The 70706-nt window shown below is 45.6% G+C and overlaps 3 protein-coding genes across 4 annotated transcripts; all 3 read left to right on the forward strand.

The window, feature by feature from the left end:
• Positions 1 to 5075: 5075 nt before the first annotated feature.
• Positions 5076 to 9744, forward strand: CUNH5orf24 (chromosome unknown C5orf24 homolog). The gene is made up of 2 exons (XM_008922176.3): positions 5076 to 5505; positions 7362 to 9744. Exons 1-2 carry the CDS (start codon positions 5079 to 5081, stop codon positions 7400 to 7402), a joined length of 468 nt encoding a protein of 155 aa, XP_008920424.2. The 5' UTR covers positions 5076 to 5078; the 3' UTR covers positions 7403 to 9744.
• Positions 9745 to 12833: 3089 nt separating this feature from the next.
• TXNDC15 (thioredoxin domain containing 15) lies at positions 12834 to 16262 on the forward strand. The gene is given in 5 exon segments (XM_029962970.1): positions 12834 to 12915; positions 12918 to 13129; positions 13647 to 13810; positions 14009 to 14139; positions 14832 to 16262. Coding segments are annotated over 5 exon segments (786 nt in total). The 3' UTR covers positions 15029 to 16262.
• A 3529-nt stretch (positions 16263 to 19791) lies between these two features.
• Positions 19792 to 40247, forward strand: PCBD2 (pterin-4 alpha-carbinolamine dehydratase 2). Of its 2 annotated transcripts, none has more exons than XM_018081136.2 (3): positions 19792 to 19941; positions 36922 to 37002; positions 38433 to 40247. In XM_018081136.2, the coding sequence occupies exons 2-3, from the start codon at positions 36934 to 36936 to the stop codon at positions 38526 to 38528; spliced, it is 165 nt and encodes a 54-aa protein (XP_017936625.1). In that variant the 5' UTR covers positions 19792 to 19941; positions 36922 to 36933; the 3' UTR covers positions 38529 to 40247. The 2 variants fall into 2 exon arrangements, with proteins under 2 accessions (XP_017936625.1, XP_017936626.1); XM_018081137.1 differs by lacking the exon at positions 19792 to 19941 and adding an exon at positions 30820 to 30925.
• Positions 40248 to 70706: the final 30459 nt, after the last annotated feature.

Consider the following 70706-nt stretch of genomic DNA (forward strand, 5'->3'; position numbering starts at 1 on the left):
TCAGTTTATTTGACACTCAGCCTTGCTGGTGCTTGCCAACACCAACTCTTTGTGAGAGCAGCTGAGCTCTGTCTGTATGACAAAGCTGGTGCTTAGGCTCTGGAGAGAATTGTTTCTCCAAGGGTGTCTGAGTCAAAACCCTCAAACTCCCGAGGGCACAGAGGAGCACCCAGGGTTGCAGCTCTGGTGAGGAGCAGGAATCACAGACCTTGGTGAGGGGGAAGTCTCCCCCTCTGCCTGACACGACTGGGAAAGAGGAATTTGAAGGGAGTGGGTGTTTCAGCTCCAAATAACTCTTCCTTTAACATAAGAAAATTACCCTGGATCATAGGGGGAAGGACCATACTTGTAAGTTCTTGTATTGCTTGGGGAACTCTTAATTTCTTAGTGGTTTTGCACTTAGAGTAATTGAGATAGAAACTGTTTCCAGAACTGTATTGACTCTTCACTCTGCAGTTGCATGTTGTCACATAGTAGCTCTAGCAAGTCACTGCTCTGTAAAGAGATTATTTCTTATATTTTGACAGTTTTTAATATATTTTACCTAGTGTCAGATGGTGAGAAAAATCATACTGACTTCAGAAAGGGCTTCATAAGCACAGTGTGTAGAAACTGGTTATCATGCTTCACAAGTAGATTAGATTTCAATTGTAGGTTCAGGTGTTAGTGTATGTTGTGCCACTGATAAAATTTCATACTTAGTATTTTAAAAATATTTATATTTAGAGGAATGCTCAAAGTAGGGTGCAACTTCGTGAAAGCAAGCAGTTAGAGGGTTTTAAAAACTGGGTAAGGCCCTACTTTAGTTAAAGTGTAGAAAAGGAGCTGACAATAAAGGGGACACTTAAAACATTTAAATTGATAAATTCATTCATTCTTTTCAGTGAGTGACGAAAGGATTTCTCACACATACTGTCCTTCAAGGGAAGAACAGAACTGATGCCATATCTCTGTTGCAGTCTTGAAAGGGGTAATATTCTTGCTACTGCTGCTGCTCAAACCCCCCTGCAAAGCAGTGGAGCCCTTTGCAGTTCCCCAGGGCCTGCAGCCCCTGTGCCGAGGAACGGGGCACAGAGAGCCCTTTATGGGAGATCCCGAACAGAGCCCGGCCTGTGCTCGCTCCAGGCCTTCAGAGAACTGTGCACAAGTGAGACTTGTAGCTGCTCGTGTCGTTCTGTAGCTGTCACATACTTTGTGTGTGTTGGATGGTGATGAAAATGTACTGCTACAGCCTCCTGCAGCTCCTCCAACCCTGCTGAAACTATTGCAAGCTCAGCGCTGAAAACCTCTGAAAAATGAGTTAAATGCATTAAAAGCAAAATTGTCCTGTTGGCAAGAGGAGTTTACCTTTCCTGGTATTCATCATTTGGAAAGCTGTAATGTAGATGTACTTCAGTTTTGTTCCATTTTGCTCTGATTTCCATGTGTTTTATCAGAGGTCAGAAGCACTTGCTGAGTCAGGCCTGCTCTGGAGCTCACCAGGCCACAGAGCACAGGCTGGGCTGGATGAGAGCAGAGCAGTTGTGCTGCTTATGTTGGAACTGATTATTCTGCTCAGTGCAAATGATGGGTCACAGGTCCAGTGCTCAGTATAAAACAGCTACTCAGCAAGTGCCTGTTCTGGGGGGCTTGAGAGCTTCTCTGCTCATCAGAGGTTTCACCTTGTCTGTGCTGGCAGCTGAATTCTGCCCACGAAGAAGACAAAGGGCATGATGTTTGAAAGCCAAAGACAGCATCACGTTGCAACCTGAGAGGGTTGTGTAATGTAATTTTGTGTAATGTAATTTTATGTAATGTCATTTGAGTAGCTTTGATCTTAAAATTTTGTGTAGTGAACAAGCCATGAATGGGGATTTTCTGCAGGGTTTCAAGCCTAGAGAGCAATGGGCCATATCAGTCCTGGGAGCTTAGCAGCTGTAAGCTAGAGCTGTATGGTATATTAACCTGCATTTAGGGTACAGGGAGGGGTCACTGCCATGTCCAGACATCCCCCTGCAGCAAAGCTTTGAGTCCCACCTGGATGGTCCCCTTTCTGTTCTAGTTTCTGTGCTTTGTTGCATGGGAAGCTCTAGTGCTGCCTCTCTTTTCCCAAAGCCAGCTTATCCAGTGTCTCCTCCCTTTCCTAGCATTTCTGTAGATATAAATTACCAGACAGAAAAAGATCCATACAGAAAATCCTCTGCAGACACTTTCCAGTAAGATTCATTTCGAAATACGACTAAATTTCTTTCCTGCAGTGCCTCATCTTAACTATTTGTTTATTCAGAGAGTCAGTTGAATCAGTTTAAAAACTGATTTAAGTAAACTGTTGCAAATATTTTTATGTGTCTATTTACAGGTTTTAAAACAAGCAAGTTCTATTTTGTTGGAAACTTTTCTGGTGGGTTTTATTCAAGAATGCTTGCACACAAAGTTGTGTGTGTTTGGCTATACAATTTAGCTAGAGTGTGATTTTTAAATTGGCATAGCTTTGCATTTTATACCAATTCTCCTTTATACTGTATATCTCCCTGCCAAGAAACCTGCTTCCACTCTACAGATAGACTCACTGCATTCTTTTATTCCCTGCTGTAATGTGAATGAAGTAAAGCTGTGCTGGAGATGGCCATGTTAGGGTAATTAAGCTCGATTACAGATTTCCTTTTCAAAACTTTCCCAAAAAAAAAAAAAAGTCTTAAATCAAAAAACACAGAATAGAAACCTTGGCTACTACTTGAAATTTTCATGGTTTGATGAAAAATGGTGTCGGGAGGGGGGAAAGCATTAAAAAAAAAAATCCCATTGGCAGCTTTCCATCGAGATTTGGGTTTGTTTAAGCTTCCTCTTGTAAGAAGTTTTAAACAGTTACTGATTTGTACATCTATCTTCGTTCATCCATTCCAGTGATACTGGTTGTTGCCAGATGGAAGGTAAACCAGCGTCAGCCAGGTCTTGTGTGTGAAGTTAGAGTTCCTTGAGAGCTCTCAGTGGTATTACAGCAGACACAAAACACATGCTTGTGGTGATGGAGCTCCAGCGTTTGGCAGTTAGAGCAGAATGTATTCCCTGTCTTGGAGTACCTGTGATGGTTCTCCCCTGGAAAGATTGATGCTATCTGTCGGAAAAATCACCCCCCACCCCCGAGTGGAATGAGGAGAAAAAGCAGAGAATAAGAATGTAACATAGACAGGAACGAGTCTGAGCAGTGGTTGGTCTCATGAGAAATACCAGGGGCCCCTGCTCTATTCAGTGCCTTCTCCCAGCTCTGGTGTGTTCCTTGGATACTGGGCAGCTGAACTGATGCTTCTTTGTGGCAGTCGAGCTTGGAGCAGCATTTTGGAGCCAAAGCCAGTATTCCTGTGTTTAAAATGAGTCCTGAGACAAGAATGCTGCTCCACCACTCCAAGTGTCTCTGGAGTACCAACAAACAGCTGAACAGCCTTTCAGGGCTGTTGGGCTTCACTGTCTCCACAGCAAAGGACCTTATTAGAACCCTCATGTTTGCAATTACATATCATGAAAAATCTCCGGTATTTTTTGTGATGTTGCAGGCCCTCTTCTAGTGGGGTTAAGGAAACGTAACATTTTTTGGACTGCTAATTGTGGAAAACCTTAAGCTTCCTTTTTATTGCTGCATGGAAAAATCTGTCTGGTCTCTTGACCTGAGCTTATTTCCTTTGTCCTTTGCTAAGCACAGGCTTGCAAATTATTCTTAGTTGTTTGTTTGCTAGTTAACACCTGCAGTAACAGTGGTTTCACTTTGCTCTACTGTACCCTGTGCAACACACCAGCGTTGTAGCTCTTGGATTATCTCTGCTAGAACATCTAATATTTAAACTATATTATTATCATAATTTCACTATTTGACATACATTCATATATTTGCACAAGAGTAATGCACACTGTAATGTGCATTTGACAAGCCAGGGTAGATTGAGTGTTCCAACAGGGAATGTATCCTTTGCAATCAGGAGAAAAGAGCACGGGGATTTACTCCAGGGTAAATAGACTGTCTCTGCTGTGTGCTTTCTCTCTGGCTGGGAGGAGACATTCATAACTGCCAAATAAATTCAGTAATCAATGGTAGAGTGTAAATGGTGTTGTTGTAGGTGCTATTCCAGAGCTGTTGCAGAGAAAATGTAATAAATCTTCCAGACTTTGTCTACTAGAGGAATTTACCATGGGAAGAAGTATTTGGTGTCCTAAGTGTGGCTGTAGGGCACAGAAATACTGTGATGGGCCAGATATTTATTGGCTTAATCTTGTCTTCAGCATGGGTAAATATTGCTATCTTAAACTGAGTATTTGCAGCTATTTAAATTGTAGAACCAATGTAGTTGAATAGGTGAAAATAAAATTTTATTTCCCGGAGTTGTTACCTCAGTGTTGGCATTACCAGCAATTTGTGTGTGCTCTCCTCACTAGGACAGCAGTGGCATTTTTGCAATCCAGCACCTTCTGCTTTGGTACAGATTCATTTCATCCCTCTGCTTTCCCAATTATGGCACCATTGCCTTGCTGAATGCCTTACCTGTTTCTTTCTCTGACACTGATTGTGACATGAGATTACAGAACTGATTAGCACTTTATTATTTTACTTCAGTTAAACAAACATAAAAATCTTTAGGACTCTATATTTAGTAAAACAAGAGTGTGATACTTTATCTCTCCTTGGCTGAGTCACAGGTTAATCTTAGAACTAGAACAAGTAAAATTTAGATGAGATTTGGTTGGAAAGGTTTTGAAATCACAGTGGGTGAGCAAATATTGTATATCTTGGTGCTGAAATGCTCTTGTTTTTTTTTCCACTTACTTCTTCTCTAATTATACCTACCTGAATAATACGTGGTTTAAACTGTCCTTTTTAACCACGTTTAAAGGTTACTGTGCAAAACCTCAAGTGAAAGCTTACTAAAACTCATTTTAAAAAGTTATTTACTGGCATCAATACTAAAAATAGACAAAATAGTTTGGACTAATTTTGAGAAACAGGGGTAGCTTCTGAAAGATTCTCCCTCGTGGAACGCTGATTATTATGATAATAAAAAAATATTATTATATATTGATACATGTTTTTCTCTCTTATTTTTTGGTAGAAAATGATGCACCCTGTTGCCAGCAGTAATCCAGCTTTCTGTGGGACCGGCAAGAGCTCTTGCCTTACCGAGGACAATGTGAGAGCCACGGATCAGTTCGACCTTTACGCCACCCAGCAGAGCAAGTACGGCCACGCGGTCGCCCACAAACCCATCGCCTGCCAGAGACAGGACGCCCTGAGCGAGGCGCACTTGCAGACCACGAGTGGCAGGAGTTTAGAGACAAAAGATGAACTGAAGAAAAAGAAAAACCTCAACCGCTCCGGGAAACGTGGGAGGCCCTCAGGGACCACCAAATCAGCAGGGTACCGGACCAGCACAGGCCGACCCCTGGGGACCACCAAAGCAGCTGGATTTAAGACAAGTCCAGGCAGACCCTTGGGTACAACTAAAGCAGCAGGATACAAAGTCAGCCCAGGCAGACCTCCAGGTAGCATTAAAGCTCTATCACGGCTTGCAAATCTAAATTATACTTGTGGCAGTGCAGCTTTTCCTTACCCTATGGTGCATAACAGAGGAGTACACGCTGCTGGTGAAACTAGTAGCAAAATCAAACAGCCTAATGAATGAAAGGAGGGAATTAGTAACTTCTTACTAATCTGCTTTATGCTGATTTTGGGCATGGTTCTCACGTTTTGTTGTAATGTTTGTCTAAGTCTGGGTTTCTAGATTTTATTTCTATTCAGATAATGCCATAGCCTGTGGGTACAGTTCATAACATTTACAGTCATGTTAAGAAGGCTTTGGTTTAAAGGGGCTTTTGTTGGGCTTAAATCATAATTGATAAGAAAGTCTGAAGTGATGAATTACGCCTTGGTGTCAATACTTAGGTAATGTCCATGTCCCTAATTTTACATCCAATTTCTCACAAATCTAGATGTGGTAATGCATTAAGTATTTGAAATAAGGAGGACAGAATTAGCTGGCTGATGGATCATGATGTGGCCTGTCCCAAAATAAGCAACTTAGGCAGTTAAGTTCTTACTTGATAAGAAAAATTGATAAAGAAAGCAGCGAGCTACGTTTTCCACTTCTGCAGGAGCCTCTAGGGACCTCAAATAGATACTTAAAAACTAAATGAAAAAACCCCAGCCTTTTCTTTTTAAGGTGATTTCAGGTGGCTTTTGTTTCCGGAGTTGTAGCATTAAGTGAATTACAACTAATGCTCCAAAAATATTTTTGAAGATACTAGAGAGACCTGAGCATTTGTACAGTGTGTTACAGCTTCACAGCCTTACTAAGACAAGTTAATTTGCCTTTGGGTGAGAGCTGTTCTTTTAGTTACACTGTCACTGCTGTGTAATTGTGAAATGCCTAATAGTACATATACCAAACCACAAATAATTCTTTGAGATTTGAAATATTTTATAAGAAATTAAGTACTGTTCATTCTGGTTAGGCACTTGGTTAATATTAAGCAGTAAGTTCTTAAATCTGTAAATAGCTATTTACGCTGGCTTTGGCCTTTAAAACCTGTGCTTAGATGGCGACAGTTTAATAGCTTTTAAAGTATTAACCTATAATGTTTACAAATTAAACTTTTTAAATAGACACTGTTGCCAAATTTTTAGACTCAATTTTGCCAGATATTCCTGGAAATAAAACTATTTCGTTGTTTGACACTTATAGTATATTTAAGTTATGTAAGCTTATATATCTACCAAAGGACAGCATTTTCATGATTTATAAAGGCAAACTGTATAGCTGATGCAAACAGGATGCAGTTTACTGCACTGCTACACCCCAGATACAGAGTAATTCATCTATGCATGAAAGCTGGAAAAAAAATGTTGTTGGTTAACTATAAATACCTTTCTTGACTCAAACTAAAACCTTCCTTCCTCCCAAAAGAACTGCTCCATTTTTCAACTGGGTGTGTTTAATTTTTTTTTAAGTGTGAGAGAGTGTGTGAATGGGTAAAATACTTTCATCTAGACTTCAAAAAAGTCAGTCCTCAATGTTGCATATTCTTGGTTCTAAATTTATTTTACTGAAATTAAAGCTTTTTTTTTTTAATCTGGAAGAAAGTTTACATTTAAGTCATTTCACATATAAAATGACTTTGTGATAAATTTGTAGCTTGAAATATCTGGGGAGGGGGGAGTTTGCAGATTTGGGGGAGCATAAAAATTTGGGTTAATTGAGCTTGTGCTAAATGGATAACGATGCTGATAAGTTTTGTTAACATAAATGTTATTCTGGCCTGCTGTCATTTTGATGAGACCTCTTGATTTCAGTGTTGACAATTTAAGAAACAGATGTCATGTTTCATACCTTTTTTATCAGGAAAAAAGCAGCAAGCCTTCAGGTGTTCCAGTGATGCCTAACACATATTGAGCTGGACTTTTGCTGTACTTTACAATAGGTGTGTTGAATGGTTTTGGGGGAACTGTGTATGCACTGGCAACTAAGACAATGAACCTCAACTTATACTGGATGGCTCCTTAGTCCATAGATGAACTAATGGCAGCTAAACTGCTACTAAGGAATAGTTTCTTCATGCTGAAGCTCTGAAATCCAGTTGTACCTTCTGTTCCTCAGCAAACTCTCCAGTCTGACCTTTAGCAGCCTCTCTCAGAACGAGGTAACTTCTGACACGTGCAAATGCTAACGTGAGCTCATTCACCCTCAGGATCTGTGTTGTGGTGGCTGTTTTTAATCAGATGATTTTTCAACTAAAGACTGCTTTAAGTTCTTTCCTGAACTCAGCTGGGCAAGCAGTCCTCTTCAGCTGAATGTATCACTGCAGGAGTGTCACACCTCGCTGGCAAGGAACGTGTTGCATGTCACCACTGTCCCTTGGAGAAACTCCACTCCTTACCTCCTCCTGTTTATCCTGTTGGCTCCTGCTCCGTTCCTCACTTGTGCATCCACTCAATGGTGCTGTGCTGTGTGTCAGGAGATAATGCAGATGTATTGCTGTTCTGCTAGTATAATTTGTATTCAAGTATGCTGATGAAATAATGAAATCACCTAAGCAATTTCTGTTCATTACAGTGTTTATTAATTATATCAGATGGAATATAATCCCAGTAAAAACTAATTAATGTTGTCAGTTGTGAAATGATGAGCATCAAGTAGAAAAGTGTTCAGAGTCTGTAATGGGCTGCTTGGCACTCCAGATTTAGGAAGGAGACCAGAAGTGCACTGCTGGGCACTTCCTAATCTGCTCTATTTTATATCTGACTGGAGTTTACTGGTGCCCTGCAGTGAGGGGAAGGAAAAAGAGGATAAGAGATTCAAAGTGACTAGAAATGGAATTTTCAAATACTCCTGCTCTTCCTATGTGTACCCTGCAGAATACATTGTGCTTTTTTCAACACTTTTCTTTCCATGAGAAACACTGAAACAGCATGTTAATGCCTAAACTTTATTAGTACCAATGGGAAAACTGGCCTTTTCCCCCCATAGTATGAAAACATTACTTGTAAGGTAAATTGCTTATTTTATATTATATATCATAATTCAGCTATTCATAAGCTAGGATCACTGTTGTGTGTTAACACTGTTCAGAAGACCCACATGTCAAGTTTGGGTTTTAATAATTTCTTTTAATGATCAAGTTTCTAACGTCTTATTTATACATAAATGAAGTGTATTAGCTTGCTATTATTCCTTAATGATGCTATACAAGTTCACTGTTTAATATACATATAGTAACTACTATTCATTTTCTGATTAAATTTACTTAAACTTTAAAACCAAATAATTTTGCTACTATAAAGTCTTGCACTGGACAGATTCAAGATGCTAGCACCATATTTTGGCAGAAAAAAGTCAGATACCATCAGAAGCAGCTGACTTTGATATCAAAGATAGTATTTTTGAAATCAGCACTTAGCTTTGTCATTAAAGCAATGTTCTTTATATCTTGGATTTAGTTTGAACTAATGGAAATAACTAGAGCCATTAAAGATCTCTCTTCTGAATGAATATATTTTCATTTTGTCTGAAGGATCTTAGAGTTCAGTCAGGACAAGACCAAGCATTGTCAGTGAAGAGTGATGTGTCTGTGAAAAGAATTACCTGGAACTACAAAACACAGAGTAATTCAGATGAGAATTAACTCCCTCCCCCATTTTTGAAGAGCTTTAAAAGGCAGAGCAATGTGAAGTCATTTGTGTGATGGTTTCATTAGCTGTGACTCTGCTGTTCTTTGTTATATGTATAATAATGTTTCACACTATCCTTAGAGTTGACAGTTGAAACAGCTGATAACAATCATAAATACTTGGAACTGCAAACTTCATTTCTGACCACAAAAGAAGTTTATTCTTCTCTATTTTAATGCATATATTTTAACACTGCTTAAATATATTTATGACTTTAGTAGAGATTAGACCTTTCTCCTTGTGATTTTTTTTTTTTCCCAAATAGAAAAATCTGTATTCTAAAATTTGAACCACTTTCTGATACTTTAATCTTTCATCATTTCCTTTTCCACAGGTTTACTTTGGGGGAAACAATAATCTGTTAAATAATTAGTATTATCAGCACCCTGTCCTCTGCTGTAAAAAGCCTGATTAGATACTGTGTATGTTTTTATGTCCATGAACTTGAGCTACTCGTGTGCAATTATGTGTATGGGAATGGAGTAGTGTTCATGATCTGTATTTACATCATCATATGGATGTATATTTATTAATAAAGTTAATACTTTAAAACCTAACCATTTTTTCCCTGTTGTTTTTCTTTTTTTTTTAATATCTTATAAATTCTGGCTGAAGATCCCTGTTGACTGTTACCTGCTTGTTACAGGCAAGTTACATATATTTACATGAAGGCAAAAAGCCTCTATGGATGGCAAGATATCAGGAAATGTTGCTCATTTTTTAATGAACTGAAAACACTGCGACAGTAACTTAATTGTTCTTGTCCTTTCTCTCAAATGGAAGAGGGGAGGAAAGAAGTTATAGCCATATATGGGTAAATAGGAAGCTGCTAACTTTTTTTTTTTCCGTTATTGTACATGGAAATCAGTTTGCAAGTACTCAGAAATGAAACTTTTCATGGAATGGTGGTCATTAGTCATTATTCTGTGATGAATAAAATGTCCTTATCCCTGGATGGGAACAATATTCCAGTTTATCTCTGTTGGTAAGATGTGCTCTGCATACCACTCAATGCCTCTTTTTAATTTTTTTAATCTTATTTTTTTTCCTCTTCACTGAAGTGTCTCAATAACTTTGGGGCAGACAGACAGTGCTGCCTACCAGAATCCAGACTCCCAGGTCTGCATCCTCCCCTTGTTTTCCAGCACCCTTTTTTTCTTCCATGAACTTCAGAAGGCCTTGAATACATCTGGGGTTGGGACTTTCCAAATGGCAGTTGCAGTTATTTTGCAGACTTTTTTCTTTAACCTGAAAAGAACATCTGATGCCTTGTTTGTTTGTGTGGGTTTTTTGTTTTGTTTGGGGTTTTGCTTGTTTGTTTGGCTTTTTTTTGTTGTTGATTCTGGTAATGCTAAATATTTGGCTTTCAAAGTGACTGGATGTGTTCAGAACAGAGTTCAGCTTCAGTCTGCTACATCCTGCTCTAAAAATCAGTTCCTGGATGTGATTCTTGAGCAAAATGGATTATTTTCTTGGTTCTAAGTATTAGCTATTAAATCACACAAATGATATCATAGAAGAATACAGGCTTTCAGCTCGACTGCTTCCCTGGCTGCTGTGTTCCCTGCCACGGAGGGAAGGATGGAGGCTGCAGGGCAGGCTGTTCCCTCAGTGCACACCTGGTGTGGTTTCTGATGACAGTTTATGATTTATTCATGCTGACAGACTGGCAGTGGTGGGGTATCAGCTACACAAGCTGGACATCTTCAGAGAGTCTTTGAGATGGTTCTGTCTCCTAATAATTTCAGATTTCTGTATGGTGAGACACCAGGGCTTGTTCTGGGGCTGGACTGGCATTTTATGTTCGGTACCTGGTGTTACTGAGCAGTCCAGCTGCACAAGTCTCAGCTGCACTAATACCCACCAAGTTTTCATGGGTGCAGAAAGACTCATGTTTTGCAAATCTTCCTGTTTGCTAAATTTCAGCTCCTTCCCTAGCAAGCAGCTTTTCTAATGTGGCCAAGATTTTTGAATAGATGCAAAACAGCGTATTTTTTAACAGACTTTTTCCAGAAAACAGACATTTGGCATTAAAAATCAGAAAAATGCAAGCCACTGAAAATAATTTTGAAGCAAAACTACCAGGCACATTAAATGTGCCTTCTCTGTAATGCCTAAGCACTGGCAGACTATGTTGGGAGTCAGGTGTGGCAAAGCCTGACTATGATTCTGAGGAGTTCAGTTGTGTTCCATTGATAGATTAGAGTCACCATAAAAAAAATACCATTTTGATTTATGTATGGCAGGAAGGGTATTATGTTAGGATTAAATTCACAGTAAAATATCATTTCCAAGTTAAAAATGCTGCTTTGCCCATACTCAAGCATAAGGACAATGGGGAAAGGGGCAGCTTTTTCCTCACTAGTCCACACCACCTTGGATTCCTTTTGTGTTTTTGCTTTCAAGCTTGCTCTGTATCAGCTGGTCTAATTAAATATTTTCTTTTTATGTGCAAACCTCATGTTTTCTATTTTTAGGCTAACATGTCCTCAATATCGGTGATTATGTGAATAGGACTTTAAAGAAAAAATTTCAAGCAAGAAAATGTGCGTTGTAAGGAAGGACAGAGTTAGAGCTGGAGAAGAGTCCCTAAGTAAAAACCAACCAAAAGAATCCTGGTTTTGTAATGAAGATTACACCCATCTTTATTTTACACATGTGCTTTGCTTTCCCTGCCTTTTTCCAGGATGTGGGTTAATGACCTGAACTCCTTTAAATCAACAGGGAAACATCTCCAGCAGCAGCCCCAGACCCAGCCTGGACGGCAGCTCCAGGTACACGGTGTGGGCTCAGCCCTGCAAGGAGGGGGGTCACAGAATCACAGGATGGTTTGGGTTGGAAGGCACTTCAAAGATCATCTTGTTCTGGCCCCCCTGCCATGGGCAGGGACACCTTCCACTAGCCCAGGTTGCTCCAACCTGGCCTTGGACTCTTCCAGGGAGGGGGCAGCCTCACCTTCTCTGGGCAACCTGTGCCAGGGCCTCCCCCCCCTCACAGGGAAGGATTTTTCCCTAAAAAATTTTTAGCAAATAATTTTTTCCTAATGGTTCAATCTGAACCCATTTCCCCTCATCCTGTCACTACACGCTCTTGTAAATACTCTTGCCCCATCTTTCCTCCAACCTCCCTTCAGGTACTGGCAGGCCGCAGTGAGGTCACCCCGAACGCTTCCCTTTTCCAGGCTGAACAATCCCAACTCAGGGTTCAGCGGAACCGCGAGAAAACTCGGTTAAATCCACACGATTCGTGTCTACCGCGGGCAGGGCCGGGCCGAGCCCCCTCCGCGCTCCCGCAGGGCCCGGCCCGCGCAGGGCTCTGCCCGACCCTGCCCCGGCCCTGTCCCGAGCGCCCTTCCCACGGAAATGCGAGCCCCGCGGAACTGGAAGTGTCCCGGGGATCCGGCGGAAGCGATCGTTGTCCGGGGAGACGCGGCCGCGGCGGCCGGGGCCGAGGATGTGGCGGCTGGCGCTGCTGGCGCTGTCCTGGTTCGGTAGGGTCTTTCCCGCAGGTGAGACCGGGGGGCTCCGGGTGCGCGGTGCCGGCGCGGCAGGTGCGGGCACTGACACGTCCTTTCCTCCCGCCGGGGTCCCGCAGGGGCGGAGCGCGAGCGCGGGCGGCCCCGAGCCCGGTCGTACCGCACGCCGAGATGGCGGACGCGATGCTGGGCAGCGGGCCCGGCCGAAGCCGCCCGTGCCTGCTCTCGGCAGTGCCGGCCGAGCGAGCGACCGCCCCTGCGAAGGACGGCCCGGGGCCGGACGTGCGCCCCACCGGAGCGGCCCCGCAGCCCCCCCGGGCCCACCCCGCGAGCAGCCCGTGCTGGAGCCCGTCCTGCCCGAGGAGCCGAACGGCACCGACAGCGCCAAGGCCCCCAAGGTGAACTGCGAGGAGAGGAACACCACGGGCATCGAGCGCTTCACGCTGCAGATCCTGAACGTGTCGCAGGTACCCGGGGTTGGGGTGAACGCCAAAGGGGGGGAAGGTGTGGGCGTGGTGCTCTCAGTGCTTCACTTAGTGAATGTTATTGTGTAACATCCTCTGTGCTACCGAAGAGAAGATATATCCGGGCAAGGAGGCCTTTCGGGTCATTCTGGTTGGAAAAAAATGGAAATACAGCGCACTCCATGTGCCTGTGCCTGTCATCTCTGTGCCTGCAGGGAGCTGCCAGCTTTGCTGCTCCGTGCACTGGTGCTTCTCTCTGAAATCGTTAATGGCACCTACTACCAGCTTGTTTCTTGTAATGGCTATACCTGTGTATATTTTTAAATTATTAACTTTTAAATCAACCTTTGAAAATGGTTATATGCAATCCTCTACCTGTTGTAAAAAGATTAAGCACAGGTGCAGTTAACTTGGTAATATTGCCCAGTATCTAACTGACTGAGCGGTGCATCCCTACGTAGAATTTAACTCTGTGAAATATGTAGTTGTCCGTGCTTGTTCTTCTTGTTCTTTCTCCAAGGACCTGATGGAGTTCCTAAACCCAAACAGCAGTGACTGTACGTTGGTCCTGTTCTACACTCCGTGGTGCCGCTTTTCTGCCAGCCTGGCACCTCATTTTAACTCTTTACCCCGAGCATTTCCAACCCTTCGCTTCCTGGCACTGGATGCGTCCCAGCACAGCAGGTAACTCTCACTCCCTGTGCTCCATCGGTAGGTTAGTTCTGTTAAATTTGAGTTTTAAAAACAGCAGTGCTCTTTTTTCCATATAAGGTGACAATTTAATTTAGTGAGACTGACAATTCCTGTAACATGACTGTCTTTATTTCTTCCTTCAGTAGATTTAATTTCTTTCCTGCTTTGTGTCTGCCTTATGTCCACCAGTTTATCAACTAGATTTGGAACTGTGGCTGTACCAAATATCCTCCTTTTCCAAGGTGCTAAACCTATGGCTAGATTTAATCATACAGACAGAACGCTGGAAACCCTGAAAGACTTCATCTTTAACCAAACAGGTGTGTCAATCAGCCCTGATGTGTCAGTGGGAAGAACAGGCTGGCTTTTAACTCCAAAATTTCCTCTCCCTGTGTTTGTTCCTTAAAATGAACTTCATGAATACCCAGAGAGGACCCAGCAGAGGTTTATATAGTCAGTTGCTGCCATGAGCTGGATTTCTGTGTGTGCTGAGAGCAGAAAATCAGTTCCTTGGGCTACTGTCATAGAGCAGGGGGAACAGTGGTGTTTAGCTAGAGTGGATGCTAGAAGGTTGGAGCACATCTTCCTGCCCAAAAATTTAATTGAAAGGGAAATAAATTTAATTCTCTTTGCCAGCCAGCTAGTTCTCTTCTAATCTACACTGAACTGCTGTGTGGGTCTACATTTCCAGAAATGCACAAAAATAAAATTCCTGAAAAAACACTCTAAATTAAATTTCCGTGCACTGAAAAACCCCCACAAACTTACCCAAGGCTGTGCTGTGGGAGGACAGAACGAGCCCTGTCCTGCTGTGAAAATACACATAAGAATCAATGTTTTTATGTAAGTAAATCCTTTGATAGATATATGTTAACACACAAGAGCCATCTCACCAAAATTTTAAGTCTACCTGTGCATAAGCCTTAGTCTGAGAACAGAAACAAAGCTCCAGGTAGAACCAGCCTCTCTGTATTTGAGGATTATGACCTTGCTCAGGTGATTTGTTTTTTAGGGATAGAAGCTAAAAGTGACGTGGCTGTGACGAAGGAGGACTGGGAAGGGCCCCTGCCCAGCGTCCTGACGAAGGGCATAGACTGGCTGCTCCTGTTCTCCGTGCTCTTCCTGGCCAGCTTTGTCCTCTACGCGACCCTTCGGACCGAGAGCATCCGCTGGCTCATCCCGGGACAAGAGCACGAACACCAGGAGTAACCTCAGATGCTGAAACGGGGACAAGAAATCCCACTTATTGGTAAAGCGGGAATTTCTATGGCCTAGAAGCACCTAAGAACAAACTGCTGAATTTGTCGGTTGTAATTTATAATAACAGCTAAAAATCGGCTTTATTTATCCACTACTGAATCTGTAAAAAGCACATTGGTGGCGACTGCGGTGGTAAGAAAACAGATACGAAGAAACACGAACTAAAGTATTTATTAGGCTGCTCTGATTGGCCTCTTTCTCGTGGGCTCCAGTGTAATTAGTGATACAGTTCTACTTCGCTCTTCTGAAGAGCTCCCTGATCTACAAGCTCTCCCTTGTAGACCAAGGAAGATTTTTAGAGCTCCCTGGTCTGTACATGGCACTGCAAGGAAAACACTGGTGAAGGGAGATAAATGATGTTTTACAAGACAGTGAACTTCAGATGAGCTGTTCCTTTGTCTGCCAGCAGTAACAGTTCCAAAGCTGTTTCATTCCCGTGGCTGACTGTTCCCACCTCTGGCACTGGGATGGTGCTGCTTTTCTCCTTCACTCTGCCCTGAGTTTTGACTTAGTGGCAGTTCTTGATGAGATTTAGAATAACTTCCCAAGCTGACCTCACTATTTTTGTGTGTGTCTATACAGCTTATTTACCACATTCCTGGAGAATGAAATTGTATTAATTGTCCTTTTTAAAAAAAAATAAATCAGGTTTTTAGTGAAACCTTTTAAGTCACTTTCTTATAGGACTTAAAACATGTGATTTCTGAACTATGGCTCACCTGCCTAAATTAGCAAGACCAGTCCTGATGTTTATTTAAATTTCTACTACCATCTTTGCTGGTTCCACAGTCTCCAGCTGAGGCTACATAAAGAATTGATATTTTTTTAGTTATAATTAGTATGGAAGATTTTGGATAAGGTATGGACTGGTATGTTGTGTGGCATTTGGATTATTTGATTGCATAGCATTTACCACAGTGGAGGCTTGCCAGAGTACCCTGATAGGAAGATTTAGAGAGCAAACTAAGCTAAGGCAAAACAAAGACTTATTGCTTCACAAAGAGTTGTATCTCTGCAACCTAACTCTTCAAGTATTTCTCTGCTGGCTCTGTCTTTTCCTTTGGAAAGTGGAGGTCCTGTATTTCTGTGTCCAAAAAGGAAACTGCACTGGTAAAACGTCGGTATGACCGAAGATAAAGCTACGATGGATGTTATTAATAAAGATCCAAGATTTTGAATGAGTGTTCTTGCCTCTGCCATCTGGTTCATTTGAGAGGCCCAGGGCTGGATTGTCCCTGGTGCTCATCTCCGCACTGCTGAAGAAACAGGGATGTGTTTACAAATGGAACGGGGCTGTTTCAGTGCAGCCCCATGGGATGGAAATGAAACCTGGCAGCTCGCAGTGCAATAGGATCCACCCACGGATGCATCCCGTTCTCCTCCCGGGTACGTGTCATGGAATAATGGAATCACAGAGGTTGGAAGAGACCTTTAGATCGTCCAGTCCAACCGCCCACCCGGCACCGCCGCTGTCACCCCTAAACCACTGAACCACATCACCCAACGCTACATCTCAAACACCTCCAGGGGATGGTGACCCCACCGCCTCCTGGGCTGCCCTTCAGTGTCTGACCACCCCAACAGGGAAAATTTTCTAATATTTAATCTGAACCTCCCTGTCTCAGCTTGAGGCCGTTTCCTCTGGTGCTCTCACGGCAGCACAGCCCCGTCCCACCTCCCTGCACCCTCCTGGCAGGGAGTCTTACAGAGCCATGGGGAGCCCCCCGAGCCTCCTGCCCTCGTTCAAGCGGGAGGCGCGGCGGCGGAGGCAGCTCCCAGCTCCCTTCTCCCCGTTCCCAGCTCCCTATCGTCCCCTGTTCCCAGCTCCCTGCTCCCCGTTCCCAGCTCCTTCTCCCCGCTCCCTGCTCCCGTTCCAGCTCCCTTCTCCCCGTTCCCAGCTCCCGGTTCCCCGTTCCCAGCTCCCTGTTCCCCGTTCCCAGCTCCCCCTCCCCGTTCCCTACCTCCCAGCCCGGTTCCGGGCGCTCCCGGCGGGGGCGGTGCCGGCCATGCCGGGCGGCCGGGCCGGGCTGCGGCGGGCGGCTGCTGGCGAAGCGCGGCGGGCCTATGGTGAGGGGACAGGGACGAGGGCCGGGCAGGCCGGGCGGGGGGCTCGCGGAGCGCGGAGGGACCCGCAGGGGCTCGGGGCAGCCCGGCCGCCTTCCCCCGAGCACTGCGGAGCGGCGGATGGGTGGGATGGTCAGTGGGATTGTGTGCCTGGAGCACGGGCGGCCTGCGGGAACACCTCGGTGCCACCGCTCGGTGCCTGAGTGGGCAGGGGCCTCGTACGGGGACAGCGACAAGGGGAACCGCTGGAAAACTGACCAGGGCAGGCGTTAGGGGATCCGGGAGAAATCACTTCCCTGTGAGGGTTGGGAGGCCCTGCACAGGTTGCCCAGAGAAGCTGTGGCTGCCCCATCCCTGGGAGTGTCCAAGGCCAGGCTGGACGGTGCTTGGAGCAACCTGGGCTGGTGGAACGTGTTTCTGCCCATTGCAGGGGGGCTCAGAACAAGGTGATCTTCAAGATCCCTTCCAACCCAGACCATTCTGTGATTCTCCCTGTGTCCTGCCACCATCCCACTTCATGATTGATTGTTTTGTTTTACACGAAGCTGATAACGAGTGGCACCCACAGGGTTCAGCCCTCGGCCCTCAGGCATGAGATGTTTAGTACTAATTTTTTTATGTAATTAATGAACCATTTCCCCAAGCTTCCTCCAAATGAACAGTACCAATTACAGGTACACCCACACCCGGTGCCTGTTCCTGCCTCTCTGGGGGCTCTGGCTGTGCCCGTGACGTGCTGCTGGGAGGTGGTGACTGCAGAAATGCAATTTGAATCTCCCACCTTATCTTCTTCCTTCTTCAAGCAAACTCCTGCTGCTTTCTGCTACATTTCTGAATATCGTGATGCATCAGGACGTGGCCTCCACAACCCATTCCAAAGCAAAATGTCTGCATCAAACCCAGTCTCCATATTCCTATTAAAACTGCCTGATCAAATTTCAGGTCACAGCACTGTCTTGTCGATGCCTGTGTGTCAGGTGAGGTGTTGGGAAGGCACCACAGTGTCCCCAGAGCTGACAGGACATCTCTGTGCCAGCAGGAGGAGTGGATTTTGTGCTGCCTCCTGGTCGCAATCCTGGACTTTGCTATCTCAAAAAAACCCACCCACCCCCATGATTTTTTGTAAATTAGCAGACTGACTTCATCCTGCACCAGAGAAAATAGTTCATTTTGAGACAGCCTTGAACTGGGGCGATTGTTGTATAGGCTTGGAAAAAAGAGGAACGTAAGAAATTCATGCCTGTGACTGTGGTTATAGCAATGACAAATCTGAAATTTGTGTTCTTGCAAGCCCAAAGTTGTGTTTGAAGTGCAAAGAGCCTAAATTAGTTCAGTTTGGGACCTGTAAAACCCATCCCTTGGTTACATCTCTGGATGTGTCCCACTGAACACAAGCAGCAGCAGTGGTGCTGTTAGATTGATTTACACTGTTTTGGGGGTTTTATCCCATATTATTGATGAAAATGTTGCTCCTTGGCCCTCCTGCATCGTAAAGCCTTGCTCAGGTCACATTAATTGCGTTAATTCCTGCTCTGCTCAGACTCACAGCCCCATCTGGTGGCATCGGGGCTCCCGCTGGAGCAGCAGCTGGCAAAGGTGGAAAATCCTGAGCTGCTGAGCTGGCAGTGGGTCCTCACTGGCCTCCCATGTCTGAGAGAAGCTCTGGAGCAAAACTGCCTTTCTGCAGGTTCTCAGAAAGCTGTGCCAGCTGCTAAAGTAAAGACTAAAGCAATCTGAATTCAGCTGTACTGGGGAGAAAGGTTCTTCCCACCAAAGCAATGCCTTTGTCGTGTGAGTCTGAGACCCCTCTGTCAGGATATATTGTCCTTAGTCTCTTCTTTTAGGAGAAGTGTCAAACCTCTTCCAAAGGCCCCACTGAACGTTCCTCTGTGTCTGGCTCTGGCCTGTATCAGCCCCTGATTCAGATATTCAAGTGTTAGTCTGTCACATCTGTGCTCCCAGTGGCATCAGCAGGACAGGTCACTTCAAATAAACCATATTTAAGCATCAGTGCTTTGCAGAATCTAGTGCTTATAGCAGTAACTTCAAACTTCTTGTAATTGTGTCTGTATTGTCATTCTTTTTCTTTTTATGCAGTCAAAAAGCTCTTTGTTTCTTGTAGAACTCCACAGTGTGTGCTGTCTTAAAATCCATTCCTCCTTTCTCAAAATAGTAAACTACAAGCTGGGTAGAATACAATCTCCTGTTTTGCTTGTCTCTTTTGAAATAGATATTTCCTGATATCTCTTTTAGCCTTATAATTGTACCTTTAGCAAATAATGTAAATAATCCTTTGCTTATATGACAGAGTGGAATGCCTGAAAGTTATTTGAGGTGTTACAGCATCTGAATAATCCAGATGACCAAGGGTGCAGGTGTGCTGGTGTCCATATTCATTCCTGGGGAAAAGCCTGTTGCTTTTCCTTAGTTTTGTACAAAGGCATTTAGCCAGATTTATCTGCCCAAAGAAAGATGATGGGGTTTGGCTGTTTTAGGTATAACTGGACTGTGAAATTATAAACAGTAAGAAACTGTACCGTGAATATTCCACATCCTTACCTTTGCACAGCACATAACCACAATTTCTTCGTGTGGTTTTCTTACTGTTGTACAGCAGAGAACCTCAGCCTCACTCCTGCCTTGCCTTTCTTTGTTTCCCTCAATAGTCTTCCCAGTCTCACTGGTTGACAGCGGAGGAGAGGAACCAAGTTTTACTGGATCTCAAAGCTTCAGGCTGGTCTGAGTTGGGTGAAAGAGATGCCATCTACAAGGAGTTCAATTTCAAAAATTTTAATCAGGTAATTACTGTTATACACCACTTTTCATATAAAGGAAATGTATTTGCTTTAATTTCCATACGATCCTGATGGGAAAATATTTGTATTCAGAAATTTGGGAGTATCTTTGTGAGGCCAAATCCTCTTGGCTTTGCCTTGACGAATTCCTCTCTGATTCTGATCTCATTAGGTGAAGTAAATTAATTCTGTTTCATAGTTGATAAGTAGATGATTATAATATTAGGGCCAAGGTTGGTCCTGTGGAATTAGACAAATAGTATTTGATCTCCATTTTTTTTGTTGTTTTCATTGCCAGCATGCGTAAATGAATGCTGGAAATACATAACTGATGGACAGTGGGGTTCCTTTTTGTCAGGGATAAACTTGAGAAAAATGGGTAAATACAAGAACAGAAACTTTAGCAAATAAGGTGGGGAAAATGGGACATGTTTCACCTTCTGAGCAGGAAGACAGAGTTCTGGTACATCCTTGAATGAGCTGTAGAAGATGATCTCGCAGTGTCTTTGGCACACAAACTGCTGGTTTTTATTTGGAGGCAGGATCCTGAGCCACATCTCAAACCCACAAGAACTCGTGCTGGACCATCAGTTACAAACTTGCTTCAGAAACACTGAATTTACCTTGAGATGTGTGTTCAGCCCCATTCCCCTGTAAATTCCTTCCTGAGGAATCATGACATTGCTTAGAAAAAGTCACGTTCCCAGAGTGTGCATTTCCCTTCTGTTTTATTTCTGAGGGAGGGGTGAGTGCTTTCTGGGGAGGGAGAGGATTCCCAGGGGTTTGTTGGGATGATGGCTCTCCCTGAGCCGGTTCTCTCCCTCGCTGTGGAGGGACATGGTGAGCTCCAGCCTGGGGATGCCAAGGGTTTGTTGTGTGTGTGGGGACCAGGAGCTGTTCTCTGAGCTGTTTATTTACATGGCTGTGCCTAAGCCCAGACCAGGATGTTTTAGGAAACCACAGTGAGCTGGATAAACAACAGTTTGTAACTGTGGCTCTTTTTTTCACTGTTTCAGTCAGCAGTCGTGGGGTTAGTAAAGCCCAGGCAGCAGAGAGAAGGTGAGTGAGGTGATCCCAGCCCCTCTGAGCTGGGTGAAAGCAAGAGAGAAAACCACTGCAGGAAGATCCAGCTCATGAGCAGGACAGGGCTGGTCCAGGGAGTATGTTTTTTTCTGGATTGCACTTCAGACCTGAAGGTTACTACAGAGCAAACAGAACCATGTCAGACCATGCAGAGGGCAGTGAAAGGGAGAAGCCCATGAGAGGGAGCTCACATGAGGCCTTGGTGAGATGTGCAGGCAGCTCAGGGCTCGAGCTACCTGCAGGTTTGACATGGTGAGAGAGAAGTGACCCTTGGAAGAGTTGAGATTTCCGACCTTTGTGCTTTGAATATTCGTGAGAGAGCATCTCTGCTGGGTTATTGGTTCAGCACGACTATAAATGCCTTTTGTTTTCCCCAAAGTTAATTTAAAAGCAGTTTTGCCCACTGTAAATAAGTGGGTCAGTTTGATCAGATGGACTTGGGCAGTCTCTGCCAACAGGCAGGTCAGGAGACAGATCACTGTGTGCACCAGCAGGTATCTGGAAAACCCATTGCTTTGACAAAAATTCACAAAGCTGTATTTTTTCTTGATGGTGTACATTAGTCTTACAACATGGGTGCATTTCCATGTGTCTTCCTAATCTGAAGATTGATGGAGCACATATCAGTATAGGAAGTTGAGTTTGTTTAAATGTGCTTATTGATAAATGATGAACTATGCATTTATGCTTCTAGTACATGTTGTCTTACAAAAGGTACTTTAAAAAATTGCCACTTTAATTGTTTGGGAGATATTGGAACAGTCTCTTTCATTCTTGGTTCTTTCCTGCTGCCCTTTTGCAGATGGAGTAAAATCAGGTGTGGGAAAAAAAATCACCCCAAAAAAAACCCCCAAAAAAAGTAGAAAGTAGTTGAGCTGACATGAAAGGTATTTCAAATTTATGTTTTGCAGATGATATTGGTATGATTAATGTCTTCATTGCCTTTTTTTTTATTGCTTCTTGCAGATAGTGTTCATGATGCATGGAAAATTCTGTGGCTTCAAAATCTATGCCAGGTTTACAAAGTCTGTGTATGTCAACAGATGTTAAGAATATAAACACAACTTTTTATTATAAAGTCGTGCAAATGTGTAGACATGAGCTTGGTTTATGTATATTATTTTCAGCATGAGAATGAAATGAAACTTCTGTGCAACAAGAGTTATTTAGATTCCTGAAGCTTTCAGGCTGAGATTAACTTGGTTAAAAGCGATCAGCAGCGAGCTGCCTTTGTGAGGCTGACAAGCTAATGACACTTCTGGCTCAGGGAATTAGTTTGTAACCCACTACTTGAAAGCTCTGGTGCTGTTTGTTAGTCTGAAGATACATTTTCATGAAAGTGGGCTTTGGTGGTGAAATTCTCTGAAAGAAGCTGGAGCCCAGCCTGGGGGCCGTGCTGGAAGCCCTGTGTTGGTTGTGTTGCTGCGGGTCCTGGTGGGCTGGAGGATGTTGGGGCTGGATGCTCCCGTTGCCTTTAGTGTGAGGCAGGCTCCTGGTGGGTGGGTGTTCTGAATCTCCTATAAAATATAGAATACAGCAGTGTGTGTGTGGGGAAACAAACACAGCTCAGCTGTGGAGGAGAGAGCCTTGTCCAGAAGAGCTGTGCTGATGGCACCAGTGCGCCCGTTCCTCCTTAAGCCCTGCAGTTCCTGTGGGTTATTGCCACTGTGGAGCAGCAGGTGGGCAGCAAGGATTTAAAGTTGGAGTCTTTCACCTCCAGGACTCTCACTCTTGTGCACTCACTCAAGAGCCCCCGTGTTGAGTCTCTTTTCCCAAGGAGCTTGTGCTGGGCAGGAACCTCTGGCTGTGAGTGGGGTCTTGGAGAGCGGGTGGGCTCGGAGCACTCCATGGCAAGTCCCAATCCCTGCCACGCATCTGGGTGCTGGTGAGCCTCAATAAACCTCACAGCCACGTCAGAGAGCTTCTCTGGGGCCTCTTTCCCGGGCTGCAGGGCAGAGAAAAGCAGTGAGTAAGGCTTTCAGACCGTGGTATAGTGTCGTGAAGGGACGCTCTTTTCATCCATGTCTTTGTGCTACTGAAACAAAATGTTTTTCTTCCAGTGGAGCAAACTCTCTGCTTCCAGTCTGCTCAAGCAAAATTTGGAATTGGGATAGAAAGTTAATTTACACCTCCAGACCGTGCTGGTAACTTCTCCCAGCATTCCAGGTCAGTTCACCTTGGGAGCAGTGATCCAGCAAAGGGGACAGGCCTGGCTTAAAAATGTGAATTTTTCCCAGATCCATCCGAGCCCAGTCCCGGGCTGGGCAGGCTGTGAAGGGCTGTGAGTGCTGGGTGCCAAGTGCTCCCTTTGGTTCCTGTATCCAGCTACTCACTTCCACCAAATTTGCTGGAACATCTTAGCTCTGAGACTTCCATGTCTCTTGTCAAAGTTGGTTGGATTTGACCGGGGGGTTTAAGGGGCAACTGCCTGTGTGATTGCGTTTCCGTAGGTAATCACACCAAGGCAGCAAATGCAGTTAGGAAATTACAAAGGTGGGCAACTTTGCTGATGGTCAGGTTCAGCCTTTACAGCTGCTTTCTTTTATAGGGTAAGTTTTTAATTAAGTTTGGTTTTTTTTTTAAAAAAAATAAAATAAAAATAAGATCATGTAGGAAGTCTCCATGAGACCTCTAACATCATTTTCTAAAATGACAGGAAATCAAACGCTCTAAGAGTTTTAAAGCTATTAAATACATTTTGTGTTTTGGGGCTACAGGATGGAGGTGGAAGATGAGCCTAAATGGAGGGGATGGTATGGAAACAGTGTGCAGTGAGAGTAGAAGTACATGTGTTTCAGTTCAGTTGTGGAGTCTTGGCATCTTATTTAAAGATGCTCAAAAAACCTAGAACTATTAAATAAATTATTATTCTCACTTTGTATTTCCCTTCCAGATTTGCTATCTCTTTTGGTTGGAATCCAGGAGAAAAAAGTCAGACAGAGCATGTTACGGTAGATGCCTTTTTTCCTCCCTCCTCCTTCTGATGCCAGTTATTTTCCTTTGTTTGTAGGGAGACATGCTCAGATTTGCCCCTTTAAGTTGACATCTTTGTTGTATGATCCCAATTACACATCCAGATGAATTTGGTAGGATATGCAATGAATGCTCTTGATTTCTTTCGATGGCAGTACTTGGTGCCAGTGTAATACAATCTGTCAATCCTTCCTTTTTCTACTCCCAACACATTGCTTTGTTTTCTACATTGATCAAAGGTTGGGAAATTTGTTTTTATATATACAGGCAGTGTATTTCATTGCTGCTTTTTTGTACTTAATCTTTTGGCTGTTTGGCTGAAATACGTCCACGCCTTTCATGTATTGAAAACATAATATCCTTTAACCTACAATCTGCAGAGTTAAAATGAATTTTATGGTAAATATTCAGTTGTGGACCACATCTCCAGCTTTTTATATGCCACAGTGGTCTTGTGTTTTTTTTCTTCTCCATTGTCTGATAGTGAGGTCATTTTCAGTCCTCTGAGAAATTTTATTCCCAGCCAGATGCGGGCCATATATTAAAAGTAGCACCTGTGGCTAATATCACAGCAGCTTACCATAAATTTACATGGTAACTAGGATTATATCTGTCAAGACTGTTAAAAAATGTCTAGATTTAATTTGATTTCCAGTATTGAAGGAGCTCTCCAACATTCTGCTTCATAACTATATTTTAAAAGTTAAAATCACTCCATTGTTAAGTTTTATAGCACTCCCAGTGCCCATTAAGTTGATTTGTTAAATGGGGGTCAGAATAAAGCAAGTTGGCTACGGGAGGATCGGAAACCAACCCATTTGTGACAAATTCAGTCCTCGCGGTGAATCTTCTCAGAACCCGGGGAGTGATTGGATTCAGGTGCAGCTTATGTCACTTGTGTTTAACCTCAAAGCCTGAGCAGCCTCAGCCCCACTGTCACTTCTGCTAATCAAAAGTCAGCCCCATTTCTGTACCTTTTGGGGGGAATTGCTGTTTTTAGTGCAGTATCACTCTGCTCGCTCCCTCAGCCAGGGTTTTGCCTTTGATTGCTCATTGACTGAAAATAAATTATATTTTTTATCCACCTGGTAGGTGCTGGTTTTCATATAGGCTTTCCTAGGCTGCTTCATTTTCCATTATCCTTTGAGTGCCTCTCCCATATGCGGTGATTTGTGCACCTGCAAAGTTATGAAAGTATTTCTGTTGGTAGTTATGTTGTTCACTGACTTCCCGGCGTTTATGAATACAATAACCGATTTGCCATAAATCAGGATTATTTATGGGTGGGTTTACAGAGCTGAGAAAATCTTTGTATCTGAAAATAATGAATTTCTGGCGTATCTGCCTGTTGACATTTTCCTTTATTAGAAACTGATAGTGAAGTCTTTGGGACTGGCAGAGGTTAACCTGCAGGCTGAAACGCAGGGAATGAACTGGATCAAGTGTCTTGGAGCAGAGCACAGTAAAAATATATGATTCTTGGATGGTCACACCTTCCTTGAGTTTATTCTTGGGATGGACTGAGTGAATAACACTCTCACCTCGCAGTCAGCAGGTCAGGGTGCAGCTGCAGGACCTGGACATGGATCCACTTGCCTGGCACTGCCCAGGGGAAGAGGGTAGTGCAGGGTCTGGGGGAAATGAAAGCAGAAATTCTAGGAAGACAGCCTGTTTGAAAGCTTATGAGACTCCTTCTTTGGCCTTAGGGGAGCAAGACATGACACTGGTGCTCTGGTCAGTGCAACCTGTGTTCAGTGATGCCTCCAGTTAACTGGCAGTGGTGAGAAATTATGGTAGAAATATCTGGGAGTGTCCTTGGTGCTGGGAGCTGGGAAATAAAGGATTTGTTTTCTTCCCAAGGCTGATAGTATACAAAACCACAGAATGACAGAATGGTTTGGCTGGAAGGCACCTTAAAGATCATCTCATTCCAACCTCCTGCCAACCTTCTACTAGTTAAGGTTGCTAAGTGATATTTCTCCCTATATTAAACCATTATTTTATAGTTTATAATTATTGGGGTGTGACATTTCTACTTGCTGAGTTTCCCCCCTCCCCTCCAGTAGAGCTGCTGTATCTCCTTTTATTCAGGCCACTGCTGCCCAGTTGACCTTTGGACTGCTCTCCAGTTGACTCAAATACAAATTGCTTTCCTTAAAAGATGGATTTATTATCACTCAAGTAAAAATTATTGCAGCATTTGCCTTATGCTTTTTGCATGCATTGATCTGAAAGCGCGAAAGAAATTATTTGTCAAAATGCCTTTTGGATCTCACAAGCTGTTTCTCCTTTTTTTTTTTTTTTTTCAGCTGCACAAATTGATTGTTTGAATTGAACAGAACAAACGTTCTGTCAGCCATGTGGGCAGGGCTGCTGTATTGTCATACCCAAAGAGGGCAAATGGTCAACTTGATTTTAGCTACAGTTTGGGCACTTTCCTCGTCAAAACTCCTTTGGAAAATGAAGGGAAAATTCAACGGGTTTGAATTTAGTTCAGCAACTTCATTTGGGAAAATACAGGTCTGACTGCTGCTGCCTTTTCTGAAGAAGGTGGTCACTCAGCTGAATTTTTTTTACCTTCTCAGTTAAGGAAAACCGGTGCCTTGAAACTCTTTGTGCATTAAAACTTATTTTTATGGGGGTGCTGGGGCGATGCTGGTTAAACGCAATCTTGCTCGTTTAACCTTTTGCATCCCCCTTGCTTTTGGAGCAAGGCCTGGGTACGGTTCCAAACCTTAAATTGCCTTTAGCAGCAGCAGCAGCTCTCACTTTCTCATCCTCCCACTGCGGAGCGCCGCGCTCGGGGACGTCGCCCGCCGCCGCCGCCGCGCTCGGGGACGTCGCCCGCCGCCGCCGCAATTAAAAATGAACCGAAATGAAACTGCAACGCCCCCGCTTCAAAATTAACCATTACTCACCGAGAGCACATCAAACCCACTTAGCGGACATCCGTTAATCCCGCCGTGAGCCGCTCCGGGCTTTAATGCCCCCTGTTTTACACGTTAAGGGGTTTGAAGTCGCGGGCCGGCGCTGACCTTTCGCATCTGCTCCTCTCGCAGTAGGAATCTCCGCTCGCCGCTCCCCGTCAGCCTGGATTAGCGTGACGAAGTGCAGCGCTTCTGCTGGCTGCAATTTGGGGTTTTGATCAGAATTATTTCTTTCACAAACAATCACGTTTTGGCTAAAGCGTTACATCTGCTCTGCGAAGCCGCCGGCAGGGCCGCGGTTTGTCGGGGCGAGGCGAGCGGAGGGTTTTTTGGGTCCTCTTCTGTAAAACTGGTTCACGTGGTTTTTTTTTTATTGTGGGGAGAGCTCCCCTTCTTCCTCTTCTCCCTGCCCTTTATTCCTTTGGTTTTGTTTGGCTGAGAGCAAAAAGTCGCTTTTGGACAAACTTCATGTTGGTTGTGATGTCTTGGAGGGGTTTGGTGGCAGCCCTGTGCTGAGTCAGCACTGCACTGTTGGGTTTATTGCTAAGGATGCTTTGTAGGAAAATGTTGTTTATTCCTAGGATCAGAGGGAAAAGTGCTGATTTCACGATCTACCCTGATATTTCTTGTGCTGTGATGAGAACAACAGTAGGCAGTTAAATACATGTCTGTGTTGACCAGGGGTGTCCCTGGTTGAGGGAATCTTTACTTTGTGATACAGTGGATGGGTGCTTGTAGTGAGCAAAACACAAGCCCAGAATGTTGTGTTTGTGCACGGGTCTTGTAATGCCCAATTTAATAAAAAACCAGAGTTTTACAAAGGGTTCCCCTTTGTGGTGTGCTCATATGAATTTCTAAAAGAAATTGGATGTTCACTGGAGGACTCGGAATTTTCCTCCCCTCGTGAGCCCATCTCTCCTCTTCCAGATGTACCCATGTAAAAGCAGTGTGGGTTGCCCAGAGAAACTGTTGTGTTTTAGTAAAAAAACCCCATCAAACAAAAAAACTGTGGAGCTTCTCAAAATATTACTCATTGGACATACTCTGCCACTTAGGTGAGCCTTGTTCTCAACAATACATTTTAACTGTGGCTGCCTTTGTCCTTTTCTCCTTGACCTGCTCCTGCCATTCTTCCAAATACCAGAGACAGGAGATGAAGCTCAGGTTGAGGTGACCTGCAGGTCACAGAGGGAACAGTGGGCATGGCAAACCAGGCAAGGGTTTGCACAGAGCTTCAAGGATGCTCTATGTTGTCTGGGAGGGTACTTGGTCTCTCTTATTCCTTTTTTTCCCCAAGGATCCATCACTTCTAGACTTGAAATGATTGATTGCAAAATAATATTTGAATTTTAGGGTGCAATATAAATTAGCAGCTTACCAGTGCTGGCCCAGGTAAGCCTCCTGCTGAGTTCACTGCCCCTGTGTATCATCTAAACTGTTCTACTGTAGGAGATGTCCAAACATTAAGACCCATTCTGACAGCACAATAGGACACCTTCAGCAGTTCAGTTTAGTGAAATAATCCCCTGATTGGATCTGCAGTAAATCCTTAGTTTGCTTTGTTTCACATCTTTAGGTCTTTTTAGCTTCTGGCTTGGCCAAGACCTCTCCAAATTCCCCAAATCTCCATTGTGATTTCTCTGTTGCGTGTTTGAATCACTGAACTTGTCTTTAAAAAAAACAAACTAAACCAAAAATGCTGACAAGACAGTGGAAGATGAAATGGTCATGAGACCAGCTTCTTCTTCTCTTAATCCATCATAAAGCAAAGCCTTTCTTACCACTCTTTGATGTGTTCTTAGGATCATAAAGGGCAGAGCTTTAGAGGATTATCAGAGGCAGGTTATGATTGCCCTTGGACACTCAGCAGAGAAGATCTTGGATATTAAACTGATAGTGTGTGTATCATCTTGGCCAAAAGACCAGGGAGAATTTTGTCTGAGCATTCCTGGTGTTATCAACAGCATGGATGGCACGTGAACTTCTCTTTCATGTCTGCAGGATGAAATCATTCCTTTGCATGTGAGTAAAAAGAAACACTGGGGGAAATAGTGCAGTATTTTGTTCTGCTCCAGCCAGATCTGTTTCATCCAAAATGTGGTGTGATGAGATAAAGAACTTCTCTGTTCTTCTGCACCATACCTGCACTCAGAGTCAGAGGGTTTGAGCACCTTTGAGAAGTGGAGCATTCACTTAAACTAGTTCTGATTTGCTCTGGTTTCCAGCACCTTCATGTCATGGTCTGGCACCGTGAGTCGAGGATGATTCAGGTGCCTGAATTGAGAGGGTTGGAACTGGGGACTCCCTGCACCTTGTTACTGCTTTATTTTTATAGTGGTTGGTGTGATGGCTTTATTACAGCCAGGGGTTTGATTTGCTGGGCCAAACATTTGCTTTAACAAGTCAAATTATCATTGTTCTTTCAGTTGTGCAGCCAAGAGAGTTTATTATTTTAAGTGCCTGATTGCTTTAGCAGGTGCTCAGTTAATGGGGGCTTCACTGTGTTATTTCATGTTTTTAGGTAGGGTGCAAAAAGCTCATTTTAAAAAGTCATGTTTCTTGAAACAGCTATTTTATTTGGTGTAAACCTCATAAGTGCAACCTTTATATTCCATTTTTTAACACAAAGCACACAATAATGGCTTGGGAGGTGCAGAGCCACATTTAGCTGATGATGTAGCTGGAGGATTTATTCCACGTCCTAGTTCAGTTCTGAAACCTGGGATTATGTCCCTCTTTTTTTTTTTAGAATATCTAAGTTAGATATCTACATTTTTTAATAAATAAGATAATATTTATGAGTCTTGGTTTACCTAGAATGTTAAGTGACTGGGAAAAAAAGGGGAAAAAAACTCATTTATTTTGAATATTCATACTTGAAATGATACATCACAAATACCTTGTTCTGGGTTTGGTTGGAATTTAGGGTATCTACTTATTTTGCAGTAGTCTTTATGGACAACTATAACCATATTTATCTACTTATAAGCAAATGAATGTATTTTGCAATATGGTTGTATTGACACTGAAACTTTTATCACTCCCAGGAAGAAGTTTTTATGCTGCCTTAAGACACCTCCACGTTCTGTCACTTCTACTCCACCAAGTCTATAAATCTTTTTGGTGGAATAGGTGATTAATTTTGGTGTGAAGTCTGTTCATTGAATCACCAAGAATATTATCTGTTGTTCTGTTCATGAAACCCAGGTGCAATCACTTACCATAACAAAAAGGAGAATAGGAAAAAAGATCCTCAGCACTGAGGCTGCTGGAAAAGCCAAGATGTGATGAAGAAGGCAATAGGTGAAACATTTTGTATTATATTATCACCAGTGAGGGAAAAAAGGTCTAAATTCAGCAGTTATTAAAATCCTGATATAAGCAGGCTTTAGGAAAGATCAAGTTGAGGTTTGTTGTGCAGATTGCACACAAGGGTTTTTCACACTCTTGGAACTCGAGAGGAAGAGCAGAGCAAAGCAAGGAGCAGGATTTGAGTGCAGCTTTAGTGCCCTCTGCCTTCCTCCCAGTCCCTTGCCCTGCCCTGAGCCGTGTCCCTCCCCTGAGCAAAATGCTCCAGTTTGCTTTTTGGACCAGTTGAATCTCAGATGGGGCAAATGGCACTTGCACCTGCTTGGTGACTCTTAATGGCTTTCAGCTGAAAGAGGGTGGGTTTATATTGGATATTAGAAAGGAATTCTTCCCTGGGAGGGTGGGGAGGCCCTGGCACAGGTTGCCCACAGAAGCTGTGGCTGCCCCATCCCTGCAAGTGTCCAAGGCCAGGTTGGATGGGGCTTGGAGCAACCTGGGCTGGTGGAAGATAGGGGCATTAGAACTAGATGTTCTTTAAGGTCTCTTCCAACCCAAACTATTCTGTGATTCTGTGATGTCATAGCTTAGGTCCCTGCTGAGCTGGGAAGATGAAGCCTTGGACTCAGAGAGTTGCATCTCGAGCATCATCAGAGCTGTGTTGTGTCAAGAGCCACACTGGGTCTAGATGGTGCTGAGTGAGTGTAAACCTCCCTTTGCCACAAGCAGCACGGGCTTTCCCTGGGACAGCATTCCTGGAATTGCCTTCTGTCATCTCCTGCAGCTCTTGACATTGTACTGGTACCTGTGAGAGAACCGTCCCCGCTGAGGCAAGGCCGTGCCTCCCAGCTCTGCTCCTCTCTGCCTCCACTTACTCTTCATGTTCCTCAAATTGGGAAATCATATGACAATAAACAGAAATACCCTCAGTGAAGAGAGAAGGGGAAACTGTTGTTTATCTGGTCAGGTGGTTTAGATTAGCAGTGATGCTGGTCTGTATTATGTTACTTTAAATCATAGTGTCCCAACAGGACATAAATTATGAAGATTGTTACAGTATGTTTCATCCAATGTAAGATCAACAAATTGGAATAATTTTTTTAATAGGAAAATCAGTGCTTTGGCAAGGTTATTGTTGAAGAATTTAATTTAACTTGAGCTTTGCTTGCATTATTTCTTAATATATAAAAACTATTTGCATAATGTACAAAGTATAAACATTTTTAGAATCAAAGGCAAGAATGCCTTTTCCAAGATTACATAGAGTGGCAAACTACTTAGAATAGATCAGTGTTTGTGCTTTTGCTGTCAAAAATGTTTGATATAGAGCTGGCAAGCTGGTTTCTTCACAGACATAATTGTAAACAAGTGTTGGGAGACAGAAACAGCATTCTTTGGAGAACGTGGTGTAAAGGTTTGCACATTCACTGCTGCAGATCTAACACAGAGAGCAATGTTTACAGCCAGAATAGGAATATAAATAAGTAACTTTTTTTAGAGTGCAAAGCAGCATTACACTTCTGTGTAAATGAGGTGTGCAGATAAGTACTGGGGATGAGAGGGATCAGCTCTGGATTTTTAAAGAATATTGTAAACACAGAAAAGCACAGACAATTCAGTTGGAAATGGGAATTGTGGGGGTTTTCACAGTTTCAGATTTTGCTATGAAGACAGAAATGGCATCTCAGTCCACGCCAGTATGTCTGATTATTCTTCTTCCATCCCTTCCCCTCATGAGTATCCTTCAGAATCAGGAGCACTGCTTTCCCCAGTCATGAGCGATGCTGGGGAATGGGAGGGTTGGCTCTGTTCACAGTATTTTGCTGCTTGAGCTATTAAAGGGGAGAAAGCCAAATTTCTACCAGTGGTTTGTCAGGTGGTGTTCACCTTCAGACCCTGCTGGCTGCCTGTGACAGGATGGGGTGAGATGGAGGGAGTAGGGAGTTGCAGGCACAACGCCTGAACTGCCAGAGGGACATGAGTAACCTGAGTTTTACTCTATTTTGGGACTTGGTTTAGTTGCATTTTTAATTACTGTCCCACTGTTTGTGGAATGATATTAAAAAGGGGGAGAGCAATGGAAAGATGTTCATCTGATTTACGTTGTGGATGAATCCAGACACAGCCAAAAAAGAAGAGGAAAATACCCAATGCCACGTGGATCCAGTGTCCCTGAGGATGGTTCAGGCAGACTGATGATGCCAACAGGGAAGAATCCTAAAATGGGCACATGGTTCTGGGAATGAATACCTGTTCTCCTGTGCTGCCATCACCTTCCTACATACTAGTTAGATTCCTCTTTTTTTGTGTGTTTTAACCATATTGTCAGTCTCAGATGAAGAGATGTGACAGATGATCAGATGAAGAAGATGCTTTGTGAGATGATTTTTGCATATTCATATGATCAAAGTCTTTAGTAATGGAGTAAATAGAATTAAAATAAACTAATTAAAATAAACCCTGCTTTTTTCATGAGAGCACAACCCTTGTGACAAGCTAAACCTCCTCATTAAAGAGCTTTTTCCTTTTATCTGCTGGCCCATAGCTCACTGTTAGGTAATAATGTCAGCTGGATGTGTGAAAGCTTCTGCAGTTTGGGAGTGAACCTTAATGATTTAACTTTATTGTTCTAAGTGTCAAACTGGTGAGGAGAACACGTGTTCCTGGGTGTTTTTTTACTCGGGTGAGTGGAGAGCAAACGTGTGAGGCGTGGTCATCTCCTGCATGACAGTGCCACTGTAACTCGACTAATTCATTAATTTCCCACTGATAAATGGTACAGATGCAGCCTGGGTGGGTGGGGAAGGGAAGACAGGTAGCCCTTACACTGCAGAAGGTCGAGGTTAATGCTACCTCCAGCATTATAATGACAGATGGGAGGCAGAAACCTTAATGTACTTGCGATTAGCACGTGCTTTCCTTGGCTGGGCGTCCGAAGGATTTAAGAAGCCCGAGTGCACACTTCATTTTAAAACAAACAAATAAAAAGGGTGTGTGGTTATATCGTGGAGCCTTTCAGCTGTTTTTTCTTAAATATCTCCACTTCTGAGTCAAGTACTGTCAGCTGCTTCCTCCCGGAGATGCGCGGGGGTGATCCATCACGGGGGGCTCGCGGTGGGTGATGTATGAGCACGACACAGCGACCTGTGGGCCTTTGATGTGTAACTCATCAAGATAATGTTGGCAAGCATTGTACAGAAAGCAGCATGTTTAAAAAGTATTAAGATGAATGGATTCCTCGCTTAAGGAGTGTGAAAGGAAGAATAATAGCAGATTAGCTCCGGGATCCCGCGGTTCTCCCGGAGCCGCACGGCGCGGAGGGGAGGATGGAATTTCATCTTTCCTCCCACTCCTGACAGCAAAGTGTCTGGCCCTGGTTTTCCCATTCTCAGGAAACAGGAGTCACATTAAGTCTTATTTTGTGATGGAGGATTTTATCACTTCCAAAAGCGGTTTGACCAAACATTCTGAGGTAGCTGGATTTTTTTAAAGTTTGCTTTTGGGTTTTTTCCACTTCGTGGGGTTAACTTGTTCTTCCAAGAGTAGCCCTGATTTTTATCTCATGGAGACATATTATGGCTGGTAGTGTTTAACAAACATTTTAGATGTGATGTTACGACTAAAACAACATTATTTTTTAGTTCCTTCTGAAAGACACGAAGGGAAGAGATGTAGCAGTGCACCCAAGGCATCTTGTCCCTGCAGGATTGCTTCACTCCTTACTTCTTCTATTGCTCTTCATGGTTCATTGTAGGACTCTGCACTCTGCCATCATTTGGGTGATGTGATGTACTTATGTAGAATACCCTGTCTGGGTGCTGTTTTAGCCCAAATGTCCTAAAAGGGTTAGTTTGAAAATGTCTGTCTAATATGCCTGTCACTGAAATACCAGAATACTTTATAATATTTAATACATCAAAGTCTCTTTTAATACTTTTTTGTGGCTTCTAGAAAATGCACGTATCCTTTTTTTTCTCCTCTCTTTTTATTTTTGAAGGAAAAATCAGAAAAAGTTCTCATTAGGGGCACAGGGGCTGCAGATCCCTGTTAATAATATAGTGAAAGTCAAGACTTTGTTGGGTCTCACTGTCATGAGTAAAGTGCTTGTCCCACTTTCATCAAGAAATGTGTGATGGTCTGATAAACTCTGCCCACCAGTGCAGTCTTGACAATGATCTTGCACTGCAGACTGCATAACAATTTTCATTATTTTTAATTAAAGTTGAAGAAGTGCAGACTCCTGCTCAAATTAGGGTTGGTTGTGTTGCCGGAATGCGGTAATTACTTTAATTGATCACAAGATAGTTTCCTTGATCACCAATTAGACCAAATTACCGATCAAGTTTCAAGACGTGAAGAAATGTCCAAACTGATTTTATGTAATAGTGTTTTCATATCTAATCAAATCTAAATAACTTTTCCTTCCAGAGCCAGTTGTATTTTCCCAAAGAAAGGTTAAGGCTCTACAAATACAAAGGTGATTCATAAACAATAGCGTTCCAATTCATTTAATTAGCAAGGGAAGCATTTAGGACCTTAATGGAGATTGCATTGGTAGTTCATTTTCCATAGCTCATTTTCTTAGTGGGAGATGCTTTTTGTGTGTAATTAAACTAAAATGCAAGGAGTAAGTTGCTGTGGGTGCAAGGAGGGAGAGCGTCTCTGAGCAGAGCAGGGCACAAAGGGCGGGCTTCGTCCTTCGCTGGGACACCAGACTGGGGCTGTCGTGGGCAGCTGGAGCAACAAGCAGCAGGACCTGTCCTGGGGAGGGTTCTCCATGCTGGAATTTATTCCTTTTCGTGAGTTGGACAGCCTCAAGCTGAGCAGTCTTGGTAGGATGAACAGTTTTGAGACCGATGTCCGTTTTATCCAGCTGGAGACTTCACCGACTGCAGGGAGCAGGTAGTGGACTGGTATGTTGGTGCATGGACTGGGAGGATTTGGTGGTCCACTGGTGGGGAGGATTTGTCACCTGAAGTCTGAAGGAAGGTCTACAGAGCAGATTAATTTTGCAGACTTGTTTACTTGTGTAATTCTCTCTGTGAGCCTTTGCTGGATAGATGATTGCTGTCCCACAGCCAGTGACTGTTTGTGCAGTGCAACCTGGGTTTGTATCTGGCTGAGTTCCTGGGATGCACAGGCAGACCCCAGAAGAACATCCAAAATCTAGTAGGGGTTTTTATAGATTTATTCTTATTTTTTCCCTTGCTGTTTGCTGGCTGCAGACACATCACTAATTTAAACTTCTGGGCACATTCCTGTGTATAGATTGCTGTGTTGGAAATAGCATTGCCGTCAAGGCCATGGACCCTCTAAAGACCATTTAAATCAAGTATCATTCAGCACTATTAATGCAGAAGTTTTCCAAATCATTGCTAACATCTGATGCACAACTTGCAGCTTTCTGCCTCAAAGCATGCTGCTGAAACGTGGGCGAATTTTTAAAAGTAATTGTTCACTCCAAGTAAAACTAAACCGAGCGAGAGCTTCAAGGGAAGTTAGACTTTTCTGAATTTTGGTATGCTCCTGGGTCAAACTAAAAAAAAGCTTTTTAATTGCTGACAGTTTGGTGATTTCCAAATGACAAACCTCATTGGAGTGATTTTCTCTGATTATAACGTTTGCATTCATTTGACTGGCAAAGCGACCAACAAAGTCATACTTCATCCAGGCACCGATTCTTTTTCCTTTCCTTAAAGGTTTTTGTAATTTGTGAGAGGAAAAAAGACTTGAAACTATTATCAACCATTATATGTTATTCATGGACCACATGTTTGTTTGAAATGGCCATCGCTTGGTGGAATGCGGGCGATATACATTCTCTTCCATAAATTAGCACTAAAAAACTACCTAAATCAGGTAGGGTTTTGTGGAGCTTTTTGTATTATAATCTGAACCAGACTGTGATGTGGATGTTCTTCCAGCTTTGCATCTTAATTCAGGTCCTGAACCCCATGGATGGAGCTTGGTATGAACAAAGCTCGCTGCTGAGAGGCGTCCTGCTCACGCTCCCGGGCCCTTTGGGCCCCGCTGCATAATTGCATTCTTGATTTACATGGACATTCTAATTTTCTTCATAATGCAGTGATTTGCTCTTAAGTATTTTGGCAAGGGCCTGTTATTATTTTCTTTTTGAGCCTGTGATAAAACCTGTGTCCTGGGGGAGTGTGCCGTACAGAACGTAGGGGCAGAGGATTGGAAAGCCTATTTAAACTCATTTTAAGGGAAAATATTTCTCATAAAGCAGAGGGTCAAACCCACCTGCTGCCTTTTTCTCCCCAGTAAAATAAATAGCAAAATAGTTAGGCAGAAGGATGTGTTTCTGGTAGCAGTGTTGGGAATACTGTGGCACGATGCTTAATTAGAAATGGTGCGTTTCTAAAATGCAGTAAGGGAGAGGAGGTTGAAAATCCCTATTGGATGCTGAATGTAAAATCAGTGCTCCTCTGCAATAGCTTTGAGTCCTGGAGTGAATGACACTGAGCAGAGTGATTTACCAGGGTCTGCAGGGCATGATTTCAGCAGTTTTGGGAAATGCACCGGTGGCATGAGAAGCCGAAATGCTCCTTTAACACTGAGGTGCTGCCTCTGTGGCATCTCGAGGAGTTTTTGAGATTTTGGGTGAATCTTGCCAATCTGCTGCCAGTCCTGGCAGGTAGAAGAGTATTTTCCTCTTTGTTCTCTCTTTCCCTAGGCTTTTGGATTCATGACCCGGGTTGCTCTGCAAGCAGAGAAGATGAATCACCACCCAGAATGGTTCAATGTCTACAACAAGGTAACCTGTTCACCAGCCCTAGTTACTCCCATGGCAAGTTAAGGAGACCAAACCACTGGTCCATTCTCTCTGCCTTGTTTGTAACTTGTCTACAAGATACAGGAATGAGAAGTGTCATTATAAAGAGAGTTGAGAGTTTAAAGAGATGCTGAGATTTGCAGTGGTGGGGAATGGAGAATGAAGCTCTTTGCACCTTCTGCCAACTGTATGGTTTGGGCCTGTGGCTTCACCTCTCTGGGCTGAGATCTAAAAATAAAATAGAAGCCTTTAAGCTCCTATTTAGCCAACCTGAATAAATCACTCTTTTGAAACTACTCAGCAACTCTCCTTCCTTTCTGTGCAGCAGGTCGGGAGCTCAGTGGTGTAGGGTAGCAGACTGTTGGTGTGTTGGTACCTAAATGGGAGCCTGGCAGTCTCAGTTTAGGTGTGATTTTTTAAAAATTTTAGGCTCCTATGTCTGAACATAGCAGCTTATAAAATTTGTTTATAATATTACCTAACTGATGGTGGTCTCATATTTACAAGGGTCACAGGGATTACTGCAGCCCTCGAATGAAAGGTGCTGTGTGAAGGGGGAAATTATTGCTCTCCCTTTGGTTTTATTTTCTAATACTTCTCATTGCATTGTATCACTTTGTTTGTTGTAGCATTTGGTGAATATATGGCAATCCCCCTAAAAACATACTAAAAGAAAAGAAAGGACATGTGGATGAGCAGCCTGCAGCAGGACATCCCACCTCTCCACACAGCTGAGGCTCCCAGCACGGGCTCTTCCTCATCAGCCCCTCAGGTTTAAGGGACATTAAATGGTCACTGGACAAAGTCGTGATCACCAACTCTTCATGATTTTCATGGCTTTCTAGAATATTCAGAATTTGTAGTTTTTTCCTCTTCTGTCTTCCAAAAGTCTCGATCAAAGGCAAGACAAAGTAGTGCCCAACTTGGCATCTGGCTCAGTCTAGACAGACCCACGAGGCAGCCACGTCACAGCAGTGTGCACTGGTCTGGTTCTTGTTTTTTTAATTAACCTGCGACAAGCTTAACAATTTCTTCACCTTCAGGGTGCTGGTTTTTAACAAAACACATGAGCCCCTGACCCAGCTCTTGCAACTTGGTCACTGGCCCAGGTTCTTCATGGAACCGATCCGTGGAATTTATTGTAAAGACCGAGTGATTTAATCAGACACCTCTTCTTGGATGAAGCCCAGGAATGTAAAGCCTGTGTTATTCTGTGAAGGGGCTCATTTTGGTGAGATTCCAGGCTCTGTTAAACCTCCTCACCTACAGCATCTTCTGGTTTGCCTGAGCAGGGAAGGTCCCGCTCTGTCCTTGTCAGTTCACTGTGGAGACACACAGCATTCCCAGTGAACTCTGCCTGTATGTCAGAGATCAAGATGACTTTATAATCCCTTTCTTTTGCTTTTTGACAGGTTCAGATAACTCTGATTTCCCATGACTGCGGTGGGCTGAGCAAGAGAGATGTGAAGCTGGCTCAGTTTATTGACAAAGCTGCTGCCACGGTTTAACCAAGATGTAAATTGCTCTAATGCAGTGTCCACCCATATTTTTTGTTTAAATGGTGTCCCTCTGTACTTGTAACCCTGATTTCACAAACCCCTTGAGACAAGATATTCTGTGAAAAGAGTGGCTTAGCTTTACTGACCTTTAAGGCCTTAGTCTTGAGACCCTTCTGGATGCCTGTGCTTGTCCTTTCCTATTGCTGGCTCTGCAGGAGGATGCAGCAGATAAACCAGCAATAAATAAGTTTTGAACATATAAATAAGTAAGTTTAGTAACTAAACCAAGCTGGAATGAAATTGGGAGCCCACCCACATGTGTCAGTGTTCCCCAAGCTTAGAGGAGATTGTGGCAGCTGCCATGTGATCTTACCCCATGCCTGGCCACTTCCCTCCTATAGATTTGTACCTCTCTGCACTTCACACAGGGTAAGAGCAGCTCAGCCAGGTCAGTCCACTCTGGCTTGGTTTGGGTTGGGAGGAACCTTAAAGCTCATCTTGTTCCACCCCCTCCATGGGCAGGGACACCTTCCACTAGACCAGGTTGCTCCAAGCCCTGTCCAGCCTGGCCTTGGACACTTCCAGGTGCAGGATTGGATCTTGCAGTTGCCGAAAACCTCAGCTCTGGAACAGTAAATACAAAAAAATCCCGGTGAGCTCCCGGCACTCACATCAGTAAATGAAGCCTGCTTGGCTTAAGTGCTTGGCCAGGTCAGTGCTCAGCACCTTGCAGGACTGAGCCATTATTTGTGCTGTAGTGCTCCAGTACCTGCAGGATCAGCCCAGAGCCCTGACCAGAGCTGCTGGCGGTGAAGGAAGCGGCATTAGCAGGATTCTGGCTAAGCTGGGCTCAACTGAACCTGGGCTCACCCTTCCCTTTTTTTTTCCTGTAGCTTTAATTACTCATTGCAAACATTGTGGCGGGAGCTGCAGATCCCACTGTCAAGGTTTAAAACCATTCCTTCCGCGGTTTCCAAGTCTTTGTTTTTATCCCGTGATCCTTACCCAGACAGATTCCCAGTGCGGGCAGGGAGATTTCACCCTGCTCCAGGCTCCCAGGAGGGCCTCTCTCCCTGCAGTCCCACTACTGAGTGTCCCCAGCGTGCTCTGTCATGCCTTGGGAGCAGCTCCGGGCTCGGAGCTCCTGGGAGATTGACACCTCCGAAATGCCGGAGCGCATTGCTGGGATGACCCCGGCGGCACAGCCACCGGCTACTGAGAGCTGAGGCGCGAGTGCCAAACCCCGTGTCGGGGGGATGTGCGAGGTGTGTGGTCCCTCGGGTATTTCGGGCCGCAGAATGCCACGAGCTGCCACCCAAGCGCTCGCCTCGATGAAATAAGAAAGGTATTTTTTGTAAATCCTCATGTGCTAATTAGTCGCAGGAAGCGAGATGTTGGGGTTTGTTGTCAGAAACCCTACTTGGGATATCAAGTTAGTACCTAAAAAGAACCCAAATTCAGGCTGCGTGCTCAGATGTCCTTCTCTCACAAGTGCCTTCCCCCGGTGGAGTGGAGGATTTCCCCGATATGGTTTGAAAATGGTCACTGTTGCGAGGAGTGAATAAAACTAAAACAAACAACCAGGCTGTGATGTCTCCTGTCACTGGTGGGGAAGTGAAATGAGCTTCACCCAAAGTTTTGACAGCATCTCTAATGAACTGTGAAAAGCCTGCTGTTAGGAATTGATATATAACTGTGTGTGCGTTGAATAAAACCAATAAAATCAAATTCCTCTTTTGTAATTTGTTTCTTTATTATTGTACATATGTGACAAAGCTGTTTAGTTTGGAGATAAATTTAAGATAAATAATATTTAGTTGCTGGGAGGTCTTTGGTTTAGAATATTGATATTTATTTACATACTCTGAGGAAAAAAAATCCCCATCAACTGATTCAGCTCGGAGAGCTGCACTGTCTGGCTATGGCACAGAGCTGTCCTGGGGGTGTTGACAATCCTGATCTGCAAAGAGGCAAAAATACTCAGGAAAGGGAAGGATGGCTTTGAAATGCTTGAAGTTCTATCATCAGTGCTTGTTTAACCATAATTTCAACCATAATTTAGTAATTTTTTGTTAACTTCTGGGGCATCCCACAGACCTGCAAGTGAGGTGAGCATTGCTGTGTAGTACTAGGGAATAAACAGCTTCCACTTTCTTTTCCAGTGAGTGCTGACTTGGGAGGCACTCTCACAGTGAAATCCTGGCTCTGCAGATGCCATAAAGAGGATCTTTCCTTATACAAGCACCTTTTATTTTGGGGCTGGTTTGGTTTTTAGACAGGTTTCCCATCATATCTGAAGTGCGGCCCCAAAGTGCACTGAACTTCACCTCCCACCCTGTCTGGGCAGCATCCCCAACTTTCTGCAGAGCTGGGCAGAGGAGTTCTGTGATGCTGGGGAGCCCTGACCCACCTTCTTGTAGCTCCCTAAATCCACAGCAGGCAGCTCCCAGCCTCTCTGTGCTCCCACATCTCCCCAGCTCCTCCCCACCTGTATGTGTGCGGCCAGCACGGGGTGCCGGGGGCCATGGGGAGGGGAGGCACAGCCCCCCTGGCTGAGCTGGAACTTCACAGCAAATTTAGACAGCAAGGATTTAGTGACAGGTGCTGGATTTGGGCCAGGAAACTCAGCCTAAGGCTCCTTCTCTTGTGAAGAGCATCATCAGCCCAGCTCTGAACTGAAGCAGCCAGTGTGCAGGGGTTGGGTCCCTGTGCTGCTCTGGGATGTTACAGCTGCCCAAAATACAGCTTCCTCTGCTGTGCTGGCTTCTCCTCAGGTCAGCCTGGTACCTGCTCCCTGTGAGCCCACAAAGCTGCACCCCAAGGCAGCGTGTTGCTGCTCCTGCAAACTAATCACTAGTCAGCTCACGACTGCCAGCCACCAGGTTAAACACTCCCCTGGAGTTTTGGGGTTTTTTTTTGCTTTAAGACTAATTGTGGATTAAAATATTTGGATAATCCATCAGAAACAACCTCCTTGCAGGCAACTTCTCTGCGTTGAGACTGATATAACTCGCTGTGTCCCCTCCACCAACCTTGTCCATGGTGTATGAGAAATGCCGTCCCTGGGAGACCCTCCAGTGGTGCTCTGTGGCCACAGGAAATTAAAAAAGCAAAAACTCAAGGCTGAGAGATGCCTGCAGTGTGCTGTGTGGTTGGGATTGGTGCTCAGCTCCTGTGAGGCTGGAGATCAGACCTTCACAGGACTGTCTCTGAAACAGGGCCAGCAAATAATCCCTTTCTTTCCCCACAGTGGGAGCTCAGGTCCAGTAAACTGCAAAAGTCATATTGAAAGGAGAGGCAGTGGCATCAGATGTGCTGCAGGGCTCTGGGGATGGGCTCCCACAGCTCTGCAGGAACATGTTAGAAAGCAAAAGTCTATCTTGGTGTGTGAGTCACAGCTCGGTCTGGCTGCACAGGGATTCCTGCTGCCCTTCCTCCTCCTGCCTGCCCAGACTGCAGACCAAGGGGTGGTGGTGGAGTGGCTGAAGAAGAGGTGGGTTTTCTGTTAATTAACCTCTCTCATCTGGAGCAGTTTGGACATTAGAAGGCTAATGAGGACATGTCTTCACCCAGCTGCCTCTCCAGGCTGGAAGGACAGACTGATGTGGTTACTTTTCAGATTGTGACACGTCCCTGGCTCCAGGGTGGGGCTGGAGGGATCACAACATCCCTTGGAATGTGTCAGGGCTTCTGTGCTGGTGACCACTGCCTGTTCATTGGTCTTGTCTGGAACCCTGGGGGTTCAGCAGAGCAAAACCACAGGGTGGATCCCATGGCAGTTTTGAGTTGGTTTATGTTCCCTGGATGGGGCTTGGCCCAAGGTCAGGGGTTCTTGCAGCATCCCTGGTTTTGGGTGACGAGCACAATTCCTGAGTTTGCCCAATCCCTGCTCCAGCACTGCCTCCTTGCTCAGTCTCCCAGCCTGCCAGGTCCTCAGCCCTGTCCTGCCTTTCCCTCCTCCACGGGGCTTTTCAATCCTGCAAAACATAACTTCGAAAACTTTGCACTTTCTGCAACTTTTTACATGTGTGTGCATCTCCTCTGGCCCTTTAAGCCTCAGGTTAATGAGGGGATTGTCAATTAACTGAAGTTAATGAGTTCTTCTGCATGACCTACTTTCAGTTTTCACCATTGTTTGCTCCAAGAAACAAATATTTGTGGCTCACTCCAAGATGCACCTCGGGATTAACCAAACTCGTGTGTGTCCTGGAACAAGTGCTTGCACAGCGTCCAGACTTGCAGCACAGAGATGCTGACTCGTGGAAATGGCAATTGTTAGTGCTCTTTCTCCTCAGGATCCAAGGAAAGGAGCAAACACGGACGTGAGTGTCCTGCTGACATCAAGGGCTGTGTTTATGTAAAAGCTGCTCACTCTGAAGATCTGTTGCAGACTTGGGCTGTGGTGAGGAGCTGACAACTCGTTTGCAAACGAACTTTGGAAGGAGCCCAGGCTGCCAGTGGTTGTCCAGTCAGAGCCAGCCAACCCACATGGACTGCAGGGATGCTGGAGCATTGGGAGAGCAGAGGTCTGTGCTTGGGCTCCTGCTCTGCTTCCAGACCTGGTGGGTGCACAAAGAAAGGAGGGTGACCCCCCTTTGACAGCTCAAAGTCACAGTTTTTGCTGTTGGACACTGGAGCCAGGTGATGGGGGTGTGATGGTCTCCATCCCACTGCTGGCTGCTCCCACCTTGGCACGGAGGCAGGCTGGTCCCTGGGATGCTGGGAGGGATCATACCCAGTGTACACACACCTACTCCCCCTGGTAGGAGCAGGTGGGGGCCTAAACTTCCACCCAATAAATTAAGAATAATCAGTGTCTACTTGTTATACTGCTAATGCTGGAATTTGATTTACCCAGGACTTGGCCCTGGAGCTTGCCTGTGTGGTTTCTTCTGGAAGTGACCTCATAAGGTGGTGACATCAAACAGCAAGTTCCACCCTCCCACTCACGCTGAGAGTGACTTGGGGAAGGTAAGAAGCACCCAACTGTTCCATGGATCCATCATGCAGGTGGCACATGGAGCATCCAGATCCCTCCAGGGTGGATGAATTACCTCCAATTTTGTTACCAGATCCTTACATTACCTATTTGAGGCTGTTGCAAGGTGTGCTTCCATGTGCCTTGGCCAGGAGGGGATGGGGGTCTGGCACCCACGGCTGCTTGGGGTGGCTGTCAGGCCACTGTCCTTCCCTGTGCCATTGCCTGCACTGGCTCAGAGTTTGGATAAAATGCATTTCAGCTTCAGATCCCTTTGCCTATTTGACACTTACCATTCTTAAAATGCCATTGTCTGGTCCTTTCCACAGCAGCCCTTTCCCCCTCATGGTTTTGGCTCAGCACCCTTTTAATACTCAATTTTCACATTGAAAAATCTCTTTTGGTCACACTCCTTGATTTCCTTGTCTTACACAAGGCAGCTACTGTAGGCAAACCTCTGAGCCTTAGTTATATATCCCAGTAAAATATAACCAGACCTGGCTAATGTCAAGAAACCCAGTCATGAGCATCTGAGGTTTCCAAGAGCTCTGGCTGCAGGACCAGGCTCCCTGCAGGGAAGTGAGTGGCACGTGCCTGGCACTCTGAGGCACTGGCACAGGTTTCCCAGAAAATTTGTGGCTGGCCCATCCCTGGAAGTGTTCAAGGCCAGGTGGGATGGGGCTCTGAACAACCTGATTAGTGGGTGGCATCTCTGCCCACGGCAGGGGGGTGAAACAAGATGGCCTTTAAGGTCCCTTCCAACCCAAACCATTCTGGGATTCTGTGACCTCAGGTGCCACCATCCTCCTCATTGCCTTCCTCCCATATGTCTTACCCGTGGACAGCACCACACACACCCACTGGAGGGGACAACCAAAGGTTTCCAGACCCTCCACATCCTCCAGCTCACCAAGGACACCAGTGGGATGAGTGTGGAGCACTGCTCCACACTTAAGTCACAGCAGAGAGGGGGGGATCCAAGCCCAGGACTCTCCTGTACCCACGTGTCAGGGGCTGACTGGCCCAAGAGGGGCTGATGCTTGTGGTAGCCCATGAAAAAAGGTGAAAATTAATAATTCCTGATTTTTTACGAAGCCCATGGCTTGTCCATTGTATTTCTCCTCAGTTTCTCTATCCCCAAAGGAGGGGAGAGATTTTTGTTTTTTACTACAGCAGAGTAGACACACACACAAAAAAAACCCCATATAAAACATAGGTCATGTCCTATTCTTGGTCTGTGTGTATTTTTCTCTCCAGCACACCATCTCCTACTTAGTTTTCTCCTGACGACTCTGGAGGTTTATTTTTCAGCAAGGAGCTTATGTGGGCAATGAATGCTCAGCCAGCATTTCTGCCTGTAATTAATTGGCTGGGTAGCCCACCAGAAGTGGGATGTTTATTGGCACAGGGCTCTTATAACGTTCACTTCTGAGCCTTCATTCCTCTAGTTTGGATCGTAAACTTCACTTATCACCAGACTTTTATATGTTAATTATTCTGTGTCGCTGGGAGAAGGGAGGACACGTAGGAGTGCGTGAAATAATAAATAATTTAGGCACGGGGGATCAGATGCTCTGGTTTGGGCTGACTGATTATAAGAGAGAAAACTGATGCATGGCAAAATTGGGGAGATTTAAATCAGGGTAGGTGTGTGTTTGTTGGTTTGAGCCTCACGCCATGCACTCGTGGAACTCACTGCCAGGAGATGCCTCGTCTGGGGACCACAGGGAAGAAAACCTGTAGGATAAGATTTGGCACCATTGCCCCCTGAGACACTTAAAACATTGAGGTGCTTTGAAAAAAATCCCAGTCAGCACAAATCTGCCAGTTTAAGAGCTTAAACGCCTTTGAAAACCTGGGCCATGCAGCACTAGGGTTTGATGGAAGTCCGTGGGACTTAACACCTGAGGGACTGGGACCACTGGGAAATTGCATCCTGGCTTTGGGAGAGAGTGCCTAGAATGGCATTGCTGGGGGAAAAATGCCAAAGAGAAAAATTCTTCAGGGTCTCACAGTCCCTTCCCATTCCAGGGGTGCTATAAATATCCTGCAAAGCCTCACCAGCTCCAAGGGCATTTGGTACTTGGCTTTGTGTCCTGACCTGAAGGGACAAGTGCCCTGAGCCACTTGGCATCCCAAGAGACAACACCTTTTTGCCTAAAATTTGTTTAAAATGCGCTAGAACCATCTAAATGCATTTTGCTGAAGGTGCAGGAGGCTGTTTATGCCTCTGTGTGTATTGTTATTTATTAATTGAAGCCTAAATTAGCCCTCAACAGGTTAGCAGTATTTAATGCAGAGAGCTCAAACATGCAACACATTCTTGGCACGTTTCCCTTTATTAATTAAAAACCTCTTTAAAACACTCTGCCTTCCACCTTGGAGCAATAAATTTCCACCTTGAGGAAATAATTTCCTTGTTGTATTCCATACAGAGACGTTCTGTTAGCTGCAATCCCCATTTCAGTGTAGGCCCCATTCAGCCTTATTTCAATTTCAAAATAAACTTTCAAAATGCCAGGTTTTTCTATTAAAAAAAAAAAAAAAAGAAAAGAAAAAAACTAAAAAAGAAAATAATCAACTTTTCTGCTTTTTAAAAAATATATTTGGGATTAATTCTGATGCAGTTTACTGCTTGTGCAGACTGTGAGCCACAAAGCTCCCTCTTAATAAGAGCTCACAGGACTCTGCAGTGGTTCCTGAAGCAGGAGAAGAAGCTTTGCTGATCCAAAATGAGCTGATGGCCCTGCATGGGAGGCACTGGCCTGCCTGCAGTTGTTGGGAGTGTTTTACAGCCCCCCTGCCACCCCAGCTCTGGGTGGCTGGTTTTCTTTATGACCACGTGCCCCAGTCCAAACCTGCCCGACCTCATGACATAACTTGGCAAAAATGTCACCTGGTTTGGGGGGTTGAATGGCTTTTGTTCCCCTGCTAGTCCTGGGCTGTGCCTGCCAGAGAGACCTACGTGTGCAGGAAGGCAGGAAAACCCTCTGCTGTTTCCTCCAGGAATTCACACCAAACTCAGTGGGTTTAGAGATAAGGGATGATTGTGGTCTCTTGTCTCTCATCCTGCATGGCAGAGAAGGAGCAGCAGAGACATTATTCCACCATCAGTTTGTGCTCAAACCCCAAGGCGTGGGGGTTAATTGCAGTAGTCATTTTTATTCAGCTAATTTATTAATGCAGGGGCTTGGGAACAGCTGCATCCCTTATCCAGAGGAATCCATTACTCCATTACTAACCTGTCCATATTTCAAAAGGCAGGGAGAAGCCCCTGTGTAGTAGCTGTGATGCTTCTGGGACCAAGCAGCCCTTGGTCTTCCCACTCTGCAGCACTTACCCATCATGGAGCTCTACAAGGGCTGTTTCCCAGTCCCAGAGGCTGATCCACAGCCACAGCCTCTGGATTTTGTCGTGCTTCCATGCATTGTGGTGATTGCCCCTTCCTTCTCCTTAACTCCCAGTACAGCCCTGAGGATGTAGGCAAGGGAGCTGGTTCAGAGGTGGTCCAGGGAGGCTGTCACCTCACACTTTCCCAGCCTTCATCCCTGCCAAGATCTCCCTCAGCTGCTGCCTCTGGCCCTTCCACAGCGAGTCTCTGGATGGAGCCAGGGCCAGCTGCCTGTGCTGGGGGAAAAGGGAAAATCCCATGCAAAAAGCATCTGCTCCCATCATCTATCAGCTGCCAGGCCCAAGGTGTCCCCCTTAACACCTCCTCCTGCTGCACAGCTCTGGGGCTGCACCAGGGGTTTTGTGAACCCCAAATCTCCTTGACTGATCCCTTGACCCCCCAGCTGTGAGTGGTGCTCAGGGGCTCGCTCACATCCCCGTGGTTTGGCACTGGCAGGGCTGGACTCAGAGGGATGCACAGGACTGCAGAGCAGTGTAGAATGTTGCTGTTTGGGCCAAGAAACAGAAGATCCCGAAAGGTCTTCTGGGGTTCTTCAGGGGAAGAACATGAGCAGCCACCCAAGTCCCGCTGCAGCAGATGGGCTCTGGGCTGACAGCACTGCCTGCAAACGTCAGATGTTGCTCAGCAGGGCAAGACATGGATGAAAAGCTTTCCATGGAGGAAAAATTTCCTTTTCTTTCCTTGCCCATTTTTATAATAATCCAGGCCGTGTATCCTATAGGCCTTTTTGGTAGGCCCATCACACGTGCAGCTGAAAGTATTGCGGCGGCACAGAGCGCTTAAAGTATTACAGAGGTGGGGAAAAAGCTCTTAATGGGTTTTGATGGGTTTTGCCTGAGTTTGTTTAACTTCAAAGAGAAGTTTAAAAAGGAATCCTTTCAGGTCATGTCAAGCCAAGAGCCCTGTCCAGCATGGCTTGGACTCCCTTTCTGTGAGTGCTCGAGGGAGGTCGTGCTCCTTCCCGCGCTCTCGCAGCCCGTCCATGTGACGTATCCAAAATGCTACCATGGACTTGAAACACATGGTGCAGGAGAGCTGAGCACTGCTTGATGAAGGGCTTTTGCAAAGCTGACTTGAAATAAATGCAGTAAAGCTGTCACTGAAATGTAAATGATTAGAGCAATGTGACTCCCTGTTTCCCCCAACTCTTCTGCTCGTTCTTGCTTTTAGCAAATGTAATTTAAAAATAATCAGTTCAGGATGGCTTGGTTGAGAGTGTTCTTGCCTTTGGGCCAGAGAATCACTGGTTTCAGTCCTAGACTGAGTGGGTCAATGGTTGGGTCCCACACAAGGGCAGGGGTGGAGGTCCCTGCGGGGCTGCAGGACCTGCCTGCCTGGGTGGGCACTGGGGACACCCCAGGGTACCTCCCTTGGGACAGACACCCCCATCCCATTAGTGCCCAGGAGCTCCTGCACTGCCTGGCACATCTGCCTTCTCCAGAAGTGCACTGGGGGTGGGGATCCCAGACAACCCCCTGCCAGCCCACAGCTGGTGTGAAGCAAAAGGAGGGTTCTGCAGTGTGACAGTCCCAAGGGTCACCTCCTTCTCGCTGGGAGTGTCTCCTTCCTGCCCTTGTTCTTTCTCACAGCACAAAATCACTTAAGTGAAGATTTCAGTGAGCTGCTGGATGACATCAACAAGACTTTGTGCCACCCTGATATCATAATTATGGGTGGGTTTTGTTTCACCATCCCATTTATTGACCTGTATTTGCCATTCCTGGATCTCCGGGTTGAAACACTGAGCAGGTCAGTAGTGGTGTAAGGGGTGACTACAGGAGAGACTCCAAGTCAAAAAACCAGATGCCCTTTTGAGATACTGAATTATTTTCTTGGGATGAATGGATATTTTGAGGCTGTTTTCCCTGGGGAAGGCACCATCATATGGTGCATCCTAGAAATGGACTGGATTCATCCCCATCAGGAGGACTGAGGTCTCATTTCTCAGGACCATGCAGTGCTGGTGTGGGATCGGGGTCCATCACAAATGGGATCAATATCCTGCTGGAAAATTCACTGTTGTTCCTTGTGCCCAGCTCTGGCATGGCCTGGGGTTTGCAGGGTCCTGGGTCTCCTCTGGGTGCACAGCCCCAGACTCCATCCTCATGGTCTGGCTCACATGTTCCATCCCTCAGCACACCTGGGAGAGAGGAGAGAGCACATTCCATGTTTATGGGGACAGTGGGGTTGGAGAATGTGTTTACATTGAAGTTTGGGAGTAAGAAGAACTTACCTTCTTACAGCACTAGTCCAGGCTGACCTGGGCTTTCCCTCAGCAAGGGACTTCTCTGGATCTTATATGGGGAACAACTAACCCCAGGCAGCAAGTCTAAACCATGTAACCAGAAAAACCTCCCACAAATCCCCCAAATGGAGACTGCTGAGTTTTACATATCTTGGGTTAACCTTAATGTGGTACAAGCCTATGATCACAGCATGATACCTATTGTTTAAAAAACCCACAGTCTGGCCTGGAGTCCAGAAAAAAAATCCCTGGATATCAAAAATTCTCTTTTACCCTGGACTCCAGGTGACTGTGGTTACTGTCAGGAGTTTCTGTGTTATTTCCTCCCCACCACTGATCAGGACTAGGGTTTCTGAAAACTGTTTTGTGTGCACATGGCACACGTTGTGAAGCCACCCCTGGGTTGCCCTTCTGCCATTGTCCTCTGATCTTTTGGGAGAAAATTATTTTCAAGGATGTGAAAGAAAAATTGCAGAGTCAGGAGGCTCAACATGATTCAAAATACTTGGGATCTCTCCACTGCTCCTTGGCCTGCTGGGTGGATGGGGGGGTGCTTGCCAAGGGTGCAGTTCTCCATGGCCCTTCCCATTCTGCATAGCATTTTGGGACCCTTTTACCATGCCCTTCTCTCACTGCAGGTTGCAGCATCACTACTGGGAACATCCTGGCATATTGGGAGAGACTGTGGAAGTCACGAAAGCAAAATCTTTGCCGTGTCATGAGAGGATGGAAAGTTGAAAGCTCTTCAGGCAGAACAGGATCCTTGGTGGCTGTCAGAGCCCTGCCTGCGACCTGTGCTTCCAACCTTCATTCAAATAAGGCAGAAACCTTTGTGACTGAAAATAATTCAGGAAATCTCTGCTCTCCCTGCCGTGCTCCGAGCGGGTGGAAGCGCAGCCGCCTCTCCGGCCCCAGAGCTGCTGATGGAGGGAGGAACATTGCCATTGAGAGCTGGAGCGACTGTGGGCTGGGAACACATCACAGCCTGCGTCCTTTTCCTGGAAACCTTGTGGCAAGGCTGGGACCAGAGCCCAGGCCTGCAGTGCTCTCCCTGCCAGCTCCCTCTTTCTATGATCGAGCAGCCTTGGCACAGCAAAAGGGCTGCACTCCAGTCATGGCAAACCAACCTGGCAAACCAACCGGCACTGAGGCTGCGATGCCTCAGAACAAAGCAGCTCGTTTCTTTGCTCTGATGCTCGTTAGCACCTTGGAACAACGTGCTTGGCTTCGTCTGGCCGTGTCTGAGTGCAAACACACCCACCCGGTTTGGGGGAACTGGAGAAGGAAGGGCAGGGCTGTACCAGCAGCTGCTCCCCGCACAGCACGGGCTGTACCGGCACAGAGCTGCGCCCCAAGGGCTGGGTGACCACGGTGGCAGAGCCTGCTGTGCCAGAGGCGATGGGGACTGAGGCACCCTGACCCCCTCCTGGGGATTAACAGAGCAGGGCTGGCTGCACAGCTTTACTTCAACCCCGACACAGTCCCCTGTTATTGTTCCCGCTGTGGCAGGAACCCAGAAATAGTGTTGGGGGTGACAAAAGGGGGGAAAGTGCCTGGAGGGGACCCGACATCCCTCCTGGATGGATGATGGGGGGTAGAGGGGTGGGTGCCTTGTGGCAGAGATGCTGAGGGCTCACGGCTGCTCCTCTGCTCCTGTGCAAACGGGCTCCTGCCTTCCATGACCTGGACATGAGCAACCACGAGCTCTGCCTTTGATGGCACTGCTGGTGTAACATCAGGTGAGTTTTTCTTGGTCTTGACAGTTTTGTATGACCATTCCTCGTGATCCTGCACGGTCAGTGGGAGTTCAGTGTTGCTAGAGGAACACAGGATCCCAGAATGTTTGGGTTGGAAGGGACCTTAAAGAACATATAGGCACCTTTGACTAGACCAGGTTGCTCCAAGATGGTGGGCATGGCTGGGGGAAGGTCAGATACTCCCCATGCCCCACTGATTTTCCATCTCATTGGACTATATGCCACAGAGAAAAGCAGGTTTTCATCTAATCTCTCCACCAAATTTGTCACATCATGTATTAGAGCACCACATGTGTTTCCATCATGTTGGCAAAGTTTTAGGAAGTATCCCTCATAAAACACAAAATGATTACAAATGAGAACATGAAAAACAAATTCAGCAGGAGCTGAGTTGTCCCTGGTTTCTCCTTCACCCTTTTACAAGGAGCTCCTGTTAGCAGCTCTCAGCCAGCTTGGGTGAAGGCTTTGAGGCACAAAACCCCTGCAAATGGCAACCCAGGGCTGGCATTGCAAAGGCAGATTTAGGAGAGTGGTGGAGATGAGCTGGGGTTGGTGAGAGGCAGGCAGGACCTCAACAGTGACAGGGAGAGCTCTGCAAGATCAACCCACTCATCTCTGTCAGGATGCATCAATAATTTTGCTTAGATACTGTTCATGTCAGGCTCTCATTTATTTCACTGCTGGAAACCACAGCATAGTGATGAAGAGGGTATTTTCTAGAAATCTTCCCTGTGAGGGTGGTGAGGCCCTGGCACAGAGAAGCTGTGTGTTGGGACATTGCTCGACTCCTTTGGCCAGGCTGGGCAGTGTGAAGCAGCCCTCTGGACAGTGCCCTTGGTTTTGGGAGGTGCCAGCAGCCTTGCTGGTGCCCAGCTCACAGTGTGATGCTGACCCTCAGCTCTGTCCTGGGGAGACTCACAGAGCAGCCAAATATCGAGTGGGGTTCTCAGCAAAGAGGCTCCTGCTTATTAATGAGGGATGTTAATGTACTTTGTGAGTTGGATTCTCCTGCAATTTGGGCTGGTGTAGACTAGGACCAGGCCAAAAAAGTCAGGAGGGCTGCACTAGTGTGAACTGGGCTTCATAAAATAGAAAGGAGAGGCCCCTTTTGTCAGGCGATGGCTTTTCCTCAGAAGCTAAATGATACATAATGTTTATATAGTGTTTTGCCTCTCCTAAATGCAGGCTAGACATTAATTGATTCCAGGTTTGCTCTGTGAAGTAGGTCAGCTCTTTCCATGCTGCAGATAAAGGAGAGGAGGGGATGGCTGGGAGGTGCACGGGGGGTCAGTGCTGGTGCCGGGGCACCCACACTGGTGGCTGCCCTCCCTGCTGGACCACGCTGCCACCCTAAATATACACCACTCCTGATGTATGTGGAAATCAGCTGGGCCTCTGTAAACCCAGCTACATTAAGCCCGGTTCAAATGAAATCTGTTTATGTCTCCATCGCTCACCACCGGTCAAAGCAGGACTTAACCAACCTAACGCTGTTTGTGCTCAAAGCCTCTTAAACCCCTGCTCTGACCGTCTTGAAGTGAGATACAAAGCACTCTCTGGGACCTGGCTGGAGGCCAGGGAACCGTTTCAGACCCCTCCTCCCATCTCTTTTGCTCGTGGGGCCGTTTAGAAAAAGCATCACACATTTCAAACAGTGATGGAAAAAAATAATTTTAATTCACTTCTGTTTACATAGCGTTGGAAGCTTGGGAGGGTTTGTAAAGACAACTATTAATGGCTTGAACTGGCACAGTTAAAATGTTGCCTTGGTCTGGGAACACAAGCTGCATCCCAAGCCCCTGGCCCTGGGTCAGCCAAGCACTGGCTGAGGGTTCTGGGGAGAGAGGACCCAATGGCTTGGTGGGTCCCACTGTTGGGTTCCCTTTTGTCATCTTGGAATCATCTTCCTGCCCATTCTGCCGAGGCTGAACTGCTAAAACACAAAGCCTAGATCTGGGGAAACACCCGGCTGTTCCTGGTTGCCCCCATTTCTGGCTGCCCAGCCTGGAGGTGTTGGGTGACCAGATCATAGGGAAGTGGAGCATCTCCAACCTCTCAGCACTGCTCCTCCACTGCTGTCTCACAGCTCAGCTTCACAAAGCTTTTTGGACCACTTTTTGGTCCAGCTTTTTGGGACCATGGCCCTTTAGTTTTGGGGCCATGATTCACTGTGTGAATCAGCTCCAGAGCAGGAGGAGCTGTTCCCCAATGTGCCATGGGTGGATTGGATCCCATGTGAGGTGCCCTGAGCTCCCTCAGGCCATCAGGGAGGTGGGATGAGCAGGCACTGGCACACCTGCAGCCTGAGCCTGGCCTGTGTGTTACACACAGCCCTGCATGTGTCCATCAGAAGACTCAGACACAGTTTTACTGGTCCATGGCACAGCAGGATCTTGCACCTATAAAACTACTCTTAATTACTTCCCAAGTTACTCACCAGGGTGATGCTGATTTTGTCTTATAATCCAACCGGACTTTGTTTAGTATAAACCTCTGCCCACCATAACTTCCTTGTCTGTCTGTACTGGTGTGTGATCATGCACTGAACGCACGTGTCCGTGGCTGGATTTTGGACACCACTGGCCTGCTCATGGAAGCTGCCTGTGTCATTTTTGTTTTCCAGCCAGTGCCTTCCACACTGCAGCACTTCCACACAGAGCTGTGATGCTGCTGTGGGGGTCTGGCAGGTTGGGAGGTGTCTGCACAGGGGGTAACAGCCTGGGAAGTGCCTGTGAGCCTGGGTTGGAGGGGGACAAAATCTAGGTCCTGCATCCCAGTGTGTCCAGCTCCCACATGCACAGGGAGGAAGAATCATCCTGTCTAACCGTGTCACTGGCTGCCTCTGATGTGTTTTTGCTCTACTTTGCCAGCTGAGTTTGAAACAAGCTCTGTAGTAGCAAAGAAAATAGAGAAAATTATGGTTGGGAACTAAATCCTTGCCAGCATCAGTTCCTGAAGCATCTCGACACTGCTTTGAAGCTCTTCACTCCAAATATTACCTCTGTGATCCCTGGGATTACCGTGTACCATGGCATCAGAGTGCCAGTGTTACAAGATGCATAAGCACACACTTCATCTGCCTGCTTTGCAAGTCAGCCTTGCCCAGCAGATGATGGGGATGCTTAAAGGCATGTTGATGTTAGAGGCTGGATCACCTACTGCTGCCACTCTGGCTCTGGCTGAAACCAGGCTAGGACTAACCTGACCTCATTACCCAACTCTGATGTATTCTGCACCCAAATCTGCAATGTGTGAAATGTTGTATTTAAAAGAGAAAAATTAATTTGTGAAGATAAGGTTTTATATGCAGACCAGAGACTGATCTTTGCCAGAGGGCTCCCTTGAGGTGCTGTGATGTGTTTCTCCAAGGCTGCAGACCCTGAACAATGTGGTTGCACGACAGGGAGAAGTGGATAGAGAGGGGGTTTCCTGCTGCAATCATTATTTTCTGCAGTACATTATTTTCCTGTGCCGGGAGAAAGTGTTGGATGAAAGATCTGTGAGTAACACACAGGCTGAGGAATGCTTTGTGAGCTTAGTCATCACCTGGGTGAATCAGGCAGGGAGAACAGCCTTTATTCTGCAAGATATCCCAATCCTACAGGGTTTTTCCTTAAAAAAGGGTTCAAAGTTCATTTCAAAATTATGCAGCTGGGTGGAGCCCAGCTTCACCCTGCATGAGAGGTGATCTTTAGGTGGATGCTGTGTTTGATATGGCACTCATAGGTAGCAGCATGCTCTGACACATAGAAGTCACATTACCCAGATCCATCCCCTCTGCCTGTGCCAGCAGCAAGGAACATTGTAGGGGAGGGTTTGAACTCGGTGGGAACTTCCCTGAGTTTAAGGAGTGGAGAGTCCAGGTAGAAAGAGATTAAGAAAAGTCCTGAAAATGGGTTTTCTGTTATAATAGGGATCCTTACCTGGATCCTTCAGTTCCTGCTCCTCTTGCATGCCCGTGCACCAGGGTGAGTTCCAGCTGAGGAAATTATTCTGGACTGAAGTTATTCTGGACTGAAGCTGATGTGGGAAGAGAATCAGCCCCAGAGCTTTCAGACTTGTCATTAATGCTCACAGGCATGAGACACCATGAGGGGAAAATGCAGCTGGGGACAACTGTGAGAGGCAGCAGCACAGCACCTCAAACCAGTACAGGAGCCATGGCAGTGAATGTTTCATGGCTTACCACCCTCAGCATGGGATGCACTCCAGGGCCTGCTTTTCTGTCCAATTTTCCATTTTGCACTGAAATTGGGCACTTCTGAACAGATTGTGTGCAGCTCCCCTGGCTTGATGAGCTGCTGCTTCACAGGGAATGCTCCCCACCAGGATACTCCCCTGCCAGGCTGAGCCCATGCTGGGTGCCTGCCTGTGGGTGCAGGACAGAGACTTTCTGGAGTCAGGTCCTCAGCCCCTGGGCTTAGATGCTACAAAGAGAAAAAAATGGTAAACCAAAACATTTGGAAATCTGTTTCTTATTTACTGTACTGCCAAGCTGCTGTGAGACTTGCTGGAATCACAGTCCCAGAAAAACAGAGTGGAAAGGATTTTCCTACTGATTTTCCTACTGGTGGTGGGAGAGACCTCACTGGCTGCTGTGGGATGGGACAGGTGAAGGTTGGGACAGGAATGGACCTTCTGCTTGCTTGTGAGGGGGAGGTGAACGTTCCTTGTTTCTGCTCAGCCCTTTCTTTTCAAGAGGGGAGTTTACTAAATATTGTGAAGAACTGAAGGCAGACTGGAATACCTGGGGAAGGAATACTTGGAGAGATGCTTCACAGGTTAGGTTTTGGTGGTGATGAAGGATAAACATGATGTCAGATCACAGTGGCAGGACAAAAAATGTCAGATGCTCAGGCCACAGCAGGTTTTGTTGGATGTTTCCAAGCTGGTGGCCTCGCCTGAGCGGATCTCCCAGCACTGCATAATTGTGGGTACACGGGGAGGTGCCAAGGCAGCCTCTGATCCAGGGACTGTGAGCAGAAGAGGGTTTATGGTACCAGGGAGCTCTTCCCAGTGCATCAAGGACTTGCATCTTCCATTTCCCACCACGAGAGCCGTGCCTGCACCTCTCCTGGGAATGTCACACATCATCACGCACACCGCGAGTGGGGTAAGTGGAGCAGGGAAAGTTTCCCAGAGGCTTTTGGGCCGTGGTGCCAGGAGTCATAATTGCCTTGGCAGAGGCAGCCACAGTTGTTCAAACCTGCCCTCTGCCCGTGAGTCAGAATGGAAGTGCTGGAGTCACAGGATGGCTCGGAGCAAAGATGCAAAGCTGGGAGTTGCTTTCAGAGATTTTTATTTCCTTGAGGAAAAGCCTGAAAAATATTAGTGAGGGAGTGAGAGAGACTCCAGCAATCTCAGAGCCTGCCTGCAGCCCACAAGGGCAGTGCTGGGCTCTCCCAGCTGGGATGGCAGGGAATGGTATCAGAGCTCCCACTGCCCACAGAGGGTGGGACCATTCTGTGGCCCCCAGGACAGCAATGCCATGGCAGGGAAAGCAGCTGTGCAGTTTGGGTGCCCGTGGGTTAGCCCTGGCACCAGTGACATGCCCCATGAGCTGTTCAGGGCATGTTTTGCAGAGGCAGCATTTGCCTGGAAGCCACCATCCTGCTCGGGGCACAGAGCCAGTTCCAGCAGAGGGACAGAGCCCCAGGTTGTATGGGAAGGTCTTGTGGAGAACCAATCCCCCATGTGTGGGGTTACAGATGTGAGTGTGCCCCATTCAGGCCAGAAAGCATGAGGAGATGGCTCAGCAGGGCTTCCTGAGGACTACTGGATTTGGCCACCCTGGAGGATCATCAGTAGTGAAATACTTTTGCTCTCGGGGTGTTGTCAGTCCCCCTCAGGTCTGTGGAATGGAGCAAAGAGCAGAGCTGAGGAGGAATAAACCCTCAGCATCACCAGCCTGGGCAGAAGGGATGGGAGCTGCTTGCCCTCCCAGCATCACGCCCTTGCCCAGCTCCACCTGAGCACAGGGACAGGCAGCAAAAGGACTGGGGATGGAGGAGGTGTGGGATGGGTGCTCGTGGAGCTGGAGCTTTGCAAAGGCTCTGGGGAGGACTTGGCATGTGAGCTGCTTCCAACATGTGGAAACCGTGATGGGACAGAGTCAACCCAGCTCCACGGGATGGCTGAAGTGCTCAGAACCTGGGATGTCCTGAGGTTGGACCAGTTTGGAGGCAGATGGGAATGGAAACCCCAGTACCAGGCTCTCCCCAACCTTGGGGAGGTCCTGTCACCTCCACACTCCGAGTTCGTGGCTCGGAGCCATCTCTCGTTTAGCCCCAGTGAATTACTGAGCCCCAGGAAGCCAACCTTGCTGAGGCTTTTGTACAAGTCAGGGGCTCAAATTGAGCGGGAGCTTGGGGAAACCGTTTCCCTTGTTAAAATAAATGTATTAGTTTAATACGTACCAGGAGAGGACAGGGAGTTCTCCTTGTTAAATATTTACCAGTCAAACCCTGCTGAGGACTTACTTGGAGCAATTCAGCTTTAGTGATTTCCTTCTATTGTGGTCTCAGTCTCCAGCATCGCTGGGAAACCGCCCGGCGGGGCCAGGAGGGCTGGAGGCAGTGAAATTGTGGCTGGGATGGTCACTCGCCACTCTGGGGACACTGTGGGGCCTCCTGGGACCTCCATGGAGATGCTGGTACCTGCCTGGAGCAACAGAACAAACAGCCTTGTTCCCAAAGGGAAGAAGGTGCAGGAGGGATGCCCAACAACCAGGCAAAAGTAAATAAATTTTAAACATTACTCTGTGCTTCATCTGTCCTGGCAGACCTGGGAGCACCCCAACAGTGTTTTTCTAGACTCATCATGGTGAATTCTAACAAGGAGCATTATTTCTGTGGAGCTAATCACCTCGGGAGTGGGAATCATTGTAAAGAACCCAAATTGTGAATTACCTTCATTTCCCTAAAATGTCCCTCCTGCAACCTGATGGTGGAGTTAAGCCCTGTTCTGATAACCTCCCATAGCTCAAGATTTCCTGACGCAGATATTCTATTTATGGGACTAATTTTTATTTATGTCATTTACATGTATATATACCAACCTGACACACATTTACATAAACAATTCGTCATTTACAAGTTTATATTCCAGCCCTCTCTGCGGTTCTTAAAAATGGGAACACAATTTTTTTTTTAGTAATCAAGCTGAATTCAGATTATTTGTGTTGTGGGTGACTCCCACATTGTTTTGTAACAGCATTGCTTTCCCTTAAACTCCCCACAGTAAAATAGGAAAAGGGAGAGGATGAGGGATCCCTGTGGAAACGCCCATGGTTTGTTGGTCCCTCACTCTCCTGAGCGCAGAAATCCCAGATTTCCAGGGAATCCCAGATTTCCAGGGATCCTGTCGCCGTGTGTTTTTTGAAGAACGACTCTATTAATAATGTTAAGAGAAAACAGATGGGTGAGGTTTGCAACCAGAACTGTGGATATTCCAGGAGACATCAATTGTTGGAAGTAAACAACAGCCCTGATTCAACAAAGCTCTTAAGCAGACGCTTAACTTTGAGCATGCACTTAGCCCAGGCTTCAGCGAGGCGTTAACATATGTTCTGCTATATAAGGAGGGACTTAAGTACCTACTTACAGTTAAGCTTGTGCTTAAGTGCCTTGTTGAACTGGGGCCAACACTTGAGCTCTCCCTCTGTCTCCCTGACATTAACTGTGCCTGACATCCAGGAAATTCAAGCAGGGGCTGCTGTAGTCACCTTACCAGCACAACTTTTCCCTTCAGACAGTGGCTGCACCTATTTCACAGCACGGCCAAAGTGCTCTGGGTGGCAGGGTCAGGTCACCCCCCCGTCACCCCCCATCCCTTGGGACCCCCATGACACCTCCTGGGGAGAGACCAAGAAACCATCATATTTCTAAGTCTCTATGAAGGCCCCACCTAGAAGACTATTGTGCCTTTATTTTTATTGGGTTTTTTAAATAAATATTTTTCCATAATGTTTTGCATGTTCATTAAAGATACTTGTTTTCTTTGTGCTTGTTTTCAGGTGGTTGGGTGGGTTTTTTTAAGTCCTGAGCATCAAGAAGTGCACTGTGCAATGATTTAGCCTCTCTGGTCCACCTTTATGAATGAAAACTTAATTTTGTAGCTTTTTCTCCTGTTACATCCCCCATCTGTTGAGTTGGACAGCAAGTGAATATGAATGGGAAAGGCTTCAGTGTCTTCACAAGTTACTGAGGACTTCCTGAACCAGCCTGGATGCTCTGAGAAGCCCTTCCAAGTAGCCTTAGACCCTTCTCTGTGGGGGCTGTAGGTGACCTTCATTTCAGACCCAAGTTTCTGAGGGTGAAGGTCTTATCCTGTCACTGCAACAGCCCTTTGACTCAGTATCACCAAAAACCTCAAAGCCCAGCTCTGAGTCGTGCCTTGGGATCAATTCATCATCATGTGTTGACTTTTATTTGCAGCTAAATATATTTCTCTGAAAACTGAATGGATCTTGTTTCATGAGCCAAGGAGAGTTAAGCAAAAGCAGGAACCAAAGCTGGCACCTCCAGACCCAACTCACACAAGGCAAATCCTGAACCAAGCATTCCCAAAGATTTTCTGATCTCCTGAAGTTCTGCCCTTCTTGTAATCAAAGGGGACTTTTGAACTTGCTTCGGTGGTGCCAGGGCTGTTTTCTCCTCAGGAATTTATTTCTGGATGGTTTTTAAGCTGTGGGTACAGCAGTTGCCTTTTCAGTCCCAGCTTTCTGTCTGTGCCAGCCCTACCCAAAAGTCACAGCTGAAGAGTTGTGCTCAGTGCCAGAGAGGAGTTTAGTTTGCCAGTCAAAGCCAGGTGTGAGGGACATGTGGCCCTCAGTTAAAAGTGTCTCAGGGAGTGTCATCCAGGTACAATACCGAGTCTACTTGAATTAAAAAAAAAAAAATAGTAAGGATCTCAAACCAGCTCTTCACTGCCTATTTTCTTTGCAGATGGCAGCATCCAAGTTCCAGTTATTTCTGTCTTGGAAAACAAAAAAAGTCTACCAGAGGAAAAGGAATGTGAGTTTGCAGCTCAGTTTGGTACCTGGAAGACTCCAGGCTGGAGTGCACACTCCTGATTTATGGTGTACTTGTTAAAACCACTTGTTCTTGTCATAACAAAACAGACCGAGGCGAAGCTGGGTAGAAGGTCCCCTTCTAGTTGGCACTTCATCATGGCTTCCTACTCTGTCTTAGGTTCTGGGGGTTTACAGTTATATAAAACTTAATGAATCAGTATACTTCAGATTTCCTTCCTAATGCATATGGGTTCAATTAACTGCACTGTTTGCTTATTTAAGCGTTTTCATTAAATTGCTTTACTATATTTTCCCGCAATTGAAGGGGAACACGGTGGGGCTGATGCCATCTGCCACCATCAGTTTAGCAGAACCTTTCTCTTTGTTCAGGCCCATTCTTTTTTATTGGAAGAGACCCTCCTACCCCCAGTTCCCCGTGTGCCACGCACTTATTGCATTCTCCTCTCCTGGCTGCAGACTGATAAATAAAAGGCTTGTGGCAGAGCCTTCATGTTCGGTAGGGTCTCTTTTACAAGATCAGTTGTGTTTTGCTCCCTCCCTGCCTCTCTCCCCCTGATTGCAGATTCCTTCTTGCTCCAGCCTGTGAATAAAGAACTGTTGCTGTTACAACAGCCCAGCTCTTGCCTCCTGGCTCTGGGGGTAGGGTTGCTCTGGCCAGAACACCCGGCTGGGCTGCAGGCTCAGCTCAGGACAGCCAGAACAGGGCAGGAGAGGCTTTTCCCTTGATTTTAAGGAATAGCTGATCCTAGGCTTCTCACCAAACCTTCCTAAAGATCTTCTCGTGGCAGAGGGTGGTCTCTGGTCTCCCTGCCTTCACCCACAGCTGCTTTTTTTGGATCTGATGCTTTTAGGGCTCTGCCCCCAGCACAGAGGGAGTGTTTTATCACATTCCTCCTTGTTGCTTTACTCCGTCCTTTTCTGCTGCATCTTGCAGGGTGAGGGCTCTCTCTGAGCAGCCCTGTGCTTCTCAAAGGGCTGGTGGCCCCAGGAGGGCTCCTGCCCCTGTCCCTCCAAACCCTCACACATGACCACAGAGATGCCCATCAGGGGCTGATGGTGCCTTTCCCCGTTCACAAACTAAACTGAATAAACTCGATCTGGGATGCAGTCTGCACCCTGTTATACAAAACAAGTCCTTTATAGACATCACTAATAGGAAAAACACCTCCTGGAGAATATAATAGAAGAAGGAAAAACATTCATCCTTGAGGAGTCTCATCCAGAGGTTGGCTTTTTGATTTGGAAATGCAGTGTTTGATATTGCATCAGTTACCTGCCACCTCTGGGTTAGGCAGCAGAGAAGGCATTTGTGCTCCTGCAGCAAAGGGATGTTTTGCAACAGTCTGAAGTGGAAAACACCCCAGCATTTTCTGTTCCCTGCCACAGGCATTTTATGTAAGAGAAGATGCAAAGACAATAAATAACTTGTCCTAAAGGTACACAATGAATCCGTGGCAAGGCCAGCAAGGGAAAGGCTTTTAACCAGTTGTGGTTTTGGAGGGGCACAGGATGATGCTGTGGGACTCTTACTGAACCTGTGCCTCCCTTTTGTAGAAGGGTTTCAGTTTGTGAAGTGTACCAGACTAAACCCTTCCAAGAATAGAAAAGAAAGAGAGAAAGAGAGAGAGAAAGAGAGAAAGAAAAAGAGAAAGAAAGAAAGAAAAAGAAAGAAAAAGAAAGAAAAAGAAAGAAAGAAAGAAAGAAAGAAAGAAAGAAAGAAAGAAAGAAAGAAAAAAAGGAAGGAAGGGAACAGCCTTCAAGTCCTTTTGTTTGCAATAAAGTGAAATTAAGAAAAAAGCAAAATGTGGAAAAATACATTTAAATTGGAAGGAAAAGCATCCCCCCCCCCTCTTACCAAATGGTAACACTTTTTCTTCCTTTTCTTATTTTCAAAAAGATTTCCTGATTTCTGGGGGGTTTTTTCAATGAAAAATGCAACCAAGGCACCAAAGATTTTGCAAAAAATTCCAAGTTTCCAAATTAACCTTGGGGGGGAAGTTAGGAGGGTGGGGATCAGCTGGAAAAACAGCTTGTACCCTCGACTGCACCCCGGTACCCCCCCACTCCCTGCTCGATTCCTGCTGGGCACAAGGACCCCAACCTCTGCTAACAGCCCCACATGCAACAGCCTGGATTTGCCAAAATCATAAGGAATCACCAGAAAAACCCCCAAACTGATGCAGAGTCTGGGCTCTGGGAGACTTTCTGAGAGAGTGGCTTGACAGCCCTGCCAGCTCCAACCTCTCTCTGGTGCCCTTTCTTCTAGAAGTGAGGTTTAAAATAAATTTAAGCTGCTGGCTGTGGTAAACATTCCCTCCAAACATGCCTGTTCTTGATACCCCAAATGCAGATATTCAATTGTGGAAGAAAATGGAGAAAGAAAAAAAAAAAAAGAAAGAAATGAAAAGAAAAGGAGAGAGAGAAAAAGCCCGACGCTTCCAAGACACTAAAAATAGACTCTGATCACTTACCAAATGGTAAAATGAAAATGATTTGCTTTGAATAGTCTCCAGAAAGGCTCAGATACAATGTCTTGTGGAGCAAAATTGAATCAGTTGAAAGTGCAGACGCCAGCTCAGCCTAATCCCTCCCAGCTGCTTTGCTTTCCTTTTTTTCCAACAAGCAGCCCCTAAAAGTCATCTCCCTAATCCTGCAAACTGAAATTCAATCTTGTATTTTTTTTTTTAAATCAAGTTTCAAGCCTGGGGCTTGCAGGGTGGGGGAAGAGGAGGAGGGAGGGCTTTGGGGTTGCCTCCTTCCCCTCGCCCTGACTGCAGTAAACACAGCCTTGAATTCAAGGAAAAGCTTTAGACTACAATTCACTTGGCTTCAGCCAAACACACAAATCTGATGCCTTTAAAGCCCCTCCAGCAGACGGTAGATAGCTTTGAGATGCTCACTAAATGGCTGTCTGGTTGCTGCCTTTTTGTTGTTGATTGGGGGCCCAAGGAGACCTTGTCTCTGGGTTGTTTTTTCTTTCTTTCTTTTTTTTTTTTCCTTTTTTATTTCGGTGTCTGCTTTTATCAGTGAATTCGGGTTGGGCATTTACCTAACGCAAAGACCAAGACAAACAGTTTCTCAGTGAGGCTGGTGATTGCAACCAGCAGTGCATGTTCGGGCTCTGCTATCTCAGGGAATACCGAGAGGTATTTATGACACTTTCCCAAGAGTTTCTCGACTCCTGCCCTCCACTCCCCCAGTTCCTGCCACGTGTGCGACTTGCAAGGACTCAGAAAAGCCTCCCCGGGCATCCCAGTCCTCAGCTCCCTCCGTGGCACCCGGGAGTGTAACTCCACACACTTCCAAACTTGCTTTGTCAGTCGTTGCCACCTGATGGTTGACTGATTCCAAATTTTTTTTGGCATCAAGCGATACTGGTTTGGTTTCGGAGAGTAATTGAGAATAGATAAAATAACAGCAAAGCATTCAACCCCAAATCCCAGGGGCTCAGCATCCTGATAATCCAAATTCCTGGGTCTGAACTATTCCAAACTCAGGGCTTGGGAGGGGTTTTCCCCACTCAGCCATTCATGTTTGAACCCGGGGCAGGGTCCAGAATCTGAGCAGGACAAAAAAAGATGTCAAAGAGTAAGAAGAGATTTTACTGTATAGGTGCTCCCCCAGAAAAGCTGCAGGCAGGTGTAGATTGGCCTGGTCAGGGAAAGATTCTGAGTACCAAACGAAAACAGGAAACAAAACTTATAAGGGGCTGGAAAGGTGAGGGGAGAACCTTTGACAGCACTTGTCTTACCCTGATAGACACGATGACAAAAGTGGTACTGACACAACACCCCTGCAGCTGCTGCAGCCACGGGGGTTTGAAGCTGGAAATCAGTCCCAGACTATGAAAATCACCCTTTTTATCAATGCAGAGATGATTGCTTTGTCTGTTCCCAACATCCACTTTTCTTCCTCTTGTTGGCATGATGGTCTTGAGCCCCTCACCACTTCTACTTGTTGGCAGCTGGTTGTTATTTCTGCTTTGGGACATGGAGTTACATGACATTTACTCAGACAATATGTGTTCTGCCTCTCTGTATCCTGTACCCCTCAGTCTGATACAAGGCTGGGTCTCTGAGAATGAGAAAATCATTACTGCTGAAGTTATGTGGATCTGAATTACAGCTTATCTAATGAGGGAGAGCATGTTGGGCACCCACATCAAATGGCCCTACGTGCTACTGGCTGGCTTTTATGGTGTAAATTTAAGTACAGTTTAGATGAACACACATAAATAAATGTGTAGAGATCCACAGATACATGGGGGATGGATGGATTAGAACAATCAGGGGGCTGTGCAGAGAGTGGATAATTTGATTTTAATGCAGAAGACATGATGATGGAGGGAAAGCGTGTGAATTTGACACGGACTAGGTGGCCTAGCCAGGGGTTTGGTGTGGTAAGGGTGGTGTTGATGCACATCAGGAGAAGTAGAAGAGAAGTGGGATGTGATGTGTTACAGCAAGTCCTGCCTGGGTGAGTAGAAAGTTTATTTAGCAGCTGACTGGACAGCTGAGCAGTGGAGTAGGGATGAGGTGGCTGACGGGCTGCATGATGAACCCATGGGATAAATAAGGGACAGAAGAGAGGGCTGCCACAAAATAGAAATATTTTAGAATGTAGAGTTAGGTATGGGAGAAGAAGGATGGAAGGAAGGAAGGAAGGAAGGAAGGAAGGAAAGAAGGCTTAGAAAAAAACTGAAATTAGTTTGACAAGAAATGTATATGGGATGGGTTGCAGCACACCTAAGCCTGATGGCCATGTTAAAATGAGCAAATAGGTGTCCATGTGTCACATATTGGTTTGTTGAATGGGTGTGGAACAGATAAATGTGGGAGAAAGAAAGCTGGACTGGGCACGTAAAGTAATTGCTGAGTGGCTGATGAGTTAAGCAGAGTAAATGTAATATGGATAGATTAAAATATGGCAATGTGAACTATTGCAAGTAGGTATTGTAAGTATGTGGCTGTAACAGGTAGGAAGGAGATAAGTACAGACGTAGGAGAAAACTTAGCGGAATGTAGGGAGTAAGTGGAGACAAGAATTGATACCTGTATCAATTAACATGTTCAGGTATGTAGGGATATGTTTGGCTACATAAATTAGAGTGACACGAGCAGCAGTGGCACCACCAGATCTAAAACAGGAAAATGGGTGTAAGGAAGAAGAGGTGATCCACTGGAAATACTGTGAATATTCTGGGGTTAGATCAGCTGGGTAGAAATTGGGTGGATGAAGAGATGGGTACATGTACTGGCTGAAGAGATTATCAGCTGAGTTTGTATTAGCCAGAAAGATTGACTAGATAAACCTGTAGAGAACAGATTAATAAATTAAAGGCCAAAAGAGAAAGAGATTAGATTGAGATGGATGAGTTCACAGCAGACAGAACATGTGTTGTCTGGGTAAAGGATGGAAAGATAGCTAGAAGAATGGAATAAATATATGGCAGAAAATATGGGCTGATAGGGTGAATAGGGTATTGATTATGGGGACTGTGGATAGAGGGAGGAACAGATAAAAGAAGAATAGCAGAGTTAATAGATGAGTAATGAACAGAATAGTAGATGAGTAGCACCCACAGAGAGGGTGTCTGGTCATAGAGACCCCCTGCAAACACACAGGCAGAGAGCTGTGAAAAAGGTGATGCACGAGAGGGGGATGAGTGAAGGGAGCACTGGGTCAACCCACACAAAAAAGTTAAAGTGCACAGACATGAGAGGAGAATAGATATGGGAAAAAGCAAAAAAGCACTTAAAGAGGAGTGAGGTAAGACAGTAATGGAGCAAATATATTGCATACAAAATTCATGCAGAACAAAGAGATTATGCTGAAAAAACAAACTTGGAACAATTAGCGAGCTAACAGGTTGGACTAGATATTGGATAGATAGGGAGACAGAGGAGTATTCATGAGCTGGGAGTGTTGAGAAATTAGCCTGATGGTACGAATTAGGGGGATGTTTAATGGCAGAGTAAAGCCTGGACAGGATGATTGATGAAGAAGGATGTGGGTGCACAGACAGATGAGTGGGTACCAGGAAGTTCATCAGAGTGGGTACGAGCAAGCAGAGAGATGAATATGGATGGAAACAAGGAGGGAGATGAAAATATGGAGTTTAGGAGGTACTATGGAAATCTAGGGAGATTAATTGAAATTTGCATTAGATTAATTAAATAGCTAAGTAGTCACAGGCTCTAGTTTAATGAGTATGTATAAAAGAAACTGTGAAAAGGTATCGTGGCACTAGTTGCATTGATGTCTTGGGCATGACAGGCAAAAGCAGAAGGGGTGAATACATTAGTGTTGTAAGAAGGGGTGAGAATGATTAGTGAGATAGATTATAGATGTGTGAGACAGGAATACATGCAAAATAGGCAAAGAGGTCAGGTAAATGAGAAAACGTGGGGAAAATGGATTATTAAGTGTTATGAAACTCACGTACAAACACCTACAGGGGTGTGTGGGAGAGAGGGGAGGTGATCTTCAGTCATAAGATGGACAGAAAGGGAACAGATCTGTTTACACAAGGAAGAAGCGTAGAGAGGTTACGTGATCAGGGCTGACATGACTCCCAGATCAATCCTAAAACTAACACTGATTCTAAATTCTGACACCAACCCAACTCTTAGCTTAAAGCTTATCCTAACACGACACTAAGCCAAACCTATCCCTTACCCAAAAATATCTGAACACAGCACTAACCCACAACCCTGACCCCACCTAAAACTGCACCCAATACATAACCCTAACACCAACTGAGACCTCCCACTGACCCTGACACCAACCATAATCCTCTCCTAAACCTAACCCATGCCTTACCTGAACCCAGCCATAAACCAAACATAATCCTAAATGCTGAACCAACCATATCCCTAACTCTAAACCAATCTCCACCCAACCCTAACCAAAGCTTGACCCTAATTCTAAGCAGCAAGCCTTAGCCCTGTCTCTAACTCAAGATTAACCTTGCATCTTAAAGGAAGGGGGAGAAATATGTGAAACATTTGTATTTAGCTGATACTAAACTGTGTTAAGACATAAGGAAGAAAATGAGGTAAAGATGTCAGAGATGGAGTTGTCAGGTTATGTATTATAAAGTTATAGGGTTTTTGTTGGCAACAGGGAGGCAGGAGAGTTGGCTGAATGGTACAAGGTAGAGATGAACAAATGAATTACATGCCTCTAAGAAAGCTATAGCAGACAGCTCAGAGTGTGCATGTACATAAGAAATTCACAGTTATGATTTCAGGTCAGAGATCAGATAGATGAAGATACATATAACAGAGTGATGTGTGTAACCAGTGGTTAAATCACACATCAGGTAGACTTGAGGTAGGTGTGGGTAATGGTATGGGATAGACAGGTGAGGAATGAGAGGGGGGTGGAAATGTGAGATAGGTGAACACACACAGAGTAGGGGGGAGCCCTGGATTGTGTGATGTCAGAGCCTGTTGGTGTGTATGGGTGGGACAAATGACGGGGTGGGATCAGGTCAGAAAGCAGACAGGACTGTGGATTGGCAGTTTCTGGCTTTTTCAAATTCTAGCCCCTGCAAATGTGCCCAGTGGAGGTGCCAGCCCCTGCCTGGTGAGCTTTAGCCCATGGGCTGCAGGAGATGTGGAGAGACCTGTGCAGGACATTCCAGCCCTGGCCTCCACTCCTGAACCCACCTTTGTGGGGATGCTCCCCAAAGCTGCTGCCTTCTACAGGGCAGGGAGGGGAGGCTGCTGCCTGTGTTCTCTGGTCCCTGGGAGGGGCTGGCCCTCAAACTTCTCACCTGCTTTTCCAGGTTTCCTGTCAAAGGTCCAAAACCTACCCCTGTAAAAGTTTAAAGAGCGGGGTCTTGCTTTGTGAGACCATAAGATTAAATTTAGAGTCTGACTTAAAACGGGGACTATGAGAGCACGACTCTCCAAAATGCTTCCAGCACCTTGCTTAACTTTATGCTCAAATTTAAGCCACTGTATTTTGCTGACTTTAGCAGCAGAGTGGAGGAGTGGGGTGTGAGCAGTGCTGTGGGTATCCACCACAGCCCCCTGCCCCACAACCAGAGGCAGATCTCCAGCTGGCCTTCCTGGGACCAGGGCTTCACCTCCCCAGAAGCATTTCTCTTGAGTAGTTTCCTTGAGTGCTTAAATACTTTCCTGAATTAGCTCTTAAAAGAGTGAACCCTCCTTTCAGACTTTCTGGGAAAAAAAGAAAGGAAGGGAGTGGAGGGAGAATGGGAATTTTTGAGGGTGCCCAAATGCCCAGAGCCAGCCTTTGGGAGGGATTTGGCTTCTCCCAGTTTCACCCAGGCAGTTAGAGGAGCCTCAGAAGGAGCCAGAGCAGATACCTCTGGTAGACACTGGTACTGGGTGCTTTCAAAGATCCCACTGTGTGCTTAGCTGTATCTTCAGACATCTAAATCCTTCTAAAAGTCTCACTCTTAGTGTCTAAATCCCAGGTGCCTAACTCACTTCTAGGAAAATCTCACACCACCACTGATTCTCTGAGTCTTTTTTTTTTTTTTTTTAAATCTGGTCCTCACTCACACCTAAGGATTTGAAAATCCCACTGCTAATCTCCTGTACCCAGGCGTGTATCACTTTGAAGACTTAAAATAAATTGCTCTGTGCTTCTGGGGGGCAGCCACTACTCTGTCCCTGCTCCTGCTCGTACTGGGTCAGATTTTTGTTTCTTGCATATTAACACGTAGGTTTTGTTGGGGATATTTTTGAGGGGAGGGGGCAGGTCTGAAGCTGCTCTGCGAGACTTGAATTAGCAATTCGGAGCTGTTTTACATGTGATTCCGGGGAGGCATCGCGGGCTGCCATGAGTTGTAGGGCTGCATCGGCAGAGGTGTCGGGAGGAGCTGGCTCTGGGCTCCTCATTTACATCGCTGGGGTTCGCCCGTGGGCACAAGCCTTCCCTCAGCTCCACTGATCTCCTGGGAAGATTTGTGAGCAAATCTGCTCATCCCTCGCAGAGACCGAAGGTTCTTACCTGGCTTCTTACAAGAAATTACTTGAGTGAAGAAGGCGAGGAAAGGAAAAAAAAAATCAAATGCATGTGTTCTTTCAATTTCCTTTTTTTATTAATTTTTTTTTATTTCCTGTGGGAATTTTTATTTGTTGGGAAGTTATTTGGGAAATAAAATTTTCGTGCATGTGTTTTCTTCATTAGAGAAATTGGAGTTGGGGATAAACAAATTATTTTTTTCCTGTTTAAAAAAAAAATTAAAAAAAATAATTCAGCAAAAGAACAGGCTGGCTGCCATCTAAACATTTTTGATATAAAATCTGCCTGCAGCCCTCCTGCTTAATCAGTTTGGAGCAGAGTGTAGCCTGTAGCTTGTTAATAAGAGCAGCTTGCCTGAGCAGTTTGCACAATGGTGAGCTACAGAGAGAGGCTTGTTGCATAGCTGTGGATTTTATTTTGCAGCTCTGTTAATTAAAACATATTTTACTTTTAAGGAGTTTTTTACTGTTTTCTATGAGCTTGAGCAGAAAACTGTTCTCTTGGATAGATTAAAGGAGGGATACGAAGTTGTTTTTTTTTAGAAGGAATAACTTGGCTTTGTTTGATGGGCAAAATAAAAAATGGACAAAAAGAATGTGTAGTTTCATATTTTTATTTGTTCTCAGTCCTTGTGTACGGGCTGGTCTATAAATTAGAATATTTTGGCTGTTTTGATAATATCAGACTAAGTATTTTACATGCAAGTTGCCAGACTGAAAAGTCACAGATTCTTATTTAATTGATAAAGTAATTTTTTACTTATACAAGGGTATACTAAAATAATAAGGCCTGAAACTGTGCCACTGAAGTTAATGACAAACCCTTCATAGGTTTCATATAAACCCCATATTTTTATTATCCCAGTTCCACTGACTTTTGTTGCAAGACTGCAGCAAAATGTTAGGGCATTTCTAAGTGTTATTTTTATTATACAAAACCCCATTAAAATCAGTACTGAAGCATCCCATTAATTTAAATGGGACTTTGCATGGTTTGCCGAGTTCCAGGCCACAGATAAAGAGAAGTATGCAATTTGGAGTTAAACTGACCACAGCTTTTTATTGCAAGACATTTAATCTCGAGCGAACAGCGCGGGCTGAGGCACAAAGTCTTTGTGAACTTCATCTGGGCTGGTGCAATCGGAGCCTCCACCGTGTAGAAACTCCTGGGTTGGTCGTCTGGGACCTCTCAGGACCATACAGCATTCCCAAGCAAACCCAAGCAAAGCTCTCCCCAGGCAGCTTTGCCTTGGAAATGCTAATAGGTAAGCCAGCACACCCAGAACAAATGGAAAACTTGATGCGGGTATTTCTCTGGCTCCAAGTAGCTGCTTGCCTGGACAAAGGCAAGGCTGCAACCCGTAGCAGGAGTCTGGGGACTCCCTGCAGCACCCGCTGTAAGGCAGGATCCCACCGGGATGGAGCAATGCCGGATTGAAGCGATGCAGCTTCGGAAATCTCAGTTTGAGCTTCAGGAACTGGGAGGAATGTGCAGGGCGAGGGATGGAAAAGCATCGCCTCCGGTGTGTGGGAACACCCACCAGCCAGACACCGGCAAGGGGAGCTCAAAAACCGAAGTCAGAAGGGTGATGGGGGGTGGCATTTCATACGGGGGACCCCCCTTTGGGGACTTTGGGGGCTGAGGGACCATAAATGACACTCCCTCCTGTGCTGCCCCAGCGTGACACACACCCGGGCACCCCCAAGGGCATATCCCCAAGGAAGATGTGCTTGGGCAAGGCAGTCCCAAGTAGTGCCT

Source organism: Manacus vitellinus, unplaced genomic scaffold, assembly GCF_001715985.3.
Source record: "Manacus vitellinus isolate BGI_N305 unplaced genomic scaffold, ASM171598v3 scaffold_51_pilon, whole genome shotgun sequence".
Classification (NCBI taxonomy): domain Eukaryota; kingdom Metazoa; phylum Chordata; class Aves; order Passeriformes; family Pipridae; genus Manacus; species Manacus vitellinus.

Excerpts from the sequence above, each read along its gene's own strand:
- CUNH5orf24 (XM_008922176.3), top strand. The coding sequence starts at position 5,079 with ATGATGCACCCTGTTGCCAGCAGTAATCCAGCTTTCTGTGGGACCGGC. Across the intron at positions 5,506-7,361 it reads CAGCCCAGGCAGACCTCCAG|GAAAAAAGCAGCAAGCCTTC; the intron begins GTAGCATTAAAG and ends CTTTTTTATCAG.
- PCBD2 (XM_018081136.2), top strand. The coding sequence starts at position 36,934 with ATGACCCGGGTTGCTCTGCAAGCAGAGAAGATGAATCACCACCCAGAA. Across the intron at positions 37,003-38,432 it reads GGTTCAATGTCTACAACAAG|GTTCAGATAACTCTGATTTC; the intron begins GTAACCTGTTCA and ends GCTTTTTGACAG.